This window comes from Tasmannia lanceolata, unplaced genomic scaffold, assembly GCF_043159265.1.
Source record: "Tasmannia lanceolata isolate RefF3 unplaced genomic scaffold, GAP_Taslan_0.1 ptg000019l, whole genome shotgun sequence".
Taxonomy (NCBI): Eukaryota; Viridiplantae; Streptophyta; class Magnoliopsida; order Canellales; family Winteraceae; genus Tasmannia; species Tasmannia lanceolata.
In genome coordinates this window covers 4,321,492-4,378,532 of record NW_027518696.1, presented here as the reverse complement: position 1 = coordinate 4,378,532, position 57,041 = coordinate 4,321,492, and the positions used below count along the sequence as shown (strand labels likewise).

The 57,041-nt window shown below is 39.4% G+C and overlaps 3 protein-coding genes and 1 non-coding gene across 6 annotated transcripts in view; all 4 read left to right on the top strand.

The window, feature by feature from the left end:
- DAL1 (E3 Ubiquitin ligase family protein) overlaps positions 1 to 16,275 on the top strand; it is an 18,478-nt gene extending 2,203 nt beyond the window's left edge. The window contains exons 3-12 of one of the 2 annotated variants that reach the window (XR_013237146.1): positions 2,166 to 2,290; positions 2,399 to 2,494; positions 10,200 to 10,337; positions 10,415 to 10,480; positions 12,988 to 13,100; positions 13,178 to 13,288; positions 13,636 to 13,679; positions 13,787 to 13,895; positions 15,105 to 15,556; positions 15,748 to 16,275. Coding sequence is in view for 1 of the 2 variants with exons in the window: in XM_077363293.1 (XP_077219408.1) it covers positions 2,166 to 2,290; positions 2,399 to 2,494; positions 10,200 to 10,337; positions 10,415 to 10,480; positions 12,988 to 13,100; positions 13,178 to 13,288; positions 13,636 to 13,679; positions 13,787 to 13,895; positions 15,748 to 15,850 (905 nt within the window). In the remaining variant the exon portion in view is untranslated. The remainder of the gene's footprint in view (positions 1 to 2,165; positions 2,291 to 2,398; positions 2,495 to 10,199; positions 10,338 to 10,414; positions 10,481 to 12,987; positions 13,101 to 13,177; positions 13,289 to 13,635; positions 13,680 to 13,786; positions 13,896 to 15,104; positions 15,557 to 15,747) is intronic. The other variant, XM_077363293.1, reaches the window with a different exon arrangement.
- A 14,419-nt stretch (positions 16,276 to 30,694) lies between these two features.
- LOC143852769 (BI1-like protein) lies at positions 30,695 to 39,416 on the top strand. Its single transcript, XM_077362361.1, has 4 exons — positions 30,695 to 30,989; positions 37,942 to 38,055; positions 38,179 to 38,336; positions 38,906 to 39,416. The coding sequence occupies exons 1-4, from the start codon at positions 30,749 to 30,751 to the stop codon at positions 39,110 to 39,112; spliced, it is 720 nt and encodes a 239-aa protein (XP_077218476.1). The 5' UTR covers positions 30,695 to 30,748; the 3' UTR covers positions 39,113 to 39,416.
- Positions 39,417 to 43,305: 3,889 nt separating this feature from the next.
- On the top strand, positions 43,306 to 49,548 carry LOC143852768 (RNA demethylase ALKBH10B-like). 2 transcript variants are annotated; one of them, XM_077362359.1, is made up of 7 exons: positions 43,306 to 43,907; positions 46,184 to 46,314; positions 46,478 to 46,595; positions 47,276 to 47,377; positions 48,075 to 48,190; positions 48,364 to 48,518; positions 48,927 to 49,548. In XM_077362359.1, exons 1-7 carry the CDS (start codon positions 43,409 to 43,411, stop codon positions 49,363 to 49,365), a joined length of 1,560 nt encoding a protein of 519 aa, XP_077218474.1. In that variant the 5' UTR covers positions 43,306 to 43,408; the 3' UTR covers positions 49,366 to 49,548. The 2 variants fall into 2 exon arrangements, with proteins under 2 accessions (XP_077218474.1, XP_077218473.1); XM_077362358.1 differs by having other exon boundaries at positions 46,475 to 46,595.
- Positions 49,549 to 53,191: 3,643 nt separating this feature from the next.
- Positions 53,192 to 53,346, top strand: LOC143853630 (5.8S ribosomal RNA). The gene has a single exon (XR_013237245.1). It is a non-coding gene; the product is annotated as a 5.8S ribosomal RNA (ribosomal RNA).
- The last annotated feature ends 3,695 nt before the right edge of the window (positions 53,347 to 57,041 follow it).

Sequence of the window (57,041 nt, the reverse complement as noted above, 5' to 3'; positions counted from 1 at the left end):
TATAAATATAATTATGTAATACATTCTGATATAGTATACCACTCTTACACTTACGATATGGTTTGTGCATTTCGATCGTTTCAGTTTCGGTTTCGGTTTTGATGGGGATGGAAACAGAATTATTTCGGTCGTTTCATGTCAGTTTCAGTGGAAATTTAAAACCATGCTCACCATTCACCATATCTTCTTTTTATCTCTGCTTCAGCAACCTCAATCCCTCAATAGATCTCCATAGGATTTTCCCATTATCGTTGGTTGACGTTTAAGGAACAAACTTCTTAACCTCCATTTTTTTTTAGCATGGAGAACCTCCTTTCACCACCCAAAAAATAGTATTTGTGGCCATTTGATTTGTCGCCCAATAAGAATCCTTTCTGTAAACATTACCTCCCTTGATTGATAATTTTTTTTTACCATTATTCGAAATATCATCCAATACAGATACTTGTTGGATTGATATGTGCCCTTATTGATATGGCTCAATACTATACGGACCTCCATTGGGGTTACACACAAAATTGCGAGTGTAATAGCCCCGTATCAGAAAATTTGGGGTCTATATCATGCCATGTTCATCCGAATACCTTGAACCTCATTTGAGGTCTATATCATGCCAAACCTATTTTTTTTCACTTTTCTGTCATTTTCAAAGGGGTTTTGCTTGATTTAGGGTCGTATGACCTAAATCAACATAGATATATTGGATTCAACCATGAAACAAGTTTTGGATCTCGAATTGATGGATATAAGGCATTTTCCCTAACATTTTCTCGAATTTATGGATTTGTTGTAATACATAAAGACATGCATGTATTGATGTAATATATTATTTTATAAATTGTTCAAAAAAATTATATATTATATACATCTATTAGGTTCGATATATCAAGTTATCCATGGTTTGTTTTATTTATTGATCGTTTTATTTACTGATTTATTTTTTACTTTCCATTTTTTTAATTTATGCTATTTTTTAATTATTTGAGATCTAGATCTATATGATTTGAGCATGATCCACACATGTATCAGTCTACTTGCCGTGTGTATATTTTTTAAATATTTTTCAAACCTTCTTAATTTTATAATAATTATCTTTTTTTATACTTGCTATTTTAGAAATTTTGAGTGAAATCCATGTGTTTAGGCATTTTTTTTATTGTAGGATCTGTTAGTATTTCTGCAGTTTTTAGTGTTTATCTATTTTTATTGCACAGTTGATCGTTTTGCTAGTTAAAATAATTGATTCTGTTTTTTTAGTTCAAGTAGTAACTAGTAACAAAAGAAACTTGACTGACAAGTGGGTAGCCAAACATCCAATATGCTTACCAACACAGTGCAAATAACTAACGTTAAATTTATCCAATTTTTAAGCTGAAGTAAATATGCAAAAAATCAGTAATAATAAAATTAAATGTAAAACCATGGTTGAAATATAGCGTTCCAATTTTTTTAGTTGACGGCCAAAAATCATTAATAATAAAATTAATTGTAAAACCATGGTTGAAATATAGTGTTTCATTCGTTTTCTTGGGACCAGGAGAATCTGTTACCCAATTCACAGGTGTATTGCTGATGCTATCGCCACCACCCAATACAGTTGCTGATACGGCCAATACGTACCTGATAAGCTGGACTGATACTTATATTTTGAACCTTGCTTTTTACCACTATGAACTTCCCAAAACCCATCGTTGATTTCCATGTTAAAAGGAGCTTTGTAATTTCTTTCCCATGTCGGTAGGATATGTTTATCCATAATCTCAGGTTTGACTGGTTATTAACAGGAGGTATTCTTTATGTGCTTTTCTTGTAATTATTTATGTTTTCCATTTATATTTCAATTTGTAGATCAGTGATATCCCCCCCCCAACACGCCCCAACGTGATTTGACGTCAAAAAGCGTTAAAGTTGCCCACTGTTCACGCCAAATCACGTTATAAGGGGGCACATGCGTACAACCAGGGTGGGTGGGGGGGTGGGGGGGTTGAATATATCATCTCCCTTGATTTATCTGATTATTTTAAATAAAGACTAGACAGTTGGGCTATTAATTGTGGTTCTTGGATATTGGATGTCAAATATCATGCACGCATAGGGATAATAATCTTATGATTCCCATAAATATGTTAATGATAAGTGCCGGTTCTCTATCTTGTCACCCACAGCACTGATTTTGGATACTGCATGCAAAGTATTACCTTTGGTTGTTACCATTTCTGGACGAGTCGGCTCAGACACACCAATCCATTGTGAACATAGTGGTTTGAGAGGTGTAATAGTTGAGGAAACGGTACATGAACTTATCTTTTAGACTTCTATTTTGAGTAAATTCTATAATTACCCAGCTGACTGTTCATTTAAATCATATTTTAATGTTTTGATAAATTCTCTGTTTCAGGCAGAACAACACTTTCTAAAACATAATGATGCTGGATCATGGATACAAGACTCTGCTTTGATGCTTTCTATGAGTAAAGAGGTTCCCTGGTATCTGGTAATTGAAAATTGCACTGGTCCTTTTGCAAAATTCTTGACCAATTCTAAGCAACCACATTTGACTGCGTTAAAAATTTGAGCACAACAAAAAGTTACCTCATTTCCTTGACTTTCTGAACTTCTGAATAATCCAACTTTTTTTTTTTGAATGGTAGCAGTTATATTAAAAGAAGACTGAGGGAGTCCCCCTTACAACACAGAGAATTAAGACAAAACTAAAGCAATACAATTATGGCGGGAGAAAATCATAGAGTTCTAAAGCCTGCAGCGATACTCCAACTTTTGCTAAATTATCTGCTACGTCATTAGCAGAGCGCCTCACATGGTTAAAAGTTACCGGCCGCCCCTGTAAGATATCTGTAATCTCGTCAAAGAATTTAAGAAAGCGCCACGGGGGAGTCCGAGGTCCCCTGAGCCATCTTATAACATTCAGCGAGTCACCCTCCACAACACAACTGTCTGATCTTTCCCTAACCAAGCTGACTATGCCTTGATGCGCTGCCCTTACCTCAGCCTCATTCGAATCCGCTATGCCGAGTGGCCCAGAATAAGCCTTCAGGACGACACCGTTGCTATCTCGTAATACTCCACCAATCCCTGCAGGGCCTGGGTTGCCCAAGCTTGAACCATCAAAATTTAATTTAAAGTGCCCTTCTTGAGGAGGGCTCCAATGCTGAAAGGGTACCTGCTGAACTTCCTTGCTATGGCACACTACCGTCCACCCTTCCCAGAGATCAAATGCCGAGACGAAACAGAATACCGGCAAGGCTCTAGCCCAGGAGATAGTAAGCGAAATTACCTTAATAAATAAAAAGAACGGAGATTTAGCTTTCCCATCAAAGATCCGAGAGTTCCTTTCTGTCCATATTACCCATAAAACCGCCATTAAGGATAGCCACCACAACCTCTTTCCCTTGCTTCCCCAAGGTATACATCCCCAGCCGGCAAACAAATCTTGCAAACATGAAGGGAACACCCATATGATGCCAAATCGACCTAGCAGCCTCCCCCAAATCTCCCTTACTACTCGACAGTGTATGAAAATGTGATCAACCGACTCCCCTGATGCAAGGCATAAAGTACAGTGATCGACAATCAGCATGTGCCTTTGACGCAGGAAGTCCACTGTTTGTATTCGATTTCTTAACGCCGCCCACCCGAAGAAGCAGACTCTAGGGGGCGCCTTTGTTTTCCACACCTTTGCTATCAGATGATTAATCTCAAAAGGCACCAACCTATTATAAAAAGACTTTACCGAGAAACTGCCTGAAGACGTTGCGGCCCACAACCTTTTGTCTTTCCCAGAGACTCTCACATAATTCTGCTCCAGAATCTGAAATAAGTACGTCACTGATGGTAATTCGCGGTCAAAGAAATTCCGACGGAAAGGAGGCTGCCATATAACTTTTCCTCCAACGTAATCAAAACAATCTTTCACGTAGAGATACTTATTCGCTGCCACTAGATAAAGATCCGGGAATAGGGCTTGGAACGGTACAGCCGAACACCACCGCATGGGCCAGAACGATATCCGCTCGCCGGAGTACACACGATACGTTATTTCACGATCAAATAGCGGTAAAAGGCTGAGAATATCCCGCCAAATCGTCACCCCCGGTTTGTTGTATATATTCAAGGAAGTCCATTCACCTGGAGCAACACCATATTTACCTGATATTACTCTAGCCCATAGTCTTGACTTCTCTTCACCAAACCTCCATAACCATTTACCCATCAATGCTTGATTGACCTGCTTGATCCTCCGAATACCTAGGCCTCCCCCTTGAAGGGGCATACATACTGATTCCCAACTCACTAGCGCCAGGACCCGCTTCGACGGTAAACCCCCCCACAAAAATCGTCGTTGAATCTGTTCAATGCGCTTGACCACAGACACCGGGCATTTGAATAATGATAGCTGATAAATGGGTATATTGGCCAAAGCAGCTTTGATCAAGGTTAACCTGCCACCTTTAGATAATAAGTTCCTCTTCCATGTATCCAGCCTTCGCTCAATTCGATCCACAATGTGATCCCATGCACTTTTTCGAGGTCGACCTATTCCCAGAGGCAATCCCAGGTAAGAAGCAGGCAAACTCTGCAAGGAACAACCCATAATCGTCGCTAGATCGGAAGCATCTTCGGCGGACATATTCAAAGCGTAAAGACGAGATTTTGAGAAGTTAGAACGAAGACCTGTCACTAACTCGTAGCACCGAAGAATAGCCTTAAGATTTAGAATCTTTAAGGCTTGGGAAGAACGAAAGAGTAAAGTATCGTCCGCGAATTGCAAATGCGAGACCTGAAACCCAGACTCACTACAATCTACCCCGGAAATCAACCCCTCCATTCGACCTTTCTTCAGCATCACGCTGAGGGCTTCCGCTATAATGACAAATAGAAAGGGAGAGAGAGGATCCCCCTGTCTTAATCCTCGAGACGATTGGAAAAAACCGTGTGCAGAGCCATTAATCAGAACTGAAAAGTGAGCTGAAGATAAACAAGTACGGATCCACCCACACCATGTTCTCCCGAAACCCATTCTTTGAAAGAGGTAGTCCAGACACTGCCAGTCCACCCTGTCATACGCTTTTTCCATGTCTAGCTTACAGATAATACCTTGCTTCCCTGACTTTGCCATGATATCCACCATTTCATTGGCTACCATCGAGCAGTCTAAAATTTGTCGTTGGGCAACAAAAGCACATTGATTCTCTGAGATGATAAGGGGGAGAACCCTCTTGAGCCGATCCGCCAACACTTTAGACAAGAGCTTATATAAACACCCTACCAAACTGATAGGCCTAAACTCGGAAATCTTCACTGCTCCCTTAACTTTGGGGATGAGAGCAAGAAAGGTGGCACCTGTCCCCCGATCCAGCTTCAACCCAGCATGGAACGCTTGAAAGAAGGCCATGACGTCTCCCTTTACGTACTCCCAACAATCCTGAAAAAAAGCAAGACAGAAACCGTCTGGCCCCGGCGCTTTATCACGATGCAAGGAGAACACCCCTTTCTCCACCTCTTCAGCCAAAAAAGGGCCTTCAAGCCCCGAGCGACTTAAAGCGTCAAGCGAGGTAAAGCTCACCGCATCCAATGTAGGTCGTAAAATATCTTCTGCTGAATATAACTGCCGGTAGTAATCTAAAATTTCCTTAGTAATCACCTCTTTACAATCCGAAAGTGTACCCTGCACTTCTAAAACCTCAATCCTATTATTCCGCCTCCGTGCACTGGCTATGTTGTGAAAGTAAGCAGTATTTTTATCTCCTTGCTTGAGCCAACTAACTCGGGATTTCTGTCTCCATAAAATTTCTTCCTGGAGGAGGCATCCTTTATGTTCCTCCTTAAGTTTTCCCAACTCATGCAACTCATCCTCTGTAGCTGACCGCGCTTCATCGGCCAATGATAAGACCCGCATCCGATTTTGTAGCCAAGATTGTCGCTCGCGGAGAGCCTCTTTTCTGAGAGAGTCCCACTCTATGAGTCTTTTTTTCACATAACGAAGTTTAGCCTCTATGACCCAATCGGCTGTCCCTTCCACTTTATGCGATTCCCACCATCCGCCCATCCGCTCGATCATGTGAGGAATTTCTAACCATCCTAACTGAAATCGAAAAGGTGATGGACCCCATGAATCCAGTCGTGGATCCAGAACTATCGGGCAATGATCAGACACTGAATGTACAATCGCCTTTTGACACACTGACGGGAACAAGGAAAGCCATCCGTTGCAGAACAAGAATCGATCTAAACGGCTCTTCTGGGAGTTTCTGGACCAAGAGAATTTAGCCTCCATTAGTGGAATATCGAGGAGTTCTGATTCAGCAATGAAATCGGAAAACTCTAACATATGTTGGGAAATTCTGCGACAGCCTTGTCTTTCTTCTACCCGTCTGATTTCATTAAAGTCGCCCCCTAAACACCACAGATGTCCCCATTTACCCCTGATCGATAGAAGTTCTGACCACAACTGTTGCTTTGCTGATCGGAGAGTTGGACCATAGATGCCTGAAAAGGTAAGAACTTTTTGTGTGCTCATCTGACCAAGAACTATTGACACTGAGAACTGGTCTATCCAGGAATCCTGAATCACCCATTTGGATTGATCCCACATCACTAGGATGCCTCCAGCTGCCCCTACAGCGGCCAAAGAGAGCCACTCCCAATTGGAGTTACCGCCTATACTTCGGATCAAAGCACTATTTGCCACCCCCATTTTTGTTTCTTGAATACAAACTATATCCGGCTTATGTCGTTTCACTAAGTCTTTAACCTGTGCCTTCTTCTCCAGATACCCCAACCCGTTAACATTCCAAGAAAGAATCAGCATGGGCGAACAGAAGACCTATGAGCACTTACCCGCGGACTCATCCGACTGGGACCTCTCCCATGTCGAACTCCTTTTTTAAAGACAGGAGATTTATCATAGTTGACATCTGATTTCAACTTTGATAGCTCTCTCAACATCTTCCTAACCCCTTCGACGCTGGAAGGATCAGAAAAGGTTCTGTGATCCATTTCACGACGCTCCGCCACTCTGAACAGAGAGCGCAATTGGTCTTCGGGCCCAGAGTATGATAAGCCCAGAACTGAGTTCCTCTTTTGAATCCAGTCCTCTTCTGAATAATCCAACTTCAACTTCCTTTTCTTTAGTTCGACTTCCTGTCTCCCATCATTGAATCTTCTCAAACTTCAATTGTTGTTATTGGAAAGTGGAACTGCAGCCTGATATAAGGGCGGCCCAGTGCACAAGGCTCCCGCCATTGCGGGGTCTGGGGAGGGCTATATTTACGCAGCCTTACCCCTGCTTTGCAGAGAGTCTGTTTCCTTGACTCGAATCCGTGACCACCAGGTCACAGTGGAGCAACCTTACCGCTGCGCCAAGGCTCGCCCTCTAACTGCAGCCTGATATGGACTTCCCAAATTGAGAATCTTGTGTGAACTTGAGAGGATATATTGGAAATGATCTCGGCACTCCCTTGTTTTGATATTGGCACTCTCACTTTATTAAGCACTTTTTTTGTTGAGTGTTGGTAGATTTTTGGGAATTGTGTGGTCTTTAACAGCTAATTAGAGAACTGTAAGACAAGGAGGGAAGTATCATTAAAATAAGGAACTGCAGATTTCATTTCCCTATATATGGAAATGAGGTAGGAGATCTATGGGCGTCAAGGAAATTAAAAGACGGTTTACTAGATCTATGGGTGTCAAGGAAATTAAAAGACGTTTTTCTAATTTTATAGCTCTGCACACAGTATCATGTATGTCTGCGTACGTGGATGCCCAAAAACCATCAAATGTTTGCTATGTAGTGTATTGTATGCGTTGTTGTCGTCTTGTTGATATGTATTGTATTTTATTGGTTGCTGTTGATACTCATTATATTAGCTCATCTCCATTATGAACCATAGTTACCTGCCGGGGACATGAATTTGGTAAGTGAAATATGAAAGGAAAGAGAAACATGGGGAAAAATGAAGAGGGGGAATGAGAAGGAAACGATAGGAAATTCTATGAGAAACACATTTAAATGCATTTAGGAACATCTTGAGAAACATTTAAGGAAGATTTGGGAAACAATAGGTAAGCGTCATGAGAAACACATACGAAACACGAGCTTGTGAAATGGAAAAATCTGTGATCGGGTGACTGCTGTTTCTATGGCAATTCTAGTGAATCCTCTGACTGCATCTTCATCCATTGCCTCGAGTGGCACAAGTTTGGAGTTATTTTTTCGGTCTATTCAAATTTATTTGGAAATTTTTAGATTTATTGTCCACTAGATAATTCTGGTCTTGGTTATCACAAAATATTGTAATTGGCTTGTCAATTGTAAAACTCATATCTTCCATTAGTATTCAATCACATCATCTCACAAGTATTACGAGTCGCCACAAAATATTCTGCCGCAACAGTAGAACATGCCGGTGAAAGAGTTCAATGGTATTCTAAGGAGTAAGTGTGAGGAGCTAGATCACTATCTGCCCATTGCTCCAAGTGTTAGGATATGAGTAGTCAAAAAAGTCAACGAATGATATCCGAGTTCTTCACAGGGTTGAGCTCAAGTGTACAATAACAAAGAGTTTATGTTCTAGGTAAGGACCCCCTCCCCCTCCTCTTCCCGAGGCAATTTATAATTATATCCGTAGTGAGGGCAGCAAAAGAGAAAATGCTATGGGCTGCGAGGTGGTCCTTCTCTTCTTGAACATTCAGTCGTAGAATCAGACTCAAGGATTGGACAGACTGGTAATTGATCTAGTAGTAGTACTGTAGAGGGACCTAACCATAGTGGTATGAAATCTCTAACCCTCCGTTCTAAAGAGGGACTCACATTATGGAAGCTTCTATAGATCAGACGGTCGGGATCATCCTATGGGAATGATTTTTGGGGTACAACCTATTTGGCCCATCAAATGGGCGGTTTGGATCATCATATAGTGTGGGCTATACCGTCCATTTTGAAAAGTACGAGGTGAATTCATCATAGAGGGGGGTGAATTTATCACCGCCCTAATATTTATACATAATACATATTTCACATTTCACATGCATTTCATATCAATATGATTCTGTAACACATAATTAACGCACTTACGGTTTTGGTTTCAATATGTGTTTCAGTTTCGGTATGTGTTTTGGTGGGTGTGGAAATGGAAACATTTTGGTCGTTTAGTGTTGGTTTTGGTGGAGACTTAAAACAATGGTTACAAATGGGGCAGCACCGATCTACACAATAATCACAAGTAGGGAAGCAACTGCCTATACCAGCTTGAAATCCTCCAATAATAGAGTAGCGAGTCACTTCTCAAATAGAATTTCTGAATAAAACAACCACCATTAAAAAGACCAAATAGGGCCAGGAAGCACAATCTATGCGTAGGCAGTACAATCACAAGATAGGCAACTAGGCAGCAAGACAGCATATTCCACACTAAGGCACTATAACCACAAACAACCACTAATGTGGGCAGAACACTGGCGATTTCACTTGAGGGCAGCGTAATCACTAATTAGGGCAGCTAACTTGCCAATCCACACGAAGGCAACACAATTGCTAATTAGGGCAGCATGATAACTGTTCCATGATCAGGATAGCAAAACCTTCAAAGCACACCTCCATACCTCTAGAAATATGGCACACAAACTAGTAGTGATTCTCACTTTTATGCGTAGAATCACCAAACAGTCATCTTTTTTGCCACAATTCTTCGATTTAATACAGAAAGAGGAACACCTTCAAAAGCAATCACTGGCGCAAAAAGCCACATAGAACCTAGTGGGTTTTCTCTGTTTACAAAGAAATAAAAATCCCAAATCTTGCACTGTACAAGACAAATTCTCTAAAGAGCATAAATAGAAGGGTAGGTCAGAACTTCAGATCAAGGGTTTTCATGAAGAAAACAACCGTTTTAATATACAACTATAGGATTCATACCGTTTTAATATACAATAAAAATAAATGTTTTGAGTTTTTTTTGTAGTTTTAGTTTTTAAATAATTTTATTGAATTTTAGTGTAGTTATATTGACACAATTTTGTTTTATGGTTGAGGTTAGTATTAATTTTAGAATCATGTTCTGTTGACAATGTTATTATTATTTGAATTGAAATGTTGATTCCTAAATTCACTTTGCTTCTGCATTGGTTCATTTTGAAAATCTTTGTTTTAGTTATATCTTCTGTGACCAACCTAATATCAGGATGATGGGACCGGCCGTGTACATGTTGTTGGAGCCAGAAGTGCCACAGGTTTGGTGCTAACTGTTGCAAGTGAAGTCTTTGAAGAATCGGGACGGTCTCTTGTACGTGGAACACTGGATTACCTTCAGGGACTCAAGGTTTATTTTCTTGATGATTTTTTTTCCAATAAAATGTTGATGATGAGCTTCTATTTGACAGAAACTATGTTTGGCAGATGCTGGGAGTCAAGCGAATTGAAAGGGTTCTCCCCACCGGAACCTCGTTGACTGTTGTTGGTGAGGTAATCTTAGATATCTAGTAAAAAGTGTAAAGAAGGTTGCGCGGCCATATTGTCGTTTGCATGCATGTATGCCTTTTTAGACATTAAAGATCTATGAATTTTAGAGAGAGGGAATTCTCAAGCACCTCATTAGCTGGCCAAAATTGGCAACACAAATCCCTATTCACAAGCTTTTGAATTTTCCTTCATAATATCATTTCATTTGGAAACACTTTGGATTTTGGCAATGGGTAAAATTTTCAGGAATGGGTGGATTAATCTGGCAAACATTTGTTTCATGGTATTAGAAGCTAAGAGTGGGGGTTGGGTCCATAGCTTAACTGGTTGAGGCTTTGTACCTCAACCTCGAGGTTGTAGGCAATGTTGTCAGAATCGTACGATTCTCGATTCGAATCGTGCGATTCAAATCGAATCGTACACCTCACGATTTAAATCGTTAACTTGAATCGTACGATTCGATCGTGAATCGTACGATGCAAGTGAATCGTCCGATTCAATCCAGAATCTGTTTTTTTAAATAAAATGGGCCCCACAACTTATGTAAAAGGGTTTTTACGACTTTATCTTCCCATTCTCTCGACCTAAGGGTTTTTACGATGCCTTAAGGGTTACAAAAGCACCCAAAGAGTGGAATACGAGACGAGGAAGAAAAGGAAAAGAAGAAAGCTACCAAACGGCCAAACCCACTTCGGTTTTAGGTAGGTTTTTCTTTTCTGTTTTTTTTTCTCCTCCTATCTTCTCCATCACTCCGGCTCTGTTTGTTTTCGATTTTGAGAACTGATTTAGTCTAAAACTGATTATTAGGCTCTGTTTGTTTTGGATTTTGAGAACTGATTCAACTCCAATCAGTTCTTAAAATCCAAAACAGATAGGGTTGACCCTTTGCTCTGTTTGTTTTCGATTTTGAGAACTGATTTGGAGTCCAAAACTGATTAGCTCTGTTTGTTTTGGATTCTGAAAACTGATTCGACTCAAATCAGTTCTTAAAATCGAAAACAGATAGGGCCGACCCTTTTCTCTGTTTGTTTTAGATTTTGACAACTGATTTAGAGTACAAAACTGATTAGGCTCTGTTTGTGTTTAAATTTGGGTCAAATAACATGTTATGGACTCACAATCTGTTCACAAAATCCAACAGAAACAGAGCCTTAAATTTTATTGTCTTTTGTTGGTCAAATTTGGTTCTTTTGGATTTTGAGAACTGATTTAGAGTCCAAAACTGATTAGGCTCTGTTTGTTTTAGATTTTGAGAACCAATTGGACTTCATTCAGTTCTTAAAATCCAAAACAAATAGGACTGACTGACCCCTTTTAGGCTCTGTTTGTTTTGGATTTTGAGAACTGATTTAGAGTCCAAAACTGATTAAAAGCCTCTGTTTGTTGTGGATTTTGAGAACTGATTTCGATTGCAAAACTGATTATTAGACCCAAATTTACGTTTAACTTTGGGTCAAATAATCTGGTTATGGATTTACAATCTGTTCTCAAAATCCAAAACAAACAGAGCCCTTAATTTTGAGGTCAAAATGTTCAGTATTGGATTGCTTTAATGTGGGGTATTGGGGCTATTTGATTGCTTTAATGTGTTGCTGTTGGATTGGTTTAATGTGGGACCATAAGGCCGATGACGAAGATAATGATGAGGATGTGAATGGGATCGACGACATCCACGATCTATATTTTATACAATCATGATATGTTTCATGTTTTGTTTTGTGGTTCATATGTGAGACTTTAAGTTTTTTTTTATCTTTTTGAGATCGTTATAGAGAGAATGAATGGATTTTGCCATTTTGGTAATGAATGGTTAATTAATTTTAATCATGACAATCGGTTAAGTGGTTATCAAGCATTTCATGTTATTTATTTTAATTGTTTTGAATGGAAAATTGATAATTACTCTTTTTATTCTTATTTATAATTTTTCCTTTTTTTTTATTTTTTCTGATTTTTATATATAAATCTGAAAAGTCTTACAATTTACGATTCAATTTACGATTCGACCCCTCTTACGATTTACGATACGATTCCGATTTTCAGAACATTGGTTGTAGGTTCAACCCCAAATTACGTACCAAAACAGAACCAAAAAATTACTCCTCTTATTGCCATGTCCTCCATTTTTTCTTTCCAGACCATGATAAATTACATGATCTCAATTATTTCATATAGTAAAAGTACCATTTTCTTTGAAGAAACTAAATGCACTTATAAGACTCAGAAGACTGATGGTGTAATTAATTGATCATTGGTTATTGTTTCTGTCAGAAACATGTCTGAGATATATTGCCTTTCTTGTCTTCAAATTATATAGCATCTATTAGTACATCATTTGGTGAAACATAAGGGTAGTGCCTTCCTTTTCCTGAAAATAAGGAAGCATTTTATTCAGTAAGACCGAGAGGAATTCAGGTGTATTCTATGCATGCAATGAGAAGTTCAACTTTGGACAGATTATATGCATCCATTAGTCATGTTTTGAATATTTAAATTCTATTTCTGCTCAGGCTGTTAAGGACGATGTAGGAACAATCCGGATTCAGAGGCCCCATAAAGGGCCATTTTACGTGTCCCCGAAAAGTATCGATCAGCTGATTGCAAATCTTGGCAAATGGGCTAGGTAGTTCTGTGAATAATCATGATTAATCCAGGCATATTTTGTTTATTTTCAGTTTTATTGAAAAGGAATTTCAACAGGTTGTATCAATATGCCTCTGTGGGGTTTACAGTTTTTGGTGTTTATCTGATTACTAAGCATGCCATCAAATATATTCGGGAAAGAAGACGTCGCAGGGATTTACAGAGAAGGTAAAATCTTGTCTATGCTGAACCATAATGTAGCTATTAGGAACTAGATAATTAGTCAAATGTAGAAATGGTTTGTAATTCTTAGAACCAAATGAAATGCAGATATTGTTTGCAGTGTGGTTATATCTTTTTTGTCTTGGAACTTCATAAGTAGAACTAATTCTGAATTATCTTTGGGAATTCCATACTTAAAAGAAGAGAAAAAAAGATGCGGTACACATTGTTAGTGAAATTCTTCTGGACAAAATTTGTAATATGTAATTTTCCCAATATGTTTGCTTTGTCGCATGATAAAGTATGTGAATTCGCTTTCCTAAATTTCTAATAAAGCTTCTTCATCTATCCAGGGTTCTTGCTGCGGCTGCTCAACGCTTAGGGCAGGATAATGAAGGTATATGACATAACTTTCTAGTTTCTTTTTCTTTTTTTAATCTGAGCTTTCTAGTTATTTTTAGTGCATGGAAGTTTTGCTCATACTTATTCTGACATTACCTGCAGGCTCAAATGGGAAGCCTGAAGATGGATCAGATAATGCGAAGAGGGAGCATTTAATACCAGACTTATGTGTGATATGCCTTGAACAGGAGTACAATGCTGTTTTTGTTCCGTAAGCACCGTTTCAATCTTTTCGTACTTTTAATGATTAAAGAATTAAAAAAAATCTTAATTGATTGGATGAATAGTTCTCATATGCTGAGAATTCCCTTATGCTCTTCCTATTGTAGACCTGAATTTAGTTGTGCACCAATGACAGGACCCAGAACTTACTAATAAGCTACCAAGCAGTGAGTTTGGATTTGGATTCAGTGATCACTTCGTTGATTGATCAGTAAATATACCTTAAGATTAGTGGGGGTTTGTTAATCCTCTTTGATTGATGTAATGAATTTATGGCTCGGTTCCACTCTAGAGCCATGGATAGCTCAACGGTTAATTTGAGCATGGCCGATTTAATTTAATATAATTATTGATTTTAGTCAGGGAATATGCGTTATTGTTACCATTCAAAAACAAAATGTATTATTGTTGACTAATTGTGGAAATGTTCCTGAAATGGAAGGCTTAATTTCATACTTAAGCACAATGGTTAATAGTCTCACAAGGGCTTCAGGTGAGAAGCAAAAGAGCCTTAAGTTTCATACTTAAGCATGACGGTTACTAATCACACGCGAGGGCTTCAAGTGAGAAACATTAAGTTTGACCAATAATGGATTTAGCGTAAAACAATTACAAAAAGATGCATTATCTTCATACTACGTGTTTCATGTTTGTTAGCGATCATTTGTGAATGAGATTACTGATAATTGTGATCTTACTTGGTCATACACCGTTTGAAAGGAGTATAGACCTCTATGATTCATTATTATAATCTTGTTAGACAGGATCATGATTTGGAGATGTTATGACATTAATCTTATTTTGGCTAAAAAAAATTCCAATCTAAAAACATATATAGGCTAGTCTTATAATCAATGTTTGCCCAAGTGGGAGAATGTAAGACCTTATTGTGGGCAATCTTTGATCTAAGATTGACGGTCTTGATTGAATAATGAGATTAAGAGTGAAATTACCGGAGTTGACTATAGTGATTAGTAAAGGGTATAAGGGTAATCAATGTATCTCATCCCTATTGAGACATGTATGGTTGGTGCGGCCTAATCAACTACATCAGTTAGGTCTGGATAATGTAGTTGGTTAAACAAATTAAGCCAAATAGAGTTCTATTGTGGGTGGAATTCTATGTGGTATTTTTCTATAAATAAGGGGTTGGTCTCTACTGCCATCTTACCTAACCAAAGGATATCTTCCCCACTAGAGATCAGGTAGGCCAGAGAGGTAGCAGAAGATCCAGCCCGGCCGATCATCTCCATGGCACATCGAGATAAGTTTCTTAATCTTTCTTTTGTATTCTAGTTTGTTTGCATGATTAGATCTATTTATGATTAGACCTATTGTATTTGTGATCATTGCATATTGAATGACTTGATCCTAGGTTTACACGTGCTTCCATACGCCGATACGCATGTCTGTGCAACTGTGCATGCGTGCGTTGCCTCGGTTCAAGATAACATGATATGCCACTATGAGAGCAATGTTTGAATGGCATATTTAATGCCTTGATCCTAGGTTTACACTTTCTTCCATACACTGGTACGCATGTGTGTGCATGCGTGCGTTGCCTCGGTTCAAGATATGATGATATGCTACTATGAGAGCAATGTTTGAATTCATATGCCGCTAATGAGGATAAGAAGTAATATCACAAATGTATGCAAGTTTATGCTGTTCTGAGATACTAAGTATAGTGGAGTTAGACATTATATATGTTTGTATCTGTTATTTTAAATTCATTTTTTTTGAAACGAAGTTATTTTAAGTTCACATGCTTTCAATCTTTCAAAAATCCGGTTCGTCTGAAAATTTAAGATGTGGTGTCTGATGGGTGTGCATATTTTCAGGTGTGGTCATATGTGCTGTTGCACCTCATGCTCTTCGCATTTGACAACTTGTCCACTTTGCCGACGACGGATCGAGCAGGTAGTTAGGACTTTCCGTCATTGAGATGATGCACTTGATGCCAAAGATTTGGAGGAGATCAAAGAATAGTGGGTACAAGTAGGTTGGCATGATTATATCTTCACGTGGTGGGTAAAAGTCTATTGGCGAGATTCCTCTTCCCCTTTGTCATTAAAATTTTGGTGTCTTTTTGATAACTCTTCTGATAGTCAATATACATATATTTATCAGCCAATGAAGCAACATTTTAACAGTGATGCACCACATATATTATAGCATATTGTTGATGCTAAATTTAGTAGTTTTCTTTTCATGGCCCTGGCCCGATTACTTCATATACCAACCCCCCAAGGAGCATAAAATCTCTCTATTCTTGTGGGTTTTTAGTGGAATTGTAAAAATACTGTACTGACTAATTTCTTTGTAACTACTGCGTTTCTTGATAATGCATTTTCCCATATTTTTTCTTAGGGAAATGATTTCAGCTCTACCATGTTTTGATAATGATGTGGACGCATCTTGTCGTTTAGAATTTAAAGTGCTGTCAGAAGACTATTACAGTTCTCAAAAAGCCCTAGTTCAGGTGACCCAAGGGATTCACACTACCCTAGGGACATGTTTCCCAGCGTCATACTCTCTCAAGCTTCATTGTTTGTATATTTATTACTAGAGCTGTTGTTTAAATTCATGTGCAAAGTAGAGAAATTCGTGACCCATATTTCCCCTCACAATCATTTTCCTCTATATATATATATATATATATATATATATATATATATATATATATATATATAGAGAGAGAGAGAGAGAGAGGCGTCCCTGCGCTGCAGCGCAGGGAGCTTAACTGCGCTTAAGTGGTTTATACTGCCTCCCATTGGTTCGTATAGCGGGCCCCCCTTTGAAACATATAGCAGGTCCACATGAAAGGAACCAATGGGAAGTTTTATAAACCACTTAAGCGCAGTTAAGCTCCCTGTGCGCTGAGCGCAGGAACGCTTTTCTTATATATATATATATATATATATATATATATATATATATATATATATATATATATATATATATATATATAGAGAGAGAGAGAGAGAGAGAGAGAGAGAGAGAGAGAGAGGTTTATGCGCTCGAGCGTAGATAAGCTTCTCTGCGCTTGAGTGCAGAAACAGGCGTGGGCCGCATTGGGGGGAATAAAAAAATGGGCAGATTTGTGGACAAACAGTATCTGTTCATTTTCTCCCCCACAAATGGACACCCTAAGATGGTCCAATAAAGCTGATTTTTGGTACACCTCGCATCTATGATGGGGCCTGTGAAATGAATGCTTAAGATCATCCCCTCCCCCAATGTGGCCCCACCCCTGTTTCCAACACTCGAGCGCATGAACCATTTCCTCATATATATATATATATATATATATATATATATATATATATATATATATATATATATATAGAGAGAGAGAGAGAGAGAGAGAGAGAGAGAGAGAGAGAGAGAGAGAGAGGATTGTACGCTCAAGCGTACCAAGCTTATGGTACGCTCGAGTGCCTAATGACATGTGGGCCCACTTTGTTAGGATGATCCAAAGCATTCATTTGAAAGGCCCTTACATAGATGGGGTGTGTACCAAAAATCAGCTCCATAGGATCATCCTAACCCATCAATTTGTGGAGGGCAAAATGGACAGACCACAAATCTGCCCATTTTTGCCCTCCATTTTTGGAGGGGTTAGGATGATTTAATGGAGCTGATTTTTGGTACACACCCTATCTATGATAGGGCCTTGCAAATGAATGCTTTGGATCACCACAAAAAATGTGAGACCCATGTGATTGGGGCACTCGAGCGTACCATAAGCTTGGTACGCCTCGAGCGTACAATATATATATGAGGAAACTGTTGGTGAGCTCACCAAACTTATGGTGAGCTAGCTTGCCCAATCACATGGGGGCCCACTTTGTTAGGATGATCCAAACCATTCATTTGAAAGTCCCTTACATAGATGGGGGGTGTGTGTCTGTCCATTTTTGTCCTCCACAAATGGAAGGGTTAGGATGATCCTATGGAGCTAATTTTTGGTACACACCCTATCTATGATAAGGCTTTGCAAATGAATGGTTTGGATCACTCTCCAAAATGTGGGACCCATGTGATTGGGCAAGCTAGCTCACCAACAGTTTCCTCTCTCTCTCTCTCTCTCTCTCTCTCTCTCTTCTCTCTCTCTCTCTCTCTATATATATATATATATATATATATATATATATATATATGAGGAAAGTGTCTCTAGTCTCTCCCCTAGATAAGCTTATCTACTCCTCCATTTAAAAAACACAGTGGGCCCACGCTGTTTGGATGATCCAAAGCATTCATTTGATAGGTCCTAACATAGATAGGGTGTGCCCAAAAAATCAGCACCAAAGGGTCATCCTAGAACTTCGTTTTGTGGTGCCTTATGGTACCCAGAATGGACACATATAAACGTCCACATTTATATGCGTCCATTTTGGACACGGTGTGCCCCACAAAATGAAGTTCTAAGATGACCCTTTGGTGCTGATTTTTTGGGCACACCCTATCTATGTTAGGACCTATCAAATGAATGCTTTGGATCATCCAAACAGCGTGGGCCCACTGTGTTTTTTTAAAGGGAGGAGTAGATAAGCTTATCTAGGGGAGAGACTAGAGACACTTTCCTCTATATATATATATATATATATATAATAAGGCTTTGCAAATGAATGGTTTGGATCACTCCCCAAAATGTGGGATCCATGTGATTGGGTAAGCTAGCTCACCAACAGTTTCCTCTATATATATATATATATATGAGGAAAGTGTTGGTGAGCTTAAGCGCCCAATCACATTGGGGCCTACTTTGTTAGGATGATCCAAAGCATTCATTTGAAAGGCCCTTACATAGATGGGGTGTGTACCAAAAATCAGCTTCATAGGATCATCCTAACTCATCCATTTGTGGAGGTCAAAATGTACAGACATTGTTTGTCCATAAATTTGCCCATTTTTATCCTTCACAAATGGAGGGGTTAGGATGATCCTATGGAGCTGATTTTTGGTACACACCCTATCTATGACATGGCCTTGCAAATGAATGGTTTGGATCACCACAGAAAATGTGGGACTCATGTGATTGGGGCGCTTAAGCTCACCAACACTTTCCTCTCTCTCTCTCTCTATATATATATATGGAAAGTGTCTAGTCGGCCGACTAGAGATCATTCTCTAGTCCGCCGACCAAAAACACATGGGTCTCACCTTTTTGGTTATGATCTAAAGCATTCATTTAATAGGCCCCATCATAGATGGGGTGTCCACAAAAAATCAGCTTCATAGGATCATCTTAACCCTTCAATTTGTAGAGCTAAAAAATTGACAGATTTGTGGCTGTTTATAGTCGTCCATTTTAAGCTCCACAAATCGTAGGGTTGGGATGATCCTATGGAGCTGATTTTGTTTAGACACCCTCTCTATGTCAGGGCCCATCAAATGAATGCTTTGCATCACCCCAATAAGGTGGGACCCATGTGTTTTTGGTCGGCGGACTAGAGAACGATCTTTAGTTCGCAGACTAGAGACACTTTCCTCTCTCTCTCTCTCTCTCTATATATATATATATATATATATATATATATATATATATATATATATATATATATGAGGAAACTGTTGGTGAGCTAGCTTGCCCAATCACATGGGTCCCACATTTTGGGGAGTGATCCAAACCATTCATTTGCAAGGCCTTATCATAGATAGGGGGTGTACCAAATATCAGCTCCATAGGATCATCCTAACCCCTCCATTTGTGGAGGACAAAAATGGGCAGACTTGTGTCTGTCCATTTTTGTCCTCCACAAATGGAGGGGTTAGGATGATCCTATGGAGCTGATTTTTGGTACACCCCCCATCTATGTAAGGGACTTTCAAATGAATGGTTTGGATCATCCTAACAAAGTGGGCCCCCATGTGTGTGTGTGTGTGTATATATATATATATATATATGAAGAAAGCATTTCTAGTCGGCCGACTAGAAAAGTTATCTAGTCCGTCGGCCATAAAAATAGTGGGGGCCCACATTGTTTGAGTGATCCTAAGAAGTCATTCGATAGGCCCTGACATGGATAGTGTGTGCCCAAAAAATCAGCTCCATTGGATCATCCCAACTCTACAATTTGTGGAGGTTAAAATGGACGGGTATAAAATTCCACAAATCTATCCATTTTTTAGCTCCACAAATCAAAGGGTTAGGATGATCCAATAAAGCTGATTTTTTGGGCACACTGTATCTATGTTAGGGCCTATCAAATGAATGCTTTGGATCATCTAAACAATGTGGGCCCACTTTGTTTTGAGTCGGCAGAGTAGAGAAGGTTTTCTACGCTCGAGCGCAGATAAGCTTTTCTGCGCTCAAGCACAGAAACAGGGGGGGCACATTTTTTGGTGGGATCCAAAGCATTCATTTGATGAGCCCTTTCATGGATAGGGTGTCCACCAAAAATCAGCTCCATTGGATCACCTTATGGTGTCAATTTGTGGGCCCAAAAAATGGGCAGATAGTGGACAAACAATATCTGTCCATTTTTTGCCCACAAATGAACACCCTATGGTGATCCAATGGAGCTGATTTTTGGTAAGTACCCCATCCATGATGGGGCCTTTCAAATGAATGCTTAGGATCACCCCCCGCGCTCGAGCGCAAAAACCCTTTTCTCTCTCTCTCTCTCTCTCTATATATATATATATATATATAGAGAGAGAGAGAGAGAATATATATATATATATAGAGAGAGAGAGAATATATATATATATATATATATATATATATATATATATATATATATATATATATATATAGAGAGAGAGAGAGAGAGAGGTTTCTACACACAAGTGTAGATAAGTTATCTACACACTAGCTTAAAATACAGTAGAGGGCATATTGTTTGGGTGATCCAAACCATTCATTTGATTGGCCCTCACATAGATAGGGTGTCCAAAAAAAATCAGCTCCATAGGATCATCCCAACCCTACGATTTGTGTAGGTAAAATGGACGTGTATAAACCTTCACAAATCTGTCCATTTTTTGCCTCCACAGTTCGAAGGGTTAAGATGATCCTATGAATCTAAATTTTTGGGCACACCCATCTATGTGAGGGCCCATCAAATGAATGCTTTGGATCACCCAAATAATGTGGGGCCCCACTGTATTTTAAGCTAGTGTGTAGATAACCTATCTACACTTGTGTGTAGAGACCGTTCTCTCTCTCTCTCTCTCTCTCTCTCACACACACACACACACACACACACACACACACACACACACATACACACACAAGTAAAAAAACCCGTGCGATGCACGGGTCGACAATGAACTGTACGTACCACATCATAGGTTGATCCAAACCGTCCATGTGATGGAACACAACATCAATAGGTTGTGCTCGTAAAATCATTTCCATAGGCTGATCCTAGCCCTCCAATCTATAGAGGTTTCCATAATTAAAAAAGCATAAATGAGGGGGGTAGGATTGAAATTATGTGGCTTTAATGGGTGCCTTTGTTAAAAAGCATAAAGGAGGGGGTAGGATTGAAGATATGTGGGTTGAATGGGTGCCTTTGTTAAAAAAAAGAAGTGATTCAAATAGTTCTCTCATTTTCTCTTCTACTATATCTATATAGTTATAGATATAGTAGAAGAGAAAATGAGAGAATTATTTGAATTTCTCCCAAAATTCTATGAGAATTACGTATCATTTTTTTGACTTTTTTTTAACTAAGGCACCCATTCAACCCACATATCTTCAATCCTACCCCCTCCTTTATGCTTTTTAATTAAGGAAACTTCTATAGATTGGAGGGCTAGGACCAACCTATGGAAATGATTTTACGGGCACAATCGATGGTTTGGATCAACCTATGATGTGGTCCGTACAGTTCTTTGTTGGCCCGTGCATCGCACGGGTTTTTTTACTAGTGTGTGTGTGTGTGTGTATATATATATATATATATATATATATATATATATATATATATATATATTAGCTCATATAAGCTTATCTCAGCAGAGCTCACAAACCATGGGGGGGGCACATTTTTTGGGGGATCCAAAGCATTCATTTGGAAGGCACTTCCATGGATAGGGCGTGTACCAAAAATCAACCATATAGGATCATCCTAACCCAATTAAAGGTGGAGGAGAAAATGGGCATACACTGTGTGTCCGTGTTTTTGCCCATTTTCCCCCTCCACAAATGGTAGGGTTATGGTGATCCTATAAGGCTGATTTTTGGTACACACCCTATCCATGGAAGGGCCTTCCAAATGAATACTTTGGATCCCCTAAAAAATGTGGCAGCCCCTATGGTTTGTGAGCTCTGGTCAGATAAGCTTATCTGAGCAGCTGCTCACAAACCATTTCCTCATATATATATATAAGGAAAATGATTGTGAGCTTGAAGTTTATATTGCTTATATGAGCTTGAGGGCCCAAACACATGTGGGCACACATTGTTAGGATGATCTAAAGCATTCATTTGAAAGGCCCTTACATAGATAGCATGTGTACAAAAAATCAGCTCCATAGGATCATCCTAACCAATCCAAAAGTGGAGGGCAAAATGGACAGACAATGTTTGCCACAAATCTGCCCATTTTTGCCCTCTGCTTTTGGACGGGTTAGGATGATCCAATGGAGCTGATTTTTGGTACACACCCTATCTATGATGGGGCCTTGCACATGAATGGTTTGGAACACCACAAAAACTGTGGGACCCATGTGTTTGGGCCCTCAAGCTCATATAAGCTATATGAGCTTCAAGCTCACAATCATTTTCCTCATATATATATATATATATATATATGAGAAAACGGTTCCTACACATATGTGTAGATAAGTTATCTACACACTAGCTTAAAATACAGTGGGGGCCACATTATTTGGGTGATCCAAACCATTCATTTTTAAGGCCCTCACATAGATAGGGTGTTCACAAAAAATCAGATCCATAGGATCATCCTAACTATTCGAACTTTGGAGGCAAAAAATGGACTAATTTGTGAAGGTTTAAAGACATCCATTTTACCTCCACAAATCGTAGGGTTGGGATGATCCTATGGATCTGATTTTTTGTGGACACCCTATCTATGTGAGGGCCTTTAAAATGGATGGCTTGGATCACCCAAACAATGTGGGCCCCCACTGTATTTTAAGCTAGTGTGTAGAGAACTCTCTACACATATGTGTAGGAACCGTTTTCTCTCTCTCTCTCTCTCTCTCTCTCTATATATATATATATATATATATATATAGAGAGAGAGAGAGAGAGAGGAAACTGTTGGTGAGCTTAAGCTCACCAAACTTATGGTGAGCTAGCTTGCCCAATCACATGGGGGCCCACTTTGTTAGGATGATCCAAACCATTCATTTGAAAGTCCCTTACATAGATGGGGGGTGTACCAAAAATCAGCTCCAAAGGATCATCCTAACCCCTCCATTTGTGGAGGACAAAAATGGACAGACACAAATCTGCCCCATTTTTGTCCTCCACAAATGGAGGGGTTAGGATGATCCTATGGAGCTGATTTTTGGTACACCCCCTATCTATGATTAGGCCTTGCAAATGAATGGTTTGGATCACTCCCCAAAATGTGGGACCCATGTGATTGGGCAAGCTAGCTCACCAACAGTTTCCTCATATATATATATATATATATATATATATATATATATATATAGAGAGAGAGAGAGAGAGAGAGAGAGAGAGATAGAGAGAGAGAGAGAGAGAGAGAGAGAGGGAGGTTCCTGCGCTCGAGCGCAGATAAGCTTATCTACGCTTGAGCACAGAAACAGGCGTGGGGCCACATTGGGGGGGATCCAAAGCATTCATTTGATGGGCCTTTTCATGAATAGGGTGTCCACCAAAAATTAGCTCCATTGGATCCGCTTAGGGTGCCCATTTGTGGGGTGGAAAAATGGGTAGATTAATAGACAAACAGTAACTGTCCATTTTCCCCCACACAAATGGACACCCCATGATGATCCAATGAAGCTAATTTTTGGTACATACCCCATCCATGGTAGGGCCTTTCAAATGAATGCTTAGGATCACCCCAACAATGTGGCCCCACCCTTGTTTCCGGCACTCGAGCGCAGGAACCCTTTACTCATCATGGGGTGCCCATTTGTGGGGGTGAAAATGGACAGATATTATTTGTCCACTAATCTGCCCATTTGTCCACCCCACAAATGGGCACCCTAAGCTGATCTAATGGAGCTGATTTTTGGTGGATACCCTATCCATGAAAGGGCCTCCCAAATGAATGCTTTGGATCCACCCAACAATGTGGACCCACCACTGTTTTTGCAGTCAAGAGCAGAAACCCTTTACTCACTCTCTCTCTCTCTCTCTCTCTCTCTCTCTCTCTCTCTCTCTCTCTATGGGAATTGCTAGCGTCCATCGCAAATGGCATTTCGTGGCTGGTCTGTCGCACATTTGACTAGCCACCTCGTGAATGAAGACAACAGCTTTTGTCTCCATTCATGAGGTGGCTGGTGTGATGCGCGACAGACCAGCCACGAAAAGCCTATTGCGATGGGCGCTAGCAAATCCCTATATATGTTCTTGTTACTGGAAATGACAAATGTCCTTTTAGTTTTATGCATTGGTGTAAGTCATGTAACCAAAACACTCCTTTTTTGAAATGAAATGTTTATGCATGCCCATATCATTTGGTAGAATAGGACATTATGTCTGTCTTCATCACATATTCTTAAAGTGACCCTTTTGCACTACAAGGAGGATAGGAAAAGTGTAGAATATGATCCCAAACCAATTGCATACTACAGAACATAATGATACATTTCTTTAGTAGCCTTTGGGAATCAAAGTTGCAATTTTTTGTCACTTGATTTCCACGCAACTCCACTAGTTTTCACACCTACAAAAAAAGAATCACTTCTCCCCCTCTCATCAAAGAACTCCCATATAAGTACCTCCTTAAACCCTCTCTTTCACCCATCTTCAAAACCTGTCATCCTAGGGAAGAGAAATCCTTCCTTTTTATCCCTCTCACACTCCACACAACTTCTCATCCTCAACCCTCTCCTCTCAAAAAATTGACTTCCTCACAAATGGACAAGTCAGTCCCCAACTCAAACCCCGTAGGCGTGTGTGAGAAGCTCTTCAATGCCATCACTGCTTTTCATCCATTACGCCGCATTGCAGCTCCTCCACAACCCAAGGATTCAGCTGAACCTTCGCCGCCTCTCCCGCTTTCAACTACTTCAGGTCCTGACACTAAAGACCATAGTAGCCAAAACAAACCACCTATTCCACAAAAACCCGAACCAGTTACGAGTTCCCCCCACACCCTCATGCCTGAGAAGAGTAACATAGCTGAAGTGCCCCCCACCAAGGCCATGCCTCCATCTGCACCACTGCCACCGCCTACTATAGAGAAACCCAAACCAGTTACAGGTCCTCACAGCAACTTGTCCGAATTGGCCCCCACCACGGCAAAACCTGTGCCGCCACCACGTATTCCTGATAAAACCAAACCGGTTACTGGTCCCCCTCACACCAATGTGACCGAAATGGCCCCCACCAAGGCAAAACCTGTGCCACCGTCGCCACCACCACAACCTACTTTAGAGAAACCAAGACCTGTTGCACTTCCCACTCAAAGCCAGGTGACTGAATTGGCACCCACCAAGGCCAAACCTGTGCCACCATCAGCTCCACAGCCACCACCAACATCGATGAAGGAGAAAGAGAAGCCGGCGGTGCCACAACCTACCACTTCCACGCAGGATAAAGGCCAGCTAGCCAAGGTTAGTCCTAAAGTTGGGACAGTGCCACCACCTGTTTCAACTCGAGAGAAAGAGAAAGTTAGGAATTAGGTGGAGGGGAATGGAAAGGTTCCTACGAAGGCCTAGCAATTGGGATCGGCGGCTCTTCCAGCTGCCGCTGCTGGTCATGATATTAATGCTGATACAGATAGTTTTATTGCACAGGCTAGGATGAAGATAAGGTCCATGTCTGGCCCGGGTGGGGGAAAGGCATCCTCTTAAATATGGATTGAAGGAATAAAATGAAGGGGGCATTCTTAACTTGGTATTTGCATTTTCTGGATCTTTAAAGTGTTTTTATAAGGTGAATTGTTATGGTTAGTGATTACTGCTTTTAAAAAGGTCTCATGTAGAACTAAACATGCCGGCCAGAATTTACTCTCTTAGCATCTAATGACAAAGGGGGAGTAGAGAGAAATTTCTTTTTAAATAAATCAAATCTTATATTAAGCCATAGTATCTACAGATTCTTACTGAAAGAAAATGGGGTATCAACGATCCTGATTGAGTTGGCTGTCCCATGTTAAAATTTGTGTTTCTTTGTTTATTTGATGAGAAGTAAGGGTGTCAATTTTGGCTCGGGCTCGGAAGCTCGCTTGAGCTTGGCTCGAAAAAAGCTCGGCTCGAGCTCAGCTTGAATCCTTAACGAGCCGAGCCGAGCCCGATTTAGGCCAGGCTCGGCTCGGCTCGGCTCGGCTCGTCTCGTTAAGAATTTAATATATTTAAATATATATTATATATTAATATATACACTAAAAGGGTTGTCCAGGGAGTGAAAGGAGGAGGCAAAATATGTCACTTCATTTTTGGAACCCCATTTGTTACTTGGACCACCCCCCATAGTGTAAAAAAAGTAGTCAAATTACACTAGATAGGACTGTCCAGGGAAGATGAGGGGTGTGAACTTAATATAACCCGAGCTTGGTAAGGCTCGCGAGCCGCTGGCCGAGCCGAGCCGAGCTTAACGAGCCGACGTTTACACCCCTAATGAGAAGCATTGAAAAAGACTTTTTTGTCCAAAATTTTGAAAAAGACTTTTTTGTCCAAAATTTCGTGCTTTTCCACTGTTTGATTACATGTGAAAAAAGGTGACCTGAATCTCCACAATTCAAGTTTTATTTACAGGCCCTCTAATCTATAATGATGCCCATCAAATCTATCATTTTAAAATCCTAAAGATTGAGACAAACTTTCAGAAGCTATAGATGAATTGGGTTTGAAAACACCACTACTCAAAAATCCGGAAGATCTATCAATTTCTTAAGCTTCAGCATCGAGAAGAGTATTATGATGATCCCAACCCTAAGGAGATGATTTTTGGCCCCGACTTAGATGGTTGTTCCTTGAAATTCATCTCTCAGGATGATCCCTACCCTCTGATCTCTATGTAGATTGGAGGGTTAGGATCGTCCTATGAGATGATTTTTGGGTACGGCCTGTGTAAGTCAGGGGCCAACAAATGAATGGTTTGGATCATCTAACCATATGGACCCACTATTTTTATAAAAAAATGCTTCACCTTCATGCATTGGGTTGTCAACAGATCCACTTCAGATCGGAATATCGGATCCACCTGTCCTGTGACTTGAGGGTGGCTTGAGACTCGAGAGAGATGAATGAAAAAAAATACTGAAAATACATGTGGCTTATTTTAAAGTACTCCTAAAATGATACTTAAAAAAGTTATAAAAAATTAGAGGGTATTCTTGTAAATTTGTATAATAAAATCAGATTTAGGACTGTCCTATGGACTTTAGCTAATTGTATGGTCCGAAATCCTAGGATCCGAACTGTGTGCATGTAATTTAATTGGGAAAATGACCCAAAAAAATGAGCTTTCTACTTACTATGACGTGTCAAGAGGGTGTTTTCTAAATCACCAATCAAGAGTGCATATAACTAAAATGCCCTTGATTCTCTCTCTCTCAAATTACCTTTCTTGCAATGATTACCTTTACAATACAAATCTCAAAACCCACCTTTTTCCCTCTTCTTCTTCTTCCTCCCACCTACCAATAAAAAAACGTACGTATGAAAAACCCAAAAACCTTCACTTTTGAAACCTAAAAACCTCCATTGTTAGATGCCAAAAGCTCCAGTCTATTGCACAAAACCTCATTTTTAGATGTCAAACCCTTCCTTGCATTGCACAACGACTCCATTTGCAACAACTGTTGAAAAAAATCGTTATTGGATTCCGAAATCGCAAAAAGCTTCACTACAAACCACCATTCCATTGCACAAAGCCTCCATTCGATGGAAATGTGTGTATTTCTAGCCCTCTCCATTCTCTTTCCATTATAAGGCATATTTACAAAATTGAATGAAAGTTCTCCACATTAAACTATTGTCTTCCATTGCACAGAGCCTTCATTCACTATTTAATCACATTTAAATTACTTTAAACACTTTATAATCATTATTATTTTACTGTAAACCACTAATTTCTTAAGTTAAACCACTATTTCACAACGATAAACCACTACTGAAGGCCACTAAGTGGGTGTTTATAAGTGGTTTATATAACTTCTTTGGTTAAAAATCTTCAGTAGTGGTTTTTAATCCTAATCAGTGATTTATTTAGGCTTACCAGTGGTTTAGAGTGTTTATAATTGGTTTATATGGTTTAACAATGGTTTAGAGTGTTTATAAGTGATTTATATAGGATAAGCAGTAGTTTATAGTGTTTATACGTAGTTTATATAGGATAAACAGTGGTTTAGAGTGTTTACAACTGGTTTATATAGGATAAACAATGGTTTATCTAAGCCTATCAGTGGTTTAGAGTGTTTATAAGTAGTTTATATAGGCTTATCAGTAGTTTAGAGTGTTTATACATGGTTTATTGGGTACGAAGTAATTTATAATGTTTATAAGTGGTTTATATAAGGTAAACAGTGGTTTAAAGTGTTTACAAGTGGTTTATATATGGTAAACAGTGGTTTATACAAATCTAGCAGTGGTTTAGAGTGTTTATAAGTGGTTTATATAGGCTTATTAGTGGTTTAAAGTGTTTATAAGTGGTTTATACAGGATAAACAGTCGTTTATATGTTTATAAGTGGTTTATATAGGGTAAGCAGTGGTTTAGAGTGTTTACAAGCGGTTTATATAGGGTAAACGGTGGTTTAAGGATTTCATAAGTGTTTTATATAAGCTTAACAGTGGTTTAGAGGGTTTATATGTGTATAATATATGGTAAACAACGGTTTAGACAATGGTTTAGAGTGTTTATATAAGCCTAACAGTGGTTTAGATTGTTTATAACTGGTTTATATAGGCTTAACAGTGGTTTAGAGTGTTTATAAGTTGTTTATACAGTGTTTGTAAGTGGTTTATATAGGGGTAAACAGTGGTTTAGAGTATTTACAAGTGGTTTATATAGGGTAAACAGTGGTTTAGAGTGTTTATAAGTTGCTTATACAGTATAAGCAGTGTTTTATAGTGTTTGTAAGTGGTTTATATAGGGGTAAGAAGTGATTTAGAATTTTTACAATTGATTTATATAGGGTAAACAGTGGTTTATATAAGCCTAGAGTGGTTTAGAGTATTTATAATTGGTTTATATAGGCTTGCCAGTGGTTTATAGTCTTTATAAGTGGTTTATACATGGTAAGCAGTAATTTATAGTGTTTATAAGTGGTTTATATAAGGTAAGCAGTGGTTTAGAGTGTTTACAAGTGGTTTATATAGGGTAAACAATGATTTATAGTGTTTATAAGTGGTTTATATAAGCATAGCAATGGTTTAGAGGGTTTATAAGTGTATAATATATGGTAAACAATGGTTTAGACTGTTTATAAGTGGTTTATATTTATGGCTTGCAGAAGTTTATATTGTTTATAAGTGATTTATATAGGCTTAGCAGTGGTTCAGAGTGTTTATAAGTTATTGACACAGTGTAAGCAGTGGTTTATAATGTTTGTAAGTGGTTTATATAGGTGTAAGCAGTGGTTTAGAGTATTTATAAGTGGTTTATATAAGCTAAGGTTTATAGTGTTTGTAAGTGGTTTATATAGGGGTAAGCAGTGGTTTAGGGTATTTACAAGTGGTTTATATAGCGTAAATAGTGGTTTATAGTGTCTGTAAGTGGTTTATATATGCTTAGCAGTGGTTTTAGAGTGTTTATAAGTTGTGTATTTATGATTACCAATGGTTTTGGGTTTTTGGGTAAAAAAGAGGGTTTTGGAGGAAGAAGATGATGGATTAGGGTAAAATTTTGAGGAATTTTGAGGAAAAATGGTTAATGAAGTTAGGGTTTGGAAAGGGTTTGAGAGAGAAGGGAAAAAGTATGAAAAATAGAATGGGCAATTGAAAAAAAATCGCACGTTCCAGGACTTTAAACATGCTTGGAACAGTTCTCGAAATTCCGAGAAGAAATCTGCGAGAACTTTTTTTTTTTAATTGTGATGTTTGCTGTGGAATTCCGAGAGAAAAGCTCGGACTTCCGAGAGAAAATCTCGGAGTTTCGAGAATTTTTTTTTTTCTCAGAGATTTGCCAGTGAGATTTGCAAAGAGAGAGAGAGTTGCCGAAAAATCTCCGCATGCAAGGGGTATTTGCAGAGAGAGAGAGAGTTGCCGGAAAATTTCTGCCGGCAAGGGATTTTTGCAGCGAGAGAGAGAGTTGCCGGAAAATTTCTGTCGGCAAGGGGTATTTGCAGAGAGAATGTAAAAAAAGAAAAAAAGAGTAAAACTAACGTTTTTTTTTACGATGAGGGCATTTTTGTCTCAAACCCATCCAAACTAGTCAACATCACTTCAAATTTGTAGTTTAGAAAACTCCCCTTGCCACGTCATAATCACCATAATCACTAGAAAGCCCTCTTTTTTAGTATTTTCCCAATTTAATTTGGAAGGTCCATTAACAGCCCACTACATGCCCCAGAGGTCTCCCTTCGAAAGCTTTATGACCAAAATGCCCTCCAACTTATTGCTGCCAACCGTGGGCATTTTCGTCATTTACAAAAAACCCTCCTGTATATGTTTGCCTCCGGTCTTCATCTCCCAATTCTCATCACCATTTTTTCCTTTCATCCCTTTCATTTAGAGAGAGAGAGAGAGAGAGAGAGAGAGAGAGAGAGAGAGAGAGATGGAGAGATTCAGTAGAATAAGCAAGGGAGATTTAGAAGAGGGAACCCTCTACCCAGGCCTGAGCTTGGGCGAGAACGAGCTCCGATGGGGATTCGTCCGTAAGGTTTACGGAATCCTGGCCGCGCAATTCCTACTCACCACCATCGTCTCATCCGTTACCGTTCTCTACACACCCATCAATGATACTTTGAAGGGAAGCCCTGGCCTCGCTCTCGGCCTCGCAATCTTACCCATCGTCTGTAAGCTTCCAATCTCTTTGATCCCGCTCTCGAGTTTTTTTTTTTCTTGGTTTTTTCTTTTAGGTTTCTTGGAATCGTTGTAATTTTTCTTTCTTTTGGTGGGTTCTTTTTGTTTTGCTTATTTAATAGTAATTTGGGTCTGTTTTGTTTGTAATTAGCCTTTTTAGGGTTAGCAGTTAGTGGGCATATGTTCCTATTATACTAATTCGTATAATTCGACCTAGGTTTTGATTCTGTCTCTTTTGGGTTTCTTGGAATCGTTGTAATTTTTCTCTCATTTGGTGGGTTCTTTTTGTTTTGCTTATTTAATAGTAATTTGGGTCTGTTTTGTTTGCAATTAGACTTTTTATGGCTAGCAGTTAGTGGGTATATGTCCCTATTATACTAATTCTTATAATTCGACCTAGGGTTTCATTCTGTCTCTTTTGGGTTTCTTGGAATCGTTGTAATTTTCTTTTCTTTTTTTGGTGGGTTCTTTTTGTTTTGCTAATTTAATGGTAATTTGAGTCTGTTTTGTTTGTAGTTAGCCTTTTTAGGGTTAGCAGTTAGTGGGTATATGTCCCTATTGTACTAACTCTGATAATTCGACCTAGGGTTTGATTCTGTCTCTTTTGGGTTTCTTGGAATCGTTGTAATTTTTCTTTCTTTTGGTGGGTTCTTTGTGTTTTTGTTTATTTAACGGTAATTTGGGTCTGTTTTGTTTGCAATTAGACTTTTTAGGGTTAGCAGTTAGTGGGTATATGTCCCTATTATGCCAACTCTGATAACTCGACTTAGGGTTTGATTCTCTCTTTTGGGTTTCTTGGAATCGTTGTAATTTTTCTTTCTTTTGGTGGATTCTTTGTAGTTTTCTTATTTAACGGTAGTTTGGGTCTTTTTGTTCATAATTAGCCTTTAGGGTTAGCAGTTAGTGGGTATATGCCCCTATTATACAAAATCTGATAATTCGAGCCTGGGTTTGACTGTCTCCCTTTTTCTTTGAATGGTAGGATTTGCTTTCAATCGTTGTAATTTTTTCTATCTTTTGGTTTGTCGTTTGTACTTTCGTTATTTAAATCTAATTTAGTTCTGTTTTGTTTGTAGTTGGCCTTTAGGCTGATGGGTCCTATCGTCTTATCACCTATGGTATAGTGTTGAAGAAGAGAATATCGCCTTTGGTTAAATTCTAGGAGAACCAGTTCCTCATAAACTTCTGATGGAGTTGTAGAAAAAGCAAGGTAGTCCATTCATTCACGATAACAGATTAAAAACTAATGATTCCTACACACAGGAAACTAATGGGGTTAGACTCAAACCCACTTCCTACTAACATTTAAAACCACTTCAAGGCATCTAACTCTCCTATTTAGTTGCACTCTTAGTTGCCCACTAGCACCTCTTTCTTAACAGACTCATAGACACCTCACACTCCTACTTTAAAGGACTAACATCGAACATGTTTCCTCCCAACAACCACTTTCAATGACACGCTGTCCTCATGCACACCTACATCCAAACGAACTTATCAATTCCCTTGAAGATTCACCTTGTTCTCAAGGTGGAATTCTGCATATCATTGTATGAAATCAGAATATATCCTCTGTAACCACACGAACACGATTGTTTTGCTTGATCATCCGAAGGTTGAGGATTTTATCTGACACTGAAGAAGTCAAGTCATCTTCAATTACTTCCAAGGGTTTGATCTTGAATGAAAATGGTGTCCCCAATTGCTTTCTTGAGTCGCCACACATGGAAGACACAGGATGGATTTTGGACCCTGCTGACAGCTGGAGTCTATATGCAACTGGACCCACTTTTTCAGTTATTAGATATGGTCCATAGTAAGTTGGTTACAAATTGATGTACCCTCCCCTTGCCACGGGACTGTTTGTAGGGTTGCAACCGAACATAAATCCAATCTCCTACAGTCCTACTGCATATTATTGATATTTCGAATGGAAATCCACTTAATAGTAGATTAACTCTTAATTGTGCTCATGTGAAATTGAGTCCCTTGTTACCTGAATATAACTTGCCAAAATCGACTAGTGATTTACAACGGGAAGGGGGCAACCTTCAATGGAATCCATGGCTGTATCTGTTCAAATACGTTTGGGAATGCACATCTTTGAAACGGGAAGGTGGAAACCTTCAACGAAATCCATGGATATATCTGTCCAATCCAAATGTGTTTCTGACTGGGCATCACACATCAGTTGTAAAAGACCAGCCGGAGAAGTGTTGTCATACTTGTTTCTTTGACATGTGTTGCATGCTTTGATGAAGTCCTTGACAGATCTCCTCGACCCAGGCCAATAGCGTAGTTTTTTCTTTGCAACATTTTCTGAGAGCCAGAGTGTGTGCTGTTGGAGAAGCATGGAGCTCTTGGAGCATTTTTTATTTCAAAGCCGTGGATCCCTCGTAAACCTTATCTTTATAATATAATACTCCGTCTCATAATGGTGTACATGTGAGAGTTATTCTCGACTAGTTGTAATTGGCGTGTAATCACTTGGATGAGGGAAGCGAACTTGTGATCTGCTTTAATCTCATTCCACCAATCAACTAAGGGCATGGTTTTAAATTTCAGTTTCGGCTATAATTTCAGGCTTCACCGAAACCGAAATTAAGGCCGAAATCCCGAAATTTCGGTAATTTCGGCTGAAATTCCGTAAACGAATAAAAAAAATATATTTTATCTTAGATTTTGCTAAAATTTCCAGAATTTCGGTCATTTCGGTGTCGGTGTTGACTGAAATCTGAAATTTCGGTCCAAAATTTTGGATTTCCGTTGAAATTTCAAACAATGACTAAGGGCATTGATATGGCATTTAGCTTCCCTACTTCACACTTTCTAGAGAGAGCAGCAGCTGTGAGATTCTCCTTCCTTTTTTTGTACTTGATCTTGTACTAAAAGTCTGATACTCCATTAGCCTATTTAACTTCTGTTGGGAAGTTGTAACGATCCTTTGCTCGAGTAGGTATTTGAGGGTCCTCTAATCTGTTTTGATGATGAATTGACGTCCAAGAAGATAGGGTCTCCAATGTTGAAGGGCCACAATGAGGGAATGCATTTTTTAGTGAGTGGATAAAGATACGGCCTTCCTACGCACGACTTACTTTTGTATTAAAACTCCTACTCAACTACCACTTGTGTCACACTTGACCATAAGTCTTTAAAAAATCTCAGAGAGCTAGGATGAATGGATGGATGTGTCATAGCTTCCTTTAACGCCTTAAAATCATTCATGGCCTCCTCGGTCCATTTAAAAGAGTCTTTCTTAAGAATAGATGTAAGTTTTGCGGCAATGACTCCATAAACTTCGATAAATTTGCGATAACATATTAAACCAAGGAAATCTCGTAGAGCTTTGAATGTGGACATCTTGGGCCAATCTAATATGGCCAAAAATTTTCTTGCTCAATTGCAACTCCTTAACCTGATATGTGGCCGAGTTAACTAATCTCCTCCTTCCCAAATTAACACTTGGAGAATTTGGCATAGAGCTGGTTGTCACGCAAGGTTGAAAGAGACTCGAAGATGTTCCAACTTCCAAGTGCTCATCCCACTTTACTAATATGTCTATTGTTTTGAAAATCTTACGATTTACGGTTCAATTTACGATTCTTAGGCAAAACGATTTGAATCCCATGATTGAATCTTAATTTGTATGAATCTTACGATTTCTTATTGAAGCTTACGATTCGATCGTAAATCGTACGATTCATACGATTTATCCAAATTAAGTTTTGTATAAAAGAAAATATGTCTTTCTTTCAAAAGACCTCATTTCTTTTCTACAGTACAAGAAGCCTTTGAAACCCCTCTCATTAGAAGGAAGAAGACAGAAGAGGAGTAGGACTTAGAACGAGTCGAACCAGTCGAGCACAAAGCATTTGTTGAGGGCATTACTCATATCGAGGTGGGAGACGACCATAATAAGGACAACATCGATTCCCGTCTTTTATGATTGATATTTGTCATTTGATGTTTGAGACTTTGAGAATTGATATGATCTCGTGTCTTTTTTTAAAGATTATTAACCAAGATGCATGGGTTTGGATGAGAATTAGATGATTAGTATGTGTCAAGTTTGTCAGCAAACAATTCGTATAGCGATATTGAATGCTAATCATGGTAGTTTCTGTTTGAATTAATGAATTTTGATGAAAATGAATAATTAGCTATTTTTATTCTTTAGTTTATTTATAATTTTTTATTATACATATTTTTGTATATTTTTTAATGAATCTTACGATTTACGATACGATTTACAATCCGATACGATTCGACCCCAATTACGATTTACGATTTGATTCCGATTTTCAAAACATTGAATATGTCACCTAACTAAGATAAATTTTCTTAGATTTCGCCTAGAAATTTTGTTCATCAAACTTTGGAAGGTAGATGGAGCATTGGTCAGCCCAGAGGGCATTAACAAGAATTTATAATGCCCTTCGTGAGTTCGGGAAGCTGTCTTCTGCACATCCTCATTATGCACTCTGATTTGCTTGTATCAAGAGCGCAGATCGAGTGTATAAGAACTGTTTAATAAATCTAAAAGTTCATATGTTACAGGAATGAGAAACTTATCTTTTATGCTCTGATGATTGAGTGCTCGGTAGTGCACACATAGACACCATCTTCCATTTGCCTTGCGCACTAATAAAACAGGGGAAGAGTAGGGACTTACGCTGGGGCGTACGATTCCAATTGACAGCATTTCTCGCACTAATCATTTGATCTTATTGGGTACGGCTGCATACTGGCTAGTTGACTGCCCAGTTGAAGAAGGATTCGATGATCGTGCGACCTAAGAGGGGATAGTCCTTGTAGCTCCCCAAGCACGTCTTCAAATTCCCCAAGGAGAGAAGAGAACTCATGAGGCTGACTTTGATTAGTCGTAGGTTCCATGAGGCTGCGCAAGTGTAGTAGCATACCCCTTCCTAACTTGCAAAGACTCTTGCCAATTTCAACCCCTTCAATCACCTGTAGTGATGTAGGATTGATGCCCATTAATGGATGTTGTTTCCCATTGACTGAAAACTGTATCTTCATTTTAGCAAAATCCCAATTGATGGGCCCCAAATTTTGCAACCAAGTAGCTCCCAAGACCAAGTCACATCCTCCCAATAATAGGATGCAAGAATCGGAAACAATGGTTAAATCTTTCATCTGTATGGATAAGGTAAAAAAACAGCCTTCATTTACTATTTTTTTTTTTTGAAAAGCAACTATTATATTCATACCATGAAATATACATGGGGACCAGCAGTCCCACTAGAGATTACATAGTATGATAATCCAGGAGCCTATGCCTGGAATCCAAAATTAAAACATAAAAGATTGTGTACAAACTACAACATCTCCCAGAAACAAATCCTTCATTTACTATTTTGTCTCCATCAGCCACCATAACCTCGAACCTTTCTTCCTTGGAGGATTTAACTCCTACCCGTTTCAACGTAGTTGGATCCACAAAACTGTGGGTCCTCCCAATCTTGATGAGAATAGTAATGAGCTTCTTCTTAAGGAGCCCTCTAATGCAGTTGGTTTTTTATGTGCATGAATCCCAACAATAGCTTGCAAGTAAATCTCTAGTGAGTTTATTTGTTCACTACTATTTTGTTCCTCTGATTCTTCTTTGTGGCCCAGAGTCCTTGTATGAGGAACGACCTTTGATTCCTACATTTGTGGCCATGGTGAAATCTTTCATCATAATCATGCCGTTCCTTGTGTCACATGGAAGCAGATGGTATTATGAACAGGAAGCGGTCCCGTCTCATTGCATCTTCAAAAGTATGTTGGGTGAGCACTTTTGAGGGGTACTCCTGGTTGAGAGGGCTGGTTGGCCAGATCCTTTAGGGGTTTGGCTCCCGTGACATGTTAACCCCCCTTAGGCCCAGCAGGTTCTGGGTCAAAACCTTGGTGGCTTGCTGAAAGGCTGCATGAGGACCTTGCTTGTTTGTGTGAGGCACAATGGGAAATCAACTTGCAGTTTGTGTCATCCGTTGAAGTGGGCCTCACTATACTTTCGATATATATTGGACTTCACACTCGGGCACCATACAAATGAACTGTTTGGATCATCCTTTAAATAGTTACAATTTTGACATTATTTAAAGTGAGCTTCCTGTACACTACACGGTTTTCCACCTGTTTTTGCTGTCAAAAGTGACACTATGTCGTTGTCAAGAGTGAGTTTATATATAATTTTAACATCAACACTAAACTATGGAAAATTTATTGCCACGATGGACCCAATCTAATATTGCTCTCAACCAATAGCCATGCGTGTACGGTCAAGCGGAAAAACTAGAATTCCTCTTCCAAATCTACAAAGTTAAACATACACAAAAGTGACACTATGATGTTGTTCTCCATGGGATTTATATAATTGAAGTTAGTAGTACATCCTGGATTTTAGTTCTGCCAAATTGCATTTGGGTGTACTCATATTGTGGCTCAGTTATGTCTCTTAGACAAATTTGTTAAACTGTTTAATAGCACGTCATTGTCAAGAAATGGATTTCTATGTTGGTGTTCTCCTTTACGGTAATGGGATTTATATAATTGTAGTTTTTGAGTGGCAATTTTCTTACAATAACATTGTACGTATATTGTTATATGTTTCTCGGTACCTTTCATTACTTTGTAGCACATATCAATGTATGAGTCGTGAGAACTGATATGTTTCATCTGATTTCTGATTGATGCTTCACCAGTGCCCCCTTGGACTTCAAGGTGCCAGTTTTTTGTTAGGAAACAATTTAGACTGCTTTATGGTCAGCTTTGAGCAAAACGAGGTCCAAGCTTATTTCTTAAAATCTTGATACTGGATGTGCTTATTAGAACAATTTTAAATATTTCTTTTCTGCTTGTCCTGTTAAACTAATTTAGATCTTAATGCCTACCATCTACTCAACAGTTATTTGTTACTTACCTACCCCAAACTCAAATGTGCAGTGCTGTGCCCCTTGTATCATTATCAGCAGAAGCATCCATTGAATTTTATATTCCTTGGGCTGTTCACTGTTTTCATGAGCCTAAGTGTTGGCATCGCTTGTGCAAATACGAAAGGTTGGTTGTAGTCTCCTAAAGTTGTTGCCAACATATTTGTTTTTCTGGTTTAGTTACATTGTAGTTTTTTTACAGTAAATCTCCGTGTTAAGCATGCATAAAATTCTTTTGTTATATTTGCAGGAAGGCTTGTTCTTGAAGCATTGATTTTAACATCTGCTGTTGTTGCTTCCTTGACTGGCTATACTTTCTGGGCCTCAAAGAAGGGCAAGGACTTCAGTTACCTTGGCCCAATTTTATTTGCTGGTCTCATTATCCTCCTCTTTACCAGTTTTATTCAGGTTAAGTACCTTTCCCTACTTTCTTTGAGTACTGCCATGCTTTCTTCTAAAACCTCTGTGGCTTACCTTTTATTCCCATCCAGTGGATTCATGCATTCCGTATATCATTGTGCTTTCTGAAACTGAAACTAAAATCTTGTCTCACAAATTGCTTTTTACCTCCTCTTTATCTCAACTATAGTTTCAATATTGTGGAATACCTGTAGAAGTTGGACTTTGTGAAACAACCAGTTACTCCAAAAGCTTAAGCTGTTGGAGAAGGCGTTATTCAATCTTTTTAGGGTTGGCCTACACATGGCACATGTGGCCCCTCTTTTGGGTTGGCCATTGGATGTTGATTTTTAATATCAAGGAGTTTTGAACCCAGGACCTTTGCTCTGATACCATGTGAAACGGCCATTTACTCCAAAATCTTAAGCTGTCGGGGAATTCAATCTTTTATACTTTAACAGACTTAGAACTACAATCATATTTATTAGATGTTCATCAGTCTCTGGTGGCTGCATGGTGTATACAAATGTGTGTAACCCATAAATTGGATTTTGTATGTTTTTTTTCACATTATGCAGATTCTCTTTCCACTTGGGCCTGTGTCCCATGCGATATATGGTGGTGTGGGGGCTCTTCTCTTCTCTGCATATCTTGTGTACGACACAGACAACTTGATAAAGCGCTTCACCTATGATGAGTACATATGGGCATCTGTCATTCTATATCTGGACATCCTCAATCTGTTCATTTCCCTGCTCCAGTTGCTGAGGGGTTCAGACGGGTAGGGTCATGTTCTCTTTTGCTTTGCTTGTAATTAGATCAACTCATCATCTATCTTTAATGTCGTGAAAAGCTTTAAACAAAAGCAGGCAGTTTTTGGCTGCCGAATTATAGGATCCCAAACCCATGTGTTACTCTGTGTCGACACCCGATCAGAATCTTGAATATGTTCATATCACTTCTTAGTAGTTACTACTGCTACTACGTTTCCTTTCTGTAATGTTTTCTTGTTTTTGTATTTTGTGCTCTTTCCAACTCTGAAAATCTGTTCATTGTGGAAAGGAATTATATGTTTGCTTTTAGAGATTACTCGCCTTCTTAGTAATTATTTTCTTTTGAAAGGTAACGATTCTTAGCTAATTTATCAGCATCTTCAGCAGCGCAGCGTCTCATATGCTGAGATTTAGGGGCACAATCATGCTGACTAGATCCTTGATTTCCGTAATGATGTCCAGTTCTAGTCCATGCTAACATGTTTGATGAGTTTCGTACTTTCTTTCATTGATTAGCGGCCCAGAGCTCTGAAGGGACAAAATACATGGTATGTGATTGGCCAAAATGTTGGGACCTGGTCCTTTTTAAGTTGCCTGCCATTTTTATTCCCTGAAATGAGAAGTTGGGGATGCAGTTTTTGGCCTCGGCCACCGGGAGAAAGGATCACTGCTCTCTGAACAACACTCCATTTGCCATCTTTTCCATTGAAAATATGCAAACTGTGCATAATTTATGTTACCTGCAGGTATTGGAAGTGGTATGATCCATATATCATGAAACCCAGCCACATCAACAGTTTCAGTAACCGTGGAGTGGCTGTCATTGTATCTTGGTGGAGAGGGCCTACCTCAATTCTCTATCAGCATTGATGGTCAGGATTGTCTTACAGCTGCAATCAATTACACAATGGGCCCGTGCAGTCGATCGTGGTGGGCGGCTAGATCAGCAGTCCTGCTCTCCAGAGATGAAAATGTTAGTGGACCCCTAATTTGGAAGTGGACCTCTTACTGGGTTGTTGATTCCCACGTAGTTACGTCTGAGATGAATCTTGGATCGATTCATTTGAATTAGATTTTAAAGTTGAAAACCCAAGATTTGCCAAATTAACAATGTGATTGTGGGGCCCACATTGTGTTACTTCCATCACAGGACAGGATGGAGCCGTGCGATTCCAGTCTATTGTTCCATCACGGATATTATGTGGTCATAGGTAACGCTCGTGTCACCCGCCCACTTTTCTGGTGACTATCAGACTTCAACTCCGCGGCGTGGGATGGGATCTCAAAACTTTGCGGATAATCCTGACCATTCATCAATTAGTCGTGTGAATGAAAAGAAGGGCGTAGACATTTTTGCACCACTGACTGTCCTTATCTGTGCCTGTGCTGACAATACACAGTCCATTAGGTAGTGGACAATCAATTTAACGGTCAGGATTATATATACCGGTCCATGGACGAAACGATCCCAACCATACGTACGGGAATCGGGTGCCTTCTAGTTCTATCTAGCGTAGGGTAGGGTAGCTAGTTGCGCCTCAACAGCAGGTGAATCTTATGATTGTGCTCTGCTTTCCCCAAAGCAAAGCCCTTTTCGTTTGGATGGTCCAAATATTTTGTGTGTTTCCTGATTTATGGTGACCATCCAAAGCATATAAAAGATGGTGAGCATCATGTCACCTTCTCCACCTCATTCGGATTCTCTACTTTTCATAGACTTTTTGCTTATTTTAAAACGTCATCCAGAGATGCCAGTGATCGGATGATCCTAGTCCCTTGATGTATCCATTGATATCCGGATGAGATCAAAACCATCTGAGTCTCTCCTCATGATGTATTTTGTTGTATAAGATTAGACGTTTTAATTTTTACATACATGGCCCTGTCCCTGTCCCTGTCCCTGTGAATTGTCTTTTACTAAAACTAGTGACTTTCTGCATGGTATCTCACACCTCACAATCATAATTAGAAATTGATTAATTGCTGTGTTTTAAATTAATTCGACTTTTTACCAGCTGTGGTCTGGTCGCCATCCACTTGTTGTAATCAGAGCCTTCCATAGGGTCCCTTGACTTCTGGCTAAAAGGGGAAAGAAGTGGAGTCACGCTTTTGTTCGTGGGACCCACATGTAAAAACATTTGATTCCATGATCCTACCACCTTTATATTCAACTCGAGTTTAGGGTTCCCAAGAAAAGCTAAACCCATGATTTTTCACTCATTTCCATGAATGTTCCTGCCTTACATATGTCCCTCTCCCTCTCTCTCTTTGTCGCCTAATAATTAATTAATTTAAATCCTTGACCAACGTAAGCCCCGTATTGAAATGATTTTGGGGGCACAACCTATTTATGTTGTGGCCCATCAGATGGATGGATTGGATCATCCTATAGGTTGGACCGTACAATTCATTTTGAAAAATATGGGTGGGGCCTACAATTGGGCCTTAAAGTTACTAGCTCCATCGACGGATCGTAACCTTTTCATCTATGGATAAAGTACACCGTGTAGAAATCTCTATAGATTGAAGAGTTAGGATCTTCAAATGGAGATGATTTTCATGGTATGTCATTTTTTTTGGGGCCTACCAATTGAATGGTTTATATATTTCAACATCGTGGACCCCACTTTATTTGAAAAAGAATACGTGCAATATTTCAATAGAGAGATGATTTTCAGGAAAAGGCCCTTTTTTATTGGGCCCATCAAAGAATTTTTCAAAATGGATTGTACGAACCACATCCTCTGGCTTCCGTCTTCTGGCTTCCGAACGCGCTAAACCTGTGCTGACAAATAGCCAACCTACAAGCAAGAAAGAGGGAAGGAAGGTCATGTTTGAAAAGGTCAAATCGGGGGACCAGGTCAGGCATAGCTTCTTTGATCATGCCGGAATGGGGAAGAAAAGAATGCCGATCTTTAGCGAGAAGGAAAAGCGAGAGCGGAGGGTGAACTATTCTCTGGGAAATGATCCCAAGCTCAAATCTTTCATCTCCGGGTCGAGACTGCTAGTGTATTATTCATTAAATACATGTGTATTTGTAATATTATTGAATCGTTTCATTCGCGAGGAGCTGGATGAGACACCATAGGATAATCCAAACCATCCATTTGATGGGCCACAATGTAAATAGGTTGTGCCCTAAAATTCATTTCCATAGGATGATCGAAACCCTCCAATCTATAGAGGTTTCCATAATATGTAGTTTTTCTTTAGATCGAAAGGCTAGGACCATCCTATGGGAATTATATTTTGGGGCACAACCTATTCTGTCTCATCAAATGGACGGTTTGGATCATTCTATGGTGTGGGCTGTACAGTCAATTTTGAAAAGCATAGCTGGGGCCTACCTCGTTTAAAGATTTAAACAAATTAATCATTCGGCCACCAACGGTGGAGAGAGATCGGTTTGTATAGTATTTAACTTGTACCGGTGAAGCCACAACCGTTATCACTGCCCTAAATAAACCCACAAATTGGAGGGTTAGGATCATCTTACGAACCCAATTTCAAGGCACGATCTAAGGTGAGAATAAAAAGTATGCTGGTTTATATCATTCCATTCAAGTGTGGCCCACTGATTCTAACTTAGAATTTTGTCCTCCAATGGTGGATCTTGGCCCATGGCCAAACCTTAGCTGATAGATGGTTCCCATAATTAAACAGGTGGTCCCCACTTATACCTTTGTTCTACATAAATAAGCTAATCCGAGCCGAGCCATAAAAAGAGAGAGAATGAGCCGCCCTCGTCTTCAAAACCAGCAATAGAGAGCCTGTGCGTCCTGTAGTTATGGAGGTCACGTACACAACAGGGCCCCACCCTCGTCTCCAAACCAACAATAGAGCCTTTGCTGGGACCCACCACCTACGGCCGCCACAGTGGGACCCATCTCCACGTCATCCAAAAGCAACGGCCAACTCTTCTTTACTATCCCCGGTCCCCGTAAATCTCCCGTGACGATTTTAACCTTCTGACGAATATATAATTACGCCAAACCCCGCATGGTACATTTGTTATTAAAAGCAAGTTTCAGGTAAACTCTATAATACAAAGTGAAAATGAAATTTACCAAAAGAGACTCATGTACGTAACTTCATCCATACCGTCCAGTCAAAATCCTCCGCTCATCTTCCCTTCTCACTCCCAACAAACGCCACGTCATCTCTCACTCTTTCTCTCCTCTCTATATAACAAAGCCTCTATTTTCCACACTCCGCCTCAATCTTCCTATTCCTCCGATACGGACACGTGTCACGTATCGGCCGCCCGATATTTTCCAACACCGGAATATTCCACATCTCCTTCTCCACATGTTGCCTGCCGCCGGCCATATTTCTCCGCCGGAGACGTTCGCGAGGGACGCCATAATCTCGTGGTTTAGAGGAGAATTTGCGGCCGCGAATGCGATCATCGATGCCCTATGCAATCATCTAACGCAGATCAACGGTGGAGATCGAAGATCGGATTACGAACCGGTCTTCGCAGCGATCCACCGCAGGCGCCTGAATTGGATCCCGATCCTTCAAATGCAGAAATACTTCTCGATCGCTGACGTGGCGATCGAGCTTCGTGAAGTGGTAGCCAAGAAGAGAGAAGAGGAGGAGGAGGAGAGGAAAATTAAAATGGATGAGAAGGAGAAGGAGAATGATAATACAGAGACTGCTGCTGATGTTATTTCTTTGGAGAAAGAAACTTCTGGTGAGGAGGAATCAAAGGAAAGTGATGATCTTGATGTTGCTAATCACGAGGAGGAAGAAAATGAAAATTTAGATGGAGATTCTTCAAAATCTAAGAACAATGATGGAGAAGGTGAGTACGTTTGAATCTATGCGACATATTTATATTAGAATCTGTTTTTCGACGATGGAGGAGGTGAGTAAGTCAGAATCTCTGTGGAATATTGGAATCTATTTTTTGTAATGTTTTTGCTGTAAATCGGTTCAATTTTTCTTTGAAATTTTGAAAGAAATGATCGGAAGCTCCTTCGACCTCCTCAGCTTAAAATCGGAAGCTGTTTGTCGAATGTTTCACTGAAAATTTGTTTTAGTGCGAAAAGTTTGATTTTTCTCTGAAATTTTGAATGAAATGATCTGAACCTTCTTCGATCTCCTCAGCTTAAATTCGGAAGCTGTTTGTGTAATGTTTTCACTGAAAATTTGTTTTAGTTTGATTTTTCTTTGAACCTCGATCTCCTCAGCTTAAATTCGGAAGCTGTTTGTCGAATGTTTTCACTGAAAATTTGTTTTTTTGAGAAAAGTTTGATTTTTCTCTGAAATTTTAAACGGAATGATCTGATCTGAACCTTCATCGATCTCCTCATTTCACTTTTTCCCCTGATTTTGTGGTGATCGTATATGATTTTTCTGGTATGTATTTTCAGACGCGTCTGATCGTAAAATAGACGCATCTTGTTCGGCGGCAAAACATGACTGCCGCGTCTATTTTGTGTTCTAGTCAGACGGCATCTCACAATATAATTCAAATTTAGCATAAACGTTTTCCTTTCTTTGAATATAAAATTGTAAATTTGTTTGTTACCCACGAGAGGTTTTGCACTTTTTAATTCCCTCGAGGTGAATAATAATTTCGGGAATTTCAATTTTCTTTCACTTTTAGGGTTTTTCTCGAGATGTGTGAGATGTAATTTATTGTAGGCTTCGTGTCCAATCCGAACTGTCAGATTTTCAGAAAACAGTTAAGAACACAAAATTCTAGTCTAACACGTTTCATATATTCTACAGCATCGATGATATCGGCACTCCCTTTTTGGGAAATGCAAAGCAATACAAACAAGGGAGTGTGGATATCAGTTTCATCTAAAGAAGTCATCTTTAGCTTTATGTCAGTTTCATATGAAGCATCCCATTTTTCATTCCCATATGGTATAGGTTGTGTTTGCTTATAGCTTTGGCCTTATTCAGTTATTCTATTGGAAATTGGTTGAATGGAGTCGGTGTGAAACAACCAATTACTCATTTACTCCCCCTCATCTGTGGGCCCTTTTTTTGGGTTTGTTGTACACTTGGATTTTTTATATGAAGGAGTCATTGGGTTTTGAACCCAGACCTACCATGAGGTAAATAGTTCAGACACCATGTGTGGGCCCTCTTTTTTGGGGTGGCTGTACACTTGGATTTTTAATATGAAGGGGTTATTGGGTTTTGAACCTAGACCTAGTGTGAGGCAAATAGTTCTGATACCATGTGAGACAACCAATTACTCCAAAAGCTTAAGCAGTTAGAGCTGTTGTTATTTGATCATTTATACTTCAACAGTAAGTAATTGTTAGGATTCTAGTCAGTCTTATGCAAAGAAAATGAATTTAGAGTTTGAATTGTTAAGGTTGTGTGGCCTCTCTTCAAAAAAGGTTGCTTGAAAATGAGGTGATTTAGGTAAAGTTCTGCATCGACCTTTCTTGTAAATTTGCTGATTTTTCTTTTTTAGTAGAGGATTTGAACAAAACTAAAGATTGTTTAAGAAAATAAAGTGTGGGTTTCTGGCCTGTTTTGGATCTTTAAGGAAGGAAAGCAGAGATGCGCTCATTCCCCAACTAGTGTTGTTTTTGTTTCATTTGTGTCTTTGACTGATCATTCCATTTTTGTCAAACATGATGGCTAAAAGTTATCCAAGTGTAAACCAATTTTAACAAACTGATTTAATCAATTCATGATGCCTTATTCAAATATGTTTTGGCCCTTAGTGTCATTCGAAACTTTAAAACTCACTGAGTCAATTAACATTGAAAGCCAAACTCAGTCATTGAATTGGTTGAGTCGACCCGTCCAATCTAAATTACTACGAATTATGTATCGAAAGCCAGTGCTCTTCAACCTCTACTGCCCAATTGCTCGGGCAAGTAATTGAAGGCAATAGTTTAGAAGTTGTAGCAATTGGGCAAACTCAGTCAAAATCACTTGCGTTTTTACCGGCAATAGAAGTTTAGGACAAGGATCTGTGACTGTAAAGACATAAATTGATCAATGAGTATAATCTTCTGTGTTAAGCACATTCCTCTTAATTAACGTAGCAGTCTCTCTTCAAACCATAATGCTTATCCTTTTTTCTGCATTTCCTCTCTGTACTAGGATCTCAGGAAGGACAATTCTCTTCACAAAACATTCAAATTTGCTCTGAAAATGAAGATTTGGAGCGACGCCTTGACAGGATCAAGACCACCAAAGGTTTCGTAGCCAAGGAGCCAGTGAAAGGGCATATGGCGAGTTCTATCTTTACATGTTCCGAGACAGTTCTTTCTATAGAGATGTGGAATAGAAGATGCTTGTAGGACAACATTAGTGGTTGTTAGTTGTTTCTTTTCAACAACTTCATCGGTTTCTTTCCGAATTGTTTTTGATCCATCATTGTTGTTGTTCTAGCAGGTTAATGTGGTAAAGGGTCTAAAGCTATATGAGGACATTTTCACAGACTTGGAACTTTCGAAACTTGCTAACTTTATAAATGAAGTCCGTCTTGCAGGTCGGAAGGGAGAACTATCAGGTTGGCCATCCTCTTTGAGCCTACTTATTACTGATGTTAATTTATTTTGCTTGAGCAACTTATATCCAAAACTTCCCTCTGGAGGAAGCCATATCACTTGTTTACATTACTGTTTTGTGACTGTGAAGACCTTACAGTAGCTATGGTTATCATAATACCAAGCTGTCTTTATATTGCTTCAATATTCTTGAGTCTACTCATTCTCGATGTTAGTTTAGTTTGCTTGAGCAACTTATATCCAAAACTTCCCTTTGTATGAAGCCATATCACTTGTTTACATTACTGTTTTGTGACTGTGAAGACCTTACAGTGGCTATGGCAACTTATATCCAAAACTTCCCTCTGTATATAGCCATTTCACTTGTTTACATTACTGTTTTGTGACTGTGAAGACCTTACAGTAGCTATGGTTATCATAATACCAAGGTGTCTTTATATTGCTTATTCTTGCATCAAATTGTTATGAAAATGTAATAATATTTTTGTGAATCAATATGATGATATATGCCTTGACAAATCAATCACTGCATGGTAGAGTAACAGTATCCGTATTAAAGAATTATCTTAATTGATATTGCAATAAGTTTGAGTAATAGAGATCTATATATGTTGGCTATCATCTGTGACATTTATTGAGCTGATGTTTCACTAACTGCCTCTGATCATGTGGATAAATCCAGGAGAAACGTTCATTTTGTTCAACAAGCAATTGAAAGGGAATAAAAGAGAGATAATTCAGCTTGGCGTCCCACTCTTTGGGCCCATTAACGACGAGGCAGCAAGTAAATCCCACTCTTTGGACTAATTAAAGAGAATGTATTATTTTTAGAAATTTTAGCATCACCATCAAATCCTCATGATTTGTTCTGAGTGTAGCATGCTTATATTTAACCTTTACAGTTTCTTGCAATTCCAATTCAATGATCATAGTCCTGAGGGAGCATGCCAGTCCTTATTGTTACAGTTGAAGGGCATTTCACTTTTTGAGATGGATTGCACTGACTGTTTACGGAAACAGAAAATATGAACAATTTGGGTTGTCTGGTTCTGAGGAGATGAACTTCAAGTTCTCCCTTCTATGTAGAGGTTGTCTGGCAAGGATGCCTTAATATCCCATTTGCAGCTATGATTAAATCAAAAAATAATATTTATTTACAGAGAAGAACCAATTTTAGTGGCATTCAAAGGACCTAAACTTACATGAATAGATCCATGACCTTGTTCATCTTCAATGACCCCCATTCTTTTGCTTGAATGCATTGTTCTTAGCATGGGCAATTAACTCGTGTCAGAATCTGTGTCCATGTTCATGTGCATGCATAGGAGCTCCTGCCAAGAACAATGGGTGTCCAGTAGCAGTTCCGCAAATCTAAGATGGTTTCTGTTTTCTTCCAAATGGAAGGTTTTTCTATTTGCTTTGTGCTCTTATATTCTATGCTTCTAATTTCTAATTGGGATTTTTCTGATCCTTGCTTTCAGGCAACATAGAACCAATTCCATCAGTTCTGCAAGCAGTCATCGAGTACCTGGTTCAATGCCACCTGATCCCAGAAAGCAGAAAACCAAACAGTTGTAGTATCAACTTCTTTGATGAGGTGAAATTATCTCTTGCTTTCTCATTTTCCTTTCAATCTTTTTTTTTTGTCCACTGTGTTGAAGCAGAAACAAAGTCTCCTTCCCTTTCTATTTCAAGTCATTGCTTTTTATTAACTGCTGGTTCTCTATCATGGTGCTACAAAGCTGATTTAATGCGGCACTTGTTCTGCAGGGTGAATACTCACAACCTTATCTGAAACCACCTCATCTGGACCAACCCTTCTCTACACTTTTTCTCTCTGAAACAGCCATGGCTTTTGGTCGGGTTCTTGTCAGTGATCACCATGGAAATTTCAAAGGCCCACTCATGCTTTCTGTCAAAGAAGGGTATGCACTGCATTCCCTATCTCATCTCTCCCTTTTATTTGTTTTCCCCCTTCTTTTTTCTATGGAATTTATAAAATTCTAATTGTAGTCACAAATATTTGTCTAGGAAATTTCTCGGATATTAATTTTTTTTATTTTTCGTATTTATATTGAGAAAGAATTGGAAAAATAAAATATCTAAAAATATATAAAACTTTAAAATGTAAGAACAGATTTAGGCAGCAAATAATATCGAGAATTTATCATTATTTTTAGTAATATTTTTACAGTAAACAGAAGATCATATTAGTTTCTCAACTCCTGTTAAATTGATCATGTACATTGTAGTTTCTATCGTTTGGCATGTGTTCATCTTTTTTTAAAGTGGATATTCTAAGCTTATATGATTACATTCTGAATTTTGTATAGGTCACTCCTAGTCATGCGTGGCAATAGTGCTGACATGGCAAGACAAGTCACATGCCCATCGCCAAACAGGAGGGTGAGCATAACATTTTTCAGGGTCCGTTCGCCCACGACCAACCAAATTCATCCATCCGACATCCCGCCACTGACTCAGGCTATGACACTCTGGCAACCAGGTCAGCCCCAACCATACAAAGTGCCAAGTGGCACTCTCAGCTATGGGTCCACGGACATGGTCCCCAAATGGGGAGTCCTCCGCCCGCCCTTGGTCATGCTGACACAAGCCCCGCCCCTAGTCATGGGCCCTAGGAGGATACCCAGAGGTGGGACTGGGGTGTTCTTACCATGGACAATGGGCTCCAAGAAATCAACTAAACATCTTCCGCCACGTGCCCAACGAGGAAGGCTTCTTTCGCCACCAAGCAACCAAGTCCTCTCTTGATCAAGATGGGTAGAAATGTGACTACTTTGTTTAACCTTAAGTGGGCATGATCATGAAAGAGGATTAGATTAGTTGAGCTGAATTTGTTTTGTAGTATGAGGATTTCCCTGTTAGAGGGTGGAATTTTGTATTAATTATGGTTAGTTTTTCTCTAACCTAGTTTTAATTTTTCTCTTTTTTTCACCTCTCTTCTTTATATTTTTGAATATGATCCTTATAAGCTTCTAGGATATGTCAGCTTGCAGATTGGTTCAAATACAGCAAAAGAAGCCTGGAGATTATTTCAAGGGAATATGATATTTCCAACCACCCTTTCCTAAAAATGAGTATTTTTTTTTTTTTTTGGAAAAGCAAAAGAATGCGTAGGGGTGTTAATGGACCCAGATGGCACAATGTATCTGGACGTTAATGGACCTGATTTACAACAATTGGGTCCAAACTTTGTCCATTGGAACCATATCCTAAGGTCCGAAACTATTTAGGCTTCAGGCTTCTGAGCTTCCCGGACCAGGAGGAGCGTTTCAGAAAGTAAAATTTGAAAACGGCTTATGGTGGAAGTTTGAATTGAGCCCACAGCCACATCCATGGGAAGCTAGTGGGATCCCCCCCAACTCCCCAAAATGGTGCTTATGGGCTTCCCAGGTGATGTGAACCCTAGTCAAAGAGAATTAGACAAGAATGGAAGAGAATGGGAGATGGGGAGAATATTAAGAGGGAGATTTGCGAGTAGTGTTTGGTTGCGCGAGGAAATTAGCGGAAGATGTAGGGTGTCATTATCAAAATATAGGTGGAAGAGAGAGAAAAGAAACATATAGAAAGAATAAGATAAGAATTTCTCCTAATTCCCCCAACAAATTTCTTCATTTTGGTGAAAAATGGGAAGAAGATTACGGGGGGAACATCTCCGCCACGTAGGCGCCACCTAGGATAAAAACCAATAATGAAGTCTAGAAGTTGTCTAGTGGTCAAAGGTGTAAATGACAACCAAACATGCTTTGGGGAGATCTCTTGGATGACAAGCAACCGAACAGAGCTTAAGGGTTTACTACTAGTAGTTTACCAGTGCATCTTTTCTTTGTTGTAGGGATAGTTTGTAAAGGAGGCGAACGTGTAAATAAATGTGGCACAATGGGTGACATTCCTGCAACCTGACAATGTTTGTCAAACCATGCCCGTTTCACTAAATCCCACCTTTCGAGCAGTTAAAAACATCAGTATTTTGAAGCAACACAGTAGCTTTGAGCAATTCTCATTCTATTGATATCACCCATTTCATCCAGTCAGAAAGAGAGAGAATGGGAAGCTTAGCCAAACGAACCCTTGGATTTCATTTTACTGATCATCTTGATCACCAATCCAAACCTGGACACCATTAATTTAACAAACCTTCACACGTAATTTATTGTAAGGGCGCTCGACTTACCCTTCCAAATAGGGCGTTCATGGTGTGAGAAGGGCGTGTAGCAAAAAGTCGACCCTAACCAAAGAGACCAAGAAGCAATCACAGCACATGTGATAAGTATTCTAAAAAGAAAAATTATTTGAGGACGAACATCTTTGAGAACTACACCAAGAACTTACAATCTACAGCATTACACATTGGAATTGAGAAGGCCATCTAAAATCCATTATGAAATTCAGCTGCATTTACCAACCAGAGAGAGATGATACTGAAGAAGCAGAAAGCATGATGAAAAGATCACTCTACAAATGAGCACTATGCGGTTGCCTTTTAACTGCAATTTTCATTTTAGCTTTGCAATTCCATGCAGAAAGCCAGGTCTCTTTCAATTTAATCGGGCTAAAGTTGTATAACAGCTAAAATCTGGGAGTGGCACCATCCCCAAATTTTCTGACAAATAGTTTAAAGCTAAATGCTAATCCAAGAACAGGGACAGTTGTGTATATACTGAGAAATCGAATCAGAAAAGCAAAGTTCTTAACTTAATAACAATGAAGATTTTTAATTTTTTGTTCAGAAATATGATGAACCTTCAAGATAGATAAAGTTCATTTATAAACCTTGAAGAAAATAAGAAGAAAATAATCAAGAACCATGAGTAATACAATCACAGACTAACAAAAATTACAGAAGTGTAGTCAATGGATTAAAATAGCGTGCCAAACATGACAACCAGAGGTCCCAATACCATATGAGAAGTCTCTTTTGGTTTTCAGAAACAGAAAAATACAAATACGAGGCACGAGATATCCCCTTACACCAAAAACAACTCAAGGGTTAAAGTACACAAACTAGGAAGGAATCCATCTCCCACAAGTAGGTACTCACTTCCCAATCCTTCCTTTTTCCAATTACTCCGTCATCTCAGTTGTGGACCTCGGTTTATGCTTGGAGGATTGAGATGACCTACCACACAAATCGAGAATCTTCATGTTTATACCTACTAATTTCCAAGGTCCTAATGAACTCCTTTGTGCACATGAAATAACATTGGCAGAATCCCCTCCAAATAAATTCTTCCGCATTGATGACACAAACCAAAAAGGAAGGCACCCAGTTCCTCTTTGCACGCATACACTACCATAGTGATCTCAAAATAGACATCCCACTCCGGCTAGACCCGCTGGAGTGGGAAACCATCACGTTGGGAGCAAGTTGTCAAACGATTTTTCCAGCACTACCAAGGGGTCTCCCTCCCCAATTAAGAATGATTTTTTCAATTGAAATATTGAATCCGGGCATACCCCATACCATGCAAAAGCTTCCAATGAGTGCCTTATTAGTTTCTCTCCTAGTCGCTATTGTCCACAACCACCCTAGGTGGTGTGATTGAGTGACACATCTGCGATAGGTGATTTACCACCCTTCCTCACCCAAGATGCTATGGAAAAACAAGCCAACAGAAGACACACCTTGGCCATCCGAGATCCAAATCCTCTTATTGGGTTCTTGAGTTGATATTTAAATCATATCAAGCTATTAGCTTCACTTTGCTTTAAATTCCTTCTAAGACCTATATACCATACAATTAGTCATGTCCTCTCATCATAATCACAAACTCTGACCCTCAGTGGCTCGCTAGGAACAGGTCTAAAAATGAATGAATGACATAATGTTGACTCACCTATTCATAAAACTTTCCAAAAAAAGAGTTCACTGCCTCCTCACTCTAAATCAAACTCTAGACTCGTATAATGGAAATGATACACATGAACTGTCGTGCACCTAAATACAGTTTTCTTATTGGTGGGTTTCTACAATTCTACACTCCCAATTCCTCATCCCTTTTGAAATTTTCCCCAATAATGTTGTGCCATAAGGCATCTTTTTCTTTACCATACCTCCATAGCTATTTGTCTAATAGTGTTCTCTTTCCTTCTTTTTTTTTTTGAATGGTAATAGTGTTGTGTTTCTTAATTTGAGATTGCCAGATCAGAGTCCTCATTACATTTTTTTTTTATTTGCAATTTCTTTTCCACCTCATGAGATGTTTGATTCCTCACCTTCCCATAAGGAAATCACATTGGAGTTTCTCAATTCTGATTGCCACCTATGAAGAAGTCACTTTGATGACTGCGGGTGATGCTGGCTTATCTAAAATCAACGTATCCAGAGCATGAAATATGTAGGGATACTGGCAATGATAGGTTCTCTTGGAGGAGCATCTAGAATATGGGAAGACTTTCCCGCAGTCGATTGGTCCTTTTTCTGACAAAGAATACAAAGGCGTTAGTACACCTCACGATGGCGTAACTTTGACGCACCAGCTGGCAACTTGGGTGAATAACGAATCCCGGCGCAAATGGGCGCCAAGGAAATTCAGTAGTAGAATGTGCGACGAATATCGTCATGATGACTTTGCATGACTCTTGACAACGGATATCTCAGCCCTTGCATCAATGAAGAATGTAGCGAACTGCGATACTTGTGTGAATTGCAGAATCCTATGAACCATCGAGTCTTTGAAAGCAAGTTGCGCTCAAGGCCATTAAGTTGAGGGAACGCTTGCCTGAGCATCATGCCTCGTGTAAGCTCTGTGCTCAACTCCTTAGGGGTGTTGTTTAAGGATGCGTAGATTGGCCACCCATGCGTTAGGGCATGGTAGGCTTAAAATTAAGCCCTTGGTGGCGCACAACACGATGAGTGGTGGTTGAAATCACATGCTCAGGTTTGGATGTTGTGTGTGTTGTCCCCATTATTATTTGGACCTTAGAAACCCAAGGTTGTCCTTGAAATTGCTTGTGTGATCCCAGGCCAAGCAGGGCCACCTGCTTAATTTAAGCATATCAATAAGCTTAAATATACGCTATTGGAGTTAGAATTACCGTGGCTGCTGGCACCAGACTTGCCCTCCAATGAATCCTCGTGAAGGGATTTAGATTGTACTCATTCCAATTACCAGACTCAAAGAGCCCAGCATTGTTATTTATTGTCACTACCTCCCCGTATCAGGATTGGATAATTTGCAAACATGCTGCCTTCGGAATGTGGTAGCCATTTCTCAGGCTCCCTCTCCAGAATCGAACCCTAATTCTCCGTTACCCGTCACCACCATAGTAGGCCACCATCCTACCATCGAAAATTGACAGGGAAGAAATTTGAATGATGCGTCGCTGGCAGAAGGGTCGTGGTATCCGTCGAGTTATCATGATTCATCAAAGCAACAGGCAAAAGCCCGTGTTGACCTTTTATCTGATAAATGCATCTCTTCCAGAAGTCGGGGTTTGTTGCACGTATTAGCTCTAGAATTACTACGGTTATCCGAGTAGTAGATACTATCAAACAATCTATAACTGATTTAATGAGCCATTTGTAGTTTCACAGTCTGAATTAGTTTATACTTGCACATGCATGGCTTAGTCTTTGAGATAAGCATATCACTAATGGCAAGATCAACCAAGGAGCATTCCTCGAAAGAAACCAACCCCATGTCCCAAAGGAACTGTGGTAAAGAGACCGTGATTCATCGCAGCCAACAAAAGGCAAAAATAACGATTTGGGGCCGAAACCACCCATTTCCAACCGTATCGTTCACATCCTTAAGCACAATTAGGACCCTTGAACCTAAGGCAAATAGCAAACTCGTCATGCCAAGGAACCAAGGGAACTACCTCGATGGTAACCTGGACATCGCAACAAAAATGGCAGTGACATGCAGCAAGAACCGACTCTGTAAAATGAGTTCCCAATAAAATGGGTAATAAGCATAGGCATCATCATAATGCGAGTCAAGGTATCAACCTCGAAGTGAATAGGTCATGAACAGGTTGGCAGGTTGCGCAATGGCAGGTAGCCCTCCAACATGCATGATCCAAATGCCACTCACGCGCCAACACGGCGTCTACCGGGCAATGTCTCCCTGACCCAATTGCTATTAGCAATGGGGTCAGAAATGGCAAAGCTAGGCGATCCGCTGTGCATGGAAGTTAAAAGGGAAGGGACAACCGGGACAAGGAATTCCATGCAAAAGAGAAGGCCAGCAAGACCAAGCCAAGAGTGTCATACATAGATACTATAGTACCGGTTTTAGGGGAGTGCCCTGAGGTATGCCCAACTCGTTGGATGAGTGCTACTCCAAGCAAGGATTAATCGGGATCAGCAGCATAAGAGACCATGAAAAAACATCTCATTTTTCCCAACCAGATGAATGGGGGCCAAAGTGATGGTGTTAGTACCCCACACCTAGTGTTAACCCTAGGTACGCTTTTTCCAAAGTTGATCTTCAACCTCAATACCAATTCATCCACAAATTACAGATGTGAGATTGAAGGTAACCTCCTACTCTTCCCTCCCCCAACAGATTTTTTGTTCTTCTGCATTTTTATTAGGAGATTAAGAGCCTCCACCACCATGATGAATAGGTGTGGCAATAATGAGTCTCCTTGAGAAGAATGACCTAGAAGTCCCAAAATATCCTACCTGTGAACCATTTAGTAGGATGGAGAAATGAGCTGATGAAATGCATGCCTCTATCCATTTTCTTCATTTCTCCCCAAGCTAAATCTTAGTGTACAAAATCTACAAAGTTCCATTCAACATGATCATAAGCTTTTTTCATGTTAATTTCCCATATTATTCCCAATTTGCCTCCATGCTTTTTAGAATGTGTGCATTCATTGCCTGTATGATCTAATCAAATATTTTTTTGCCTTCTACAAATCCTCCTTGATATTGGGAGATCATCATCTTCATAGCTTCCTTTAGTCTTCTTGCAAGGACATTTGCTAGCACTTTATATGCACTATGCACCAAACTTATATGGCTAAAATATTTTATCTCAATGACCCCTACTTGTATCTTAGTTCCAATATCAGGATCCCATAAGAGAAGTCTCACGAGCCAAAGGATTCGAGAAAGGCAATCATTGATTCCTTTTTTTCTCGAAAATATAATCTGTTAATATAAAAACAGAGAAAGATACAAGAAGACAAGAAGAAAGAAGTAACAGAAGGCCAAAGAGGCAAAGACAGCCCAACTTTACAAAACGGGAATCTCATGAAAAACTATAAACTTTGTACATGTAACACTAATATTATAAACTCTCAAGCATGACAATTATCAAATATTACATTTAAAATGCTCGCTACCCACCAAATATTACTTTGATTAAACCATATGGGGAGGAATCTATAAGTTGGAGCCAGAAGTAATCTTAAGCAATCCAATGAAGTTGTCAAGGCAAAATACCTAGTAAACAAAACCAGATAAAAAGAAATATAGCTCCAGCATGACCCTCCACCAACACTAGAAATCATTAAGTCAATAATATAAGCAATTAAGTCAATAATATAAGCATTCTCTTGATTCAAAACCTCCAAGACCGTTCTAAAAGAAATAGCAGCCCAAAGAACCTTATTTAGAGAATTATATTCCTCCATCTTAAACTATAAAAGATACACAAAGACTCCCCTCTAATAAAAAAAACTTCACGGAAGATTGACCGAACTGATGAGAGAAAGAAAGGACATTGGATAGGAAGATGGGGTGTAGTTTCAAGCTCTGCCCCAAATTAACACTACCATACAAGGAAGATGGGACTTCTCAACCAAATGGAAAAGTACACCATCCCAGAATATTCCTTTTTGTTAATGGCACCATCCCCAACATTATTAATTTCCATGATTACCATCCATAACTTCTTGTAGGAACTGAAAACCAGCAGATTTACATCAAATAGAAGTAGATGTAGAACATTCATACTTGTGACAGAGATAAAAATGTAGACAAAAAACTGTATGGTAAAGTTATCCAGACACAATTTTGCATGGAGTAACCATGTTTGACATGTATTTATTGGGTACTGGAACTTACAAGACACCAGGTCAATATAAATCCAAATCCAAATACATGTTCTCCTCTTTCCAAATGCTGACTTCCACAAAATCAGATGTTATATACCATCAAGTGAATACATTCTTGAATCAATAATCTCATTACATCCAACCAAAAGAAAGTAGACATCCCCTCCCTCCCTCCCTCCCTCCCTCCCTTTAAGTTGTTCCATTGGGGAAAAAAGAAAACAAACTCTAGTTTGCATAAGATGGATTCCAGTGAAAATACGATTAAACATGCCAGTGCATTATAAACAGAAATGACGGTACTGATATTAGCACTAACTAATAAGGCTGCATGTGTGGGCAGATTAATAGTTCACATTAACTTCCTCGGGAATGAAATAACAGGGAAGCACCAGAATGCATCAGGGATCATACAA

Excerpts from the sequence above, each read along its gene's own strand:
- LOC143852769 (XM_077362361.1), top strand. The coding sequence starts at position 30,749 with ATGGAGAGATTCAGTAGAATAAGCAAGGGAGATTTAGAAGAGGGAACC. Across the intron at positions 30,990-37,941 it reads CGCAATCTTACCCATCGTCT|TGCTGTGCCCCTTGTATCAT; the intron begins GTAAGCTTCCAA and ends TCAAATGTGCAG. Across the intron at positions 38,056-38,178 it reads CGCTTGTGCAAATACGAAAG|GAAGGCTTGTTCTTGAAGCA; the intron begins GTTGGTTGTAGT and ends TTATATTTGCAG.
- LOC143852768 (XM_077362358.1), top strand. The coding sequence starts at position 43,409 with ATGTTGCCTGCCGCCGGCCATATTTCTCCGCCGGAGACGTTCGCGAGG. Across the intron at positions 43,908-46,183 it reads TAAGAACAATGATGGAGAAG|GATCTCAGGAAGGACAATTC; the intron begins GTGAGTACGTTT and ends TCTCTGTACTAG. Across the intron at positions 47,378-48,074 it reads CATTAACGACGAGGCAGCAA|GCAACATAGAACCAATTCCA; the intron begins GTAAATCCCACT and ends CCTTGCTTTCAG.